We start from the raw sequence: 70,506 nt of genomic DNA, 5'->3' as shown, positions 1-70,506 counted from the left end.
TGGATTGGGTTGTTTGGTTGATTCTTTTTAAGTCATATGAGCTGCTTATATATTCTGGAGATCAAGCCTTTGTTGGTTTCATTTGTAAAAATTTTCTCCCATTCCGTAGGTTGTCGTTTTGTATTACTTATGGTTTCCTTTGCTGTGCAAAAGCTTGTAAGTTTAATTAGGTCCCATTTGTTTATTCTTGCTTTTATTTCTATTGCATGGGTAGACTGCCCTAGGAGAACATTTTTGAGATGTATGTCAGATAATGTTTTGCCTATATTTTCTTCTACAAGGTTTATTGTATCTTGTCTTCTGTTTAAGTCTTTGATCCATTTTGAGTTTATCTGAAGAGACTGTCTTTATTCCATTGTATATTCTTGCCTCCTTTGTTGAAGATTAGTTGACCAAAAGTTTGTGGGTTCATTTCTGGGCTCTCTATTCTGTTCCATTGGTCCATATGTCTGTTTTTGTATCAATACCATGCTGTTTTGATTACTGTAGCTCTATAGTATTGTCTGAAGTCCGGGAGAGTTATTCTTCCAGTCTCTTTCTTTTTCTTCAGTAATGCTTTGGCAATTCTAGGTCTTTTGTGGTTCCATATAAATTTTATTATGATTTGTTCTAGTTCTGTGAAATACGTCCTGGGTAATTTGGTAGGGATTGCATTAAACCTGTAGATTGCCTTGGGCAGTATGACCATTTTAACAATATTGATTCTTCCAATTCAGGAGCATGGGATATCTTTCCATTTTTTTAAGTCTTCTTTTATTTCCTTAATCAGTGTTTCATAGATTTCCGTGTATAAGTCTTTCACCTCCTTGGTTAGATTTACTCCCAGGTATTTTATTACTTTGGGTGCTATTTTAAAGGGGATTATTTCTTTACTTTCTTTTTCTGTTGATTCATCTTTAGTGTAAAGAAATGCAACTGATTTTTGAATATTAATCTTGTAACCTGCTACCTTGCTGAATTCTTCGATTATTTCTACTAGTTTTTGTGGACCTTTTAGGGTTTTCTATATATAGTACCATGTCATCCGCATATAGTGACACTTTTACCTCAGGAAGACAGTATTAAGATAGCAATAATCCCCAAATTGTTCTACATAGTCAATGCAATCCCTCTCGAAATTTCAACTGCCTGTTTTGCAGATGGACAGGTTGATCCTAAACTTCAAATGGAAATTCAAAACCTCATATAGTCAAAACTATCTTGAAAAAGAAGAACAAAGTTGGAAGTCTTACACTTCCTGATTTCAGAACTTACTACAAACCTACAGTAATCAAGACTTTGTGCTACCACCACAGAATAGACATACAGACCAATAGAACAGAACTGAAAGTCCAGAAATAAACCCACATAATTTATGGTCAATTGATTTTCAACAAGAGTGCCAAGACCATTCATTGAGAAAGAATAGTGTCTTTAACAAATAGTGCTGGGACAATGGGATATCCACAAGCAAAAAAGTAAAGTTGCACCTTTACATAACATGATATACTTTTCCCTCACACCATAATCTACAATTCAAAACAGATCCAAGACCTAAATGTAAGAGCTAAAACTATAAAACTCTTAGAAGGAAACATAAGGATAAATTTGCATGACCTTAGATTACACAATGATTTTTTTAAGATATAACAACAAAAGCTCAAGCACTCAAAGAAAAAATAGATAAATTGGACTTCATCAAAATTTTAAACTTTTGTGCATCAAAGGACAATATCAATAATATAAAAAAAAAGACCCATTGAAAGGTAGTGGAATTATTGAGTCATAGGGTAATTCTATGTTTAGCTTTTTGAGTTATCTGCCAAACTGTTTTTCATAGAGGCTGAATTTTACATTCCCACCAGCAATGTATGAAGTTTCCAACTTCTCTATATCCTAGATGATACTTGTTTTGTCCCTTTTTTTGAGTATAGTCATCCCAGTGGGTAAAAAGTGGTATTACATTGTGGTTTTAACTTGCATTTCCCTAATGACTCATAATGCAAAGCATCTTTTCATGTGTTTATTGTCCGTCTGTATATCTTATCTGGAGAAATGTCTATTCAAATAATTTGTCCATTTAAGAATTGTGTTATTTGTTGTTGTTGTTTTATTGAGTTGTAAGAGCTAAAACTACAAAACTCTTAGAAAAAAACACAGGAGTAAATCTTTATGACCTTGAATTTAGTAATGGTTTCCTAGATATCACACCAAAGGCACAAGCAACAAAAGAAAAAGTAGGTAAGCTGAATTTCATCAAAATTTAAAACTTCTTGGGGGAGGGAAATAGCTCAGTGGTAGACACCTCAGTTCAATATTTGTATGTGTATATATTTGCATGTATGTAAAAGTTATTCTGTTCCAAGAAGGAAGTCTTTCCCTAGGGAGAGAATCATACATACAATAAGTGGCATACTTTCTGGGTAGAATTTATAAAATATTTCATTAATAGTAATTCCTCTCAGATAAGGAAATTAGGAAGTAAATTTATGTCATTATCTTATCAATAGGTTCATCAAAGTTCATCTAGGTGACTAGATTTGTTAATTTGTTTGAAAATGTGTGTCTCTTACATATTTAGTTGCGATGTTTCCTTGCAGAATTCTTCAGATTCTTCCATGAAAGTTTAAACTTTAAAAAACATCAGTTTCACTTTAAAAATCAAACACAAAAGAAAATGACCATTGTTCTTTGTATTTTTTTTTATACTTGAAAATAGTTCATAAATTTTACAATAAATCCTTGTTGCTTATCTTAAAAAAAAAAAAGAAAAGAAATAGCTCAGTGGTAGTGTGCATGCTTAGCATGCATGAGGTTCTGTGTTCAATACCCACAACCTTCATTAAGAAGTAAAATAAAATGTATAAAAAAAAAAAAAACACTTCTGTACACCAACGGACACTATCAAGGAAGTTAAAAATAAAACCCACAGAATGAAAGAAAATATTTTTCAATCATACCTCTGGTAAGGATCTAACATCCAGAACACATAAAGAACTCTTACAACTAGACGACAAAAAGACTCAACATAGACACTTCTCAAAATAAAATACATAAATGGCCAAAATTATATAAAAATATGCTTAACATCATTAGTCATTATGGAAATAGAAATCAAAACTTCATTGAGACACCACTTCATACCTACAAGGATGGCTATCATCAAAAATGGAAAGTAAGTTTTGGTGAGGATGTGGTGAAATTAGAACCCTCATACTTTGCTGGTAGGAATGCAAAATGGTGCAGCCACAGTGGAAAACAGTCTGGCTGTTTCTCAATAACTAAACACAGAGTTACCCTATGACCCAGCAATTCCATTATTAAGTATATATCCAAGAGAACTGAAAACATGTTTACATGAAAACTTGTGCACAGAAGTTCACAGCAGTACTATTTACAATAGCCAAAGATGGAAACAGTAGCAAATGTCCATCAGGTGACGAATAAACAAATTGTGATATACTCATACAATGGAATATTGTTCAGATATAAAAAGGAATGGAGTTTTGATACTTTCTACAGTGTGGATGACCTTAAAAACATTATGCTAATTGAAATGAGCTAGACACAAAAGACTGCATACTGTATGATTCCATTAATATGAAATATCCCAAATAGTCAAATCTGTAGGGACAGAAAGTTGATTAATGGTTGCCAGGGGCTGGAAAGTGGGAGAATGTGGAATGACAGCTTAATGTGTATTGGATTCCTTTTTGACTGATGAAAATGAAATTAGACAGTGGTGATGGTTGCACAATATTGTGAATGTAATAAATGCCACTGAATTTTAAATTTTAAAATGGTTAAGATGGTAGATTGTGTGTTCTCTGTATTTTATCACAATAAAAAAGTTATCAATAAGAAACGATACTAACAACTCTATATTAAATAGATAAACAGCAAAGTCCTACTGTTTAGCACAGGAAACTACATTCACTACCTTGTAATAACCTATAATGATAAAAATATGAAAAAGAATATATATATATATATAACTGAATCAATATGCCGTACACCAGAAACTAACACAACATCGTGAATCAACTATACTTCAATAAAAAATAAAGAGAAGCCACAGATTTGAAAGAAAATATTTGCAAAACACGTATCTGACAGATTTGTATCCAGAACATATAAATAACTCCTACAAATCAATAATAAAAAAAGAAAAACCCAATCTAAAAAAAAAACAGGCAAAATACCTCAATATTAGACACTTCTCAAATGAAGTTTTACAAACAATAGGAAGTTCAACATAATTAGTCCACAGGAAAATGAAAATTAAAATCACAATGAGATACCACTACATATTAGAGTGGCCAGACTAAAAAAGGATATATACTATATACTTTCACTCTAAAGGCTGAAATTAAAAAGACTGGCAATACCATTCTCCTTCATTGTTAGGGAGAATGTAAAAAATACGAACACTGTGAAGAAGTTTGGACCATTTCCTGTTTGGTTAAACATACACTTTCCTCATCACTCAGCCACTGGGCTCATAGTCCGTTACCCTAGAGAACGTTCTGAAATGATAGGAATGATCTCTACCTTGACTAGTGTTATGTACTGAATGTTTGTGTCCCTCCAAAATTCGTATGTTGAAGCCCTGACCCCTAAGGTGATGGCATTTGGAGTGGGGCTTTGGGGAGGTAATTGGGTTTAGATGAGGTCATGTTGGGGGAACCCCCCCCCCCATAATGGGATTAGTGACCTTATAAGAAAATGAAAGAGATCAGAGCTCTCTCTTTCTCCCTCCCTGCCTTGTGAGGATACAGCAAGAAGATGACCATCTGCACCCGCGGAACAGAGTCCTCCTCAGGAACTGAATCTGCTGGCACCCTGATCTTGGACTTCAGCCTCCAGACCATGAGAAATAAATGTCTGATAGTTAAGCCACTCAGTCTATGTATGGTATTTTGTTATGGCAGCCCCAGTTGACCAAGACAATTGGGCTGTGGGTAATACGAGTGTATGCATTTCTTGAAACTCATCAGATTATACACTTAAGATCTGTACATTTTATATATTAAATTTTTTCATAAGGAAATGTAAAGAAATATTGAACTCCAGTTATTAGGTTTTCCTGTTAAGGTGGTATGGGTTATCAACTCTGAATGATTTTCTTAAGTTGCAGGCTTGAGTAAACAAATTAAAAATGAGTTAAGTTTTTCATTTTTGAAGGGGAGCATATGTACAGGCAAAGAAGAAGTCTAGAATTAAACTAGGTTGCTGTATAAGAATTGGATGTATCAGTATGAACTCACAGTTTTTAATACATGTGTCTATGTGTCTGTGTTTCTGTATCCATGTGTGTATGTCTGTGTAGATGGAGATTAAATGATAAAGCAAATGTGGCAAATGATAAAGCAACCAGCAATGAAACCAGGTTAAAAAAAAATTGCAAGGGAGTTCCTTGTAATATTCTCACAGCTTTTCTGTAAGCTTTAATTATTTCAAAATAAAAAGTTTCAAAAAGCAATAAAGTGATATGGCAAAGGCTACCTACAGGGATGCAGAGAGTGGAGATGCTTTCGAGAATTAACCCACCCAAGGATGCTTAGGAAGGGAACCTACTTTACACGCGAAGGCTTGTGAGCATCCACACAACCGCTATATCATCCCTTCCAGAATCAAGAAGAAATGCCACGTGGATTTTCCCATTTGGAAGAGGCAGTGGCGGCGGCCTGACAGGAAGAAAAGAGGCTAGGCCAGGAGCCAGGATACCTGGGCCTGCATTCCAGATTGCCGCAGAGGATGGCCCTGGTCCTCTGGACCTCACTGTCCTGTCCTCACCGTGAGGTGGCCAGAATCCCCAGCCACTCTGTTTTCACCACTCTGGATGGTCCCGAAGCCAGAATGGTGCTCGCCAGCGGCTCAAAGACCCGCTGCAGCCCCATGGGGGTTTCTACTTTCCAAGAATTAGTCTCTCCTCTTGCACAGGCCGCCTCTTGGAACGCCAGCCCCTCAGCAATTTCCCTGCCTTGTCCTGAGGCCAGCCTCGAGCTCGTGATGTGATTTTCCAGGCCAAAGCATCTCTTTACCCTCAGAGTCTCCAGCTCCAACTCACCCCTGCTGCAGTCTCAGGACTGCCCCGCCCCAAGTCTGCAAACTTGCAGCAGCCAGACTTTCTGACCTCCAGGGTGGTGGCCACAGAGAGACGTGTGACCTCAGGACCCAGGACTCACTGGGCTATGACTCCAGGAAATGGGATTCACCTGCTGGCCCCATATGCTCATATCTAATAGTCTACCCTGGAGTCCTGGAGATTTCTTCTGCAGGCTCCAGCCTTCCAAGGCCAGAGAGAAAATTCCTTTATACACTGAACACATTTTTATTGAGTGTTCTGGGTAGGGCGAGCACACACAGATTCTTACATTCCAAACAGACAGGAATGTATACTTGCGCATGGGGAGAAGTGGTCTGCACAAGAGGAAGTAGGGACCACTCGCATTTCCCAGGCCAAAAGAGGAGAAAGGAGTTTTGGTCACTAAGAACAGGAAGTGCAAAGGCCCTGAGGCCATGTCAAGTTCAAAGGATGGAATGCGGTCAATGTAATAAGTCAGCAGGGTCCAGATGTGCAGAAAGGCCATATGTGCATGTCAATCACGGGATGATCCAAGTATCTTTGCATCTGCAAAGGTGCCCTGACTACAGAGTGGAGGGTATACAGAGGAGAGTGGGCTCCCCACTCAGGAGCTATTGCAGACAAGTAGGTGATATAACTGGGGGCTCAGACAAGTGAGTCCTCCCCATAGTCCCAACAGAAGGTGGGGTCTGAAGTTGGCGCCATCAGGCTCCAGTTTGCCTGGGGACCCAAGGGAACATCTGAGCAATAGCTGCCTCTACCCCTCTACAGGGGCCCCAGCCAGCCCACAGGAGAGCCTTATGGTTCAGTCTCTCTGCCAAGCACCCTTTTCTGTGACCTGTCCCAAATGGCACACTCTTTTAAATATAACAACAAAGCTTTATTAAGATATAATTCACACCCAGCAGTGGGCAGGCATCATCTCCTGCCAGGAAACCTACATAAGCCACTAGTCCAGCCTCATTCACCAGGGCAGATACCAGAAATAAGAAAACAACAATCCTAAAGCCTGTGGAAGGAATCCACAAACACAGGCCAGACTCTACACTGGGACTGGCTGGACCCTGTCCCTTGGGTGGCAAGAGAGAAGTGTACCGCTGGGGCACATAGGACGTCTCCCACAGAGGGCTACCTCTCCAAGGTCGAGAGACATAACTAACTTACCTAAAAATACAAGTAGAAAGATAAACAATATGAGGTGGCAGAGGAATATCTCCCAGGCCAAGGCACAAGATAAAATCCCAGAAGAAATAAGTGATGAGGAGATAGGCAATTTATCTGAGAAAGAGTTTCAAGTAATTATGGTGAAGATGTTCATAGAACTCAAGAGGAGTACAGATGCACAGAGCAAAGTTTTCAGCAAAGAGTTGGAAAATATAAAGAACACCTAGAGTTGAAGAATAAAATTGCTGAAATGAATAACACACTAGAAGGAACCAAGAACAGACTAAATGAGGCAGAAGAACGGATCAATGAGCTAGAAGACAGATGACTGGAAATCACTACTGCAGAACAGAAAAAAGTAAAAAGAATGAAAAGAAATGAGGATAGTTTAAGAGAACTCTGGGACAACATGAAGCACACTAATATTCACATTACAGGGATCCCAGAAAAAGAGAGAGAAAGGACCTGAGAAAATTTTTGGAGAGATAATAACCGAAAACTTCCCCAACTTCAGAAAGGAAACAGCCACCCAAGTCCAGGTAGCATAGAGTTCCTCAAAGGATCAACCCAAAGAGGAACACACCAAGGCATATAGTAATCAAATTGAAAAAAATCAAGGACAAGGAGATTAAAATCAGCCAAGAGAAAAGCAACTAATAACATACAAGGGAGCTCCCATAAGGTTATCAGCTGATTTTTCAGCAGAAACTCCTCAGGCCAGAAGGGAGTGGCACAATATAGTTCAAATGATGAAAGGGAAAAACTTACAACCAAGAATTCTCTATCCAGCAAGGCTCTCGTTCAGATTTGATGGAGAAATTAAAAGATTCACAGATAAACAAAAGCTAGAAGAATTCAGCACCACCAAACTAGCTTTACAACAAATGTTAAAGGAACTTCTCTAGTTACCAAACCATAAGAAAAGAGAACAAAGAGGAGGGGGAAAAAAAGAAGACCTACAAAAGATTGCTTTGGCAGTTCAGGGTCTTTTATGGTTCCATATAAATGTTGAAATTGTTTGTTCTAGGTCTGTGAAATATGTTGTGAGTATTTTGACAGGGGTTGCATTGGATCTGCAGATTGCTTTGAGCAGTACGGCCATTTTGATAATGTTGATTCTTCCAATCCAAGAGCACAAGATTATCTTTTCATCTCTTTGTATCATCTTCAGTTTCCTTCATCAATGTTTTACAGTTTTCAGAGTATAGGTAACCTCCTTGGTTAAGTTTATGTCTAGGTATTTTGTTGTTTTTTTGATGCAATGGAAATGTTAATGCCAGTTATAAAATTCTGGTTTTTGAAGTAAAAAAAAGGGGGGGGGAATGAAGGGCTGCAAATGGCAAAATATCCTTCTTTCTTATGGGTGAGTTGTATTCCATTACATGTATATGCTGCATCTTCTTTATCCATTCATCTGTTGATGTGCACTTAGGATGCTTCCACATCTTGGCAATTATAAATAATGTTGCTGTTAATAGCAAGGCGTACGTATCTTTTCGAATTAATCCTTATTTTGTGGTTGGCTTTATTCCTCTGATGGCTGTGTAAGTTTGAAGAGCTAAAGCTCTGAATGTTTTTGGAAACAATGAATAGTACACATGTGTTAATTAAAATATATGTGCAGTATATTGTGTATATGTATTTGTATGCAATATGTTGTATATGTGCAGTCAAACTGTAACAATTCTACCTAATAAAACTGAAATAACGAAAAAAAGATATAATTCACGTGCCATATAACTCACCCATTCAAAGTGTACAATTCAGTGGTTTTCAGTATACCGACAGATACGCATACCCATAAGCATGGTCCATTTTAGGACATTTCAGCACCTCTAAAAGAAACCCCGGATCCTTAAGCTACCCCTTCCTGTCTCCCTTCCGGCCCACTGTCAGCCCTATCTGTCCCTGTAGGAATGGCATTTACTATCTGTCCCTGTAGGAATGGCATGCTCTTTGCCTCCCTGTATCTTGGGGCTAACCAGTGCCCCAGGTCTATTATGTCCAACAGCAGGGTTACAGTTCCAGGGCCACCATCAAACCTCCCCTGGCTTCAGATGCCAGCTGTGTCCCCCTGCCTGACTACTGGAACAGCCCTTGCAGCTGGCAGATCCTCCTTCTATCTCTGCCCAGCTCCCCCTGTGAGGCTGGAAATGGGAAATGTCTGTTCCTCTACCTGCCCCATGAACCATCTTCCAGGAGTAGTGTCTCCAAACCCCAAGCCTAGACCCCTGGGGTTTCAATTTAGGGCCTGCCTCTGCCCCTTCCCCTGTCCCAAGGCCAGATTGCAGACATGCTCCAGCCACCCAGCCAAGGCTTGTTCCTCATCTCTTTCTCTCTCAAGGGCAGGACTCACATGGCCCTCCATTTTCCCCATCCACCCTTCCTAGGATCCAACTTGCTCTTCCTAGAGACCTTTGGGAGAGGGCATCCCCATCTTAGAAACACAAGGGGAGGCCAAGTGGCCACCAGCAGGTAGAAAGGATGTCCATGGTCGTCAATCCAGCACTTCTTTCCTTTCTTTCAAAAGCCAAACCCTTTTTCTCATGGAGAATCAGAATTTTCATCTGGTTTGGAGGGGCTGACCCTTCCCTGTCCCCTCTCACGGAGATAGTCTTATGACTTAGGTCTGGGTGAAGTATAAAAGAGAAAGGGAGAGAGGGAGAGACCTGGGAAGCGGATGGTTTGGAGCAGAATAATGGTGCCAACAGTGGGTCCTTTCAGGATAGGATGCCCTATAGTGATGGGTTCAGGGATGGGCATATGACCCCAGCAGGACAATTAGTCTTCTCTGAGATTTGATACTTGGCAGCTGCAAGGAAGACTGTCTCTCTTTTGTACTGAAAATCCTATCGAAGGCCCCTTCCAGCCAGGAGCCTGGACTGACAGTGTCATCCACGGTGCCACTCTCAGTGCTCTCCTCTTTTGGCTCTGATCTCTCCAGGGCCAACCCATTCATGCCAGCTTCAATGACTGTCAACGTGCTGCTGACTTGGAGAGTAGACGATGTGCTGCATCTTCCTCACTGCAGACCACTGTGTCCCTGGCCTTGGTAGGCTCTCCCATCCAACAACGAGCTCATGCTCCATTTTTGGAGGACTGCCCTTGGGCTGCTGGAGGCTTCGCTGCATTTTCAGGGAGCCAGATGCCAGGAATTTTCCTACCCCTCGCTGCCACAGTCCCCAACCACTGGCTAACACAGGCAGAACAATCACACTCAGGAAAGTCCAATTCACCTGCTTCAGGCCAGGAAGCATAAGGCACACTTGAGAGTTCCTGCGGAGTCAGGCTATAAGGGCTTGCACCCGAGATCACATTTTTTACTTGACTTCCTCCTCTGTGCCGTCCTATGTCCACCACCATCCTTTTCCAGGCTCTCCTGGGAGCACTTTCTTAATAAATCTTTTGCTCAAAAATTCACATTTCAGGGTCTACTTGTGAGAAATCCACCTTTAGATGACAGCCTCAAACTCCAGTTTAGAGTTTTACTGCAAATCCCAACCTGCACATGTTCAAACCCCTCTCGATATGTCCAGCTGGCCGGCCCACCTCAAACTCCATAAGCCCCACATGGAGATCATTCTTTTCTGTCCCAAGCCTATTCCTCCTGTTCCCTACCCACCCGGTTTCCTGATCCCTAAGTGGGAGAGTTATCCTCAAGCATCACCACCCTCCATCTACAATATCCAGCCAGGCACCAGTTCCCCTGGCTTCTGTCTATTATCTCTTGGCTTTTTCCCTTCCTACTACTTCACTTACTTTAAGGACTACCCGACCCAATCTTTTCTTCACTATGGCTCAAGTCCAAATACTTGAGATTTGTAAACCCCTCCACAGCTGCCACTGTCTTAAAAATAACAACTTCCTGGCCACAGTGTTTGAGGCCCTCCAGGATCTCGCTGATGCCTGCTCTGGACCCTGCCTCTGGCTGGGCACAGGGAACATGGGGAGGACGCAGCCCCAGTCTGGCCTGGGTATGGCCCTCAGGAAGACATCCTTCTCCAGCCCAGCCTAAGTCTCTGACCCCCACCCCACCACACAAAGCAGCCTCCTTTCTTCACTTACAAAACATAATTTTCATAGTTCAATTATTCAGAATTTTCTGGCACTCCATTTCACAATCTGATCACTGTGGCTCTGTTTACCACTGGGTTGTTAGTATTTTGACGGTTTCTAGCTGGGCTTTGGGCAATCCAATGTTTCAGTGATCCGATGTGTCCTCTTGTGTCCTCTGGTTGTGTCTTCTTGGACCTCTTTTCAGAGCCCTCATGTCTGGCAACTGGCTTCCCGGATAACATCGTCAAGCAACCATCTGGATGTCTTTAGATGGGGACCAGAGCCGGAAATCACTCCACAAGGTTGCCACCGCTGCCTCCCTCCACCAGTACTCCTGTGGGCCATCTGGGTCACAGCAGCATTCCTGGCCTGCTCCCATAAAAGGACACAAGGGCCTCCCCATGTGGGGTCCAGCAGGACCAGTCACCGGGCACCTGCTTGGGACCACACTCTCCTGGCTTGGCCACCCTGGCTTAGTGAGATGCAGGTCATTCCCACAGGAAACTTACATCAAAGTGGAAACAGAACAGAAAGAAGCATCATGACCAAGTCCTTTTTATAGTTTACAAAGTGCTTTCACATGCATGTATCCCATTGCACCCCATAAGAAGTCTGGGAGGTAGGTATGATTACAACCATCTCAACTTACAAATGAGGAACTTGAGGCCTGGAGAGAAGATGCAGGCTGCCTCTTGTCTCAGCTAGACAGCAGTGGTATAGCAAGGGACTCCAACCCAGACCTTTGGCCACCAATGTCATGCTTTTATTCTGAAATAAACAGATAAATAAATACAACCAGGTATGCACGTTAAGTGCTCAGTGGTGCAGAGTATAATACTGACATGGCATCCATGGGGGTTACAGTGGTCCAGGGAGGTTTCTTAAGGAGGTGGCCCATAGTTGGACCACGAATTGCAAAGAACTGGAGGAACAGAGGTGAAGCTCAATACTGGTGATGGCCAAGCACAATGGCGGTAACCCACAGGTGTGCCTTCCCACCTCCCCCATTACACAGGCAGTTACTCTCACTCTCTCCATTTTACCCACTGGGAAACAGAGGCTCAAAGAGGCAAGGACTTGGCTGAGGTCACCCAGGCAGTGGAGGAGAAGAGCCAGGGCGAGTACCCAGGGAATCGGGAGAAGCTGGGCCCTCTCAGCCCGACCTGGAAGCCAGGCAGACCACTGGGGAGAGGACAGAGCACAAGAAGGAGTAGTGGGGACTAGGGTCAGGGCGGAAGGCTACAGAGCACAAATCTGATAGATATAGGGCAATAGGCAGGCATTAACACTACTGAGTGAGACTGTAGTTTTGACTCAATTCCAGAATTGCTCTGCCGGGCCCTGTCTGTAGCCTCCCTAGCAAGCAGGCAGGATGGACAGATGGATGGGGAGTGCGACTTTGGAGAAATAGCCCAAGTTGGCTCTCACTCATCCAAGGAAGTGGCCACTCTGCTCACTGCAGGGAGCAGGGTCCCAAGGCCCTTAGCCATCCTGTTCTGCTTGGTTCTGCCCCCCCCCCCCTTTTTTTTTTGGCCTCCAAAAACGTTGGGGGAAGGGCAGGGAGGGAAAGTTTGTTTCCAATTGGTTTCAGAAGGCTGGAGCAAGGCCTCTGTTTTGCCAAAGCACAGTGGAGATGGTCCACATTAGGGCAGGGAGCATGAAATCCATTCTAAGAGGTTCCGTGTGTCACCCGAATGGGGGCTGGTCCTCACCACCACTATCTCACATTCAAGCCCTTTCCCCGAACCAGAGTTGGGGTTCACACTCTGCCAACCTCCCCCGGCCCCAAAGTGGCAGCAGAATGGGCCAGGATAGACCACGGGAGCACTGGCTGCCAATCCCACAGCGCTTGACATCTTTGGAGCCAGCTGGAGCCAGCTTAGGCTTATCACTCCTGCCCCTCCTCCACCAGGAAGCCTGCCTTAACTGCTGCCACCCACAGGATCTTACAACATGGCAGCCCAACGGCCTTGGCTCTCGGAAGCATCATTGCCATTTCAGCCTGGTCAAACACAACATTGTACCTGCCACATTGGACGATTTTATCTCTCTCTTTTATTACATTTTCTTATTGTGTGTCATTAATTCTTTCAATTACTTATCCAACAAACAGTTATCAGACGGTTATTTGGGGCACACCCTAGAGGCATGGGAGTATCAGGAACAAGGAAATGGTTTAGACACAGGCTTGCCCTCAAGTTGCTAATCAGCTGGTAAAAACGCCAGACAGATAAACAGATATTTAAAATTAAAAAGAACAAGTGAAGTGTTGATGCAACATAGAAAAGGATTCAAGAGTTGAAGGAGGCTTCCCAGAAGAGGCGATTTTTCAGCTGGATCTGAAGGAGGAGTAAGAGTTCCCTAGCATTGACAAAAAGGGCCAAAAGTACCACTGAGGGGCTAGAGTAGCATTAGCATGGAGGGAGGGTGTGTAGAGGTGGGCTGGAATAAGCATACTGATAACAATGAAAATATGTGTTGGGTATCCACTAGATGTCAGGTATTGTCCTAAATGCTTTACTTCGATTAATGTATTTAATGATTACAAATATCTGATAAGGTAGGTAGATGGGTGCTAATACTGTTATTGCCATGTTATAGATGAGGTGATAGAAGCACAGAGAGGTTAAGCAACCTGCCTAAGGTCACACAGCTAGCAAGTGGCCAAGCTACACGTTGGCCTCAGGCAGTCTGGCTCCAGAGCCCTTGCTCCTAACCTTGATAAAGTACTGTCTCTCTAAGATGTATTACTGCATCTCTTCCAGAGGGTTGTGGGCACACTACAGAACAAATAAATTAGCTTTCCAATCTCAAATGATCAACACCACCTCCCCCCACCACAAGAAAAAAGTCCTGCCAATCTCGTTCTCTCGTTGTTTCCTTATGAATCTCCTTCCCCCAGCAAGAGCACAAGCCTCTCCTAGTAGGGTCTGCCCCTCAAGGTTCCCCCCAAGACCCCAATTTGTGACCCATCTAGAGGCGGCCCCAGCCCCTGTAGTACTTGCTGGAGGAAAAGGTTGACTGAGGCCTCACCACAAGTTACCTGAGCTGCCAAACACCCATAGGCCAGCCAAGTGGTGAGCTTGAGTGTGAAATTTTCCAACCCGCGGCCCCAGCAGGCTCAGCCCTGAGTCCAGCTGCCCCAGGAAAGATGAGCTCACGCAGGGTCTACCCAGCGCCTCACGGGCTCTGAACTGCAACCAGTGCTGGGGCCCCTTCCAAATCCCTAACTCAAAAAACCTGTCTGTGAACCCTAGCCACGGAGCGTGTCCGCCATGCACGATCAGTGCTAAGGAATGGCGCCCCAGCCTGGCTCAGCTGCAGTCCAGGCCCAAAAGTAGGGCCCAAAGCATGGCCTCACCGCTGAGGCAGACATAGCCAGAGCCGGCTTTGGAGACCATGGATAGAGCCACAGGCCAAGCTGATAAACAAAGGCAAGGCTGGGGGTTAGAAGCCCAGCAAGGATACTGAAAGGAGATACTAAGTCCTGAACTGGGATAGTGGCCATGGGGCTAGAGAGGAGCAGAGGCTCCCCCAAGACATTAGAAAGGTGCTGTGGACAATGCCTGGATTCTCCAGACTGGTTGCTGGGGGAAAGGAAATGGACAGGGTGAAGGAAGTGGGGCACCCAGACTTGTGTGGCTGGAAGAGGTGGGCACTGAAGACAAGAGAGAATGAGCTGAGGGATGACAGAAAGGGTAATTGGGAAAGTGTGGATGTGAGGGGTCTGGGGCCACCCAAGCAGAGACCTCCAACAAGTAGCTGGCCATTGGTCCACTTTTAGAAGGGAAGGCAGGGCTGAAGGTCAAGCCTTGGATTCCATATTTACTGGATTGAGAGTCAAGGCTTTGGAAGGAGATGGCCAAGGTGGACAGCTAAGTCCAATGGAGAAGAGGGCCCAGAAGGGTCCTAGAAGGAGAGGACTCCAGTTGGGGCTTAATAAGAGTTAAAGAGCCAACAAGTAAAAGTTAAATGGGGTGGAGAGAAGCCAGCAGAGCAAAGCCACAGAATTCCTGGGAGTTGTGGGGTTCAAGAATTAAAAGGCCAAACCAGAGTTCAGGCTGACTGGACACAGAGAAAAAGCCATTGGGTGCAGAGGACAGGGCATCTCCCAAGAGTCAAGTGACCTAGACAATCTTCTCCCAAACATATGCCAAAGAGAAAAAAAGTCCATGCATCATATCAACCAAAAGACACATACAAGAATGTTTACAGCAGCTCTATTCATAACAGACCCAACTGGAAATAACCCAAATGCCCATCAATTGATGAATGGATAAATAAACCATGATATAGTCATACAGTGGAATTGTTTCAGTAATAAAAAAGGAATGAACTTCAGCTACACGCAAACATGGATGAGTCCCAAAAATATTAGGCTGAGAAAAGTAGCCAGACTCAGAGGAGTACCCACTGCTTGATTCTATTTATAGGAAGTTCTACAACAGGCAAAACAAACTTACGCTGCTAAAGATCATAATAATGGTTACCTGAGAGAATAAATAACTTTCCTGAAATGGAAATGAAAGGACCTCTCAAGGAACTGAAAATGTTTTAGGTCTTGATCTGAGTGGCAGCTGCATGAGTGTATATATACGTAAAATTCATCAACCTGTATATACCTATTAATAAATCCTACCTCAATAAAAATGTAAAGTTAATAATAAGTAGGGGAAGGGTATAGCTCAGTGGTAGAGTGCCTGCTTATCATGCAGGAGGTCCTGGGTTTAATCCCCAGTACCTTCACTGAAATAAACAAATAAAGCTGATTACCTCCCCTCAAAAAATAAAAAATAAAAAGCAGAGACCAGGCTACATCATGGAAAATGATGGAGTAGGACAGTTATAGAATCATTCCCTCCACTGAAACAACCATAAGTTGGCAAAGACTGACTTAGTCAGCTTTTTGGGACTCTAAAATCTAATCCAAAATTTACAGCAACCAGAAAGATGCTTAATGAAGAAAAATGGACACTGAATTTCAGCTAGAGAACACTGACTGTCACATTTTTACCATCTGACTCTAATTTCTCACTCCCCAGGCTAGCAGTAGCGGTTGTGGGGGATGACGACCTGCATTCCTGGTGTGGCTTACTAATGCTATGGGGCTAATACAGCCCTTGTTCTTAAAAACTGTGATTATGTGTTTTGACCTGTCTGATGGTTCTCTGAGGAATGGCTCAGAGGTTGACTCTTTTTATTCTCTCCCTTGTCACACACACACACACACACACACACACACACACACACACACACACCCAAGCCGGAGTGGTTTTCCAGGTAGCAGCAGCATCTATGGAAAGATTTAAAGTCATATACACTTCATGCCCTCCTAGGACAAAGGATGGCAAGTGGGACAAGTGGCTGACAGAACTTAAAAAGCCTAAGAAAAGAGGAGAGGAAGAAGGGTTATTGGGGGAACAAGGGCTCAGAAGGACCACTGCATGTTCTGGAAAAACAGAGTGTAATATATACTCCAAAAAGACCTGTGATGTCCCTAGGCTCCACCTCCAATTACTCTGTGGGCGCCACACAAACAGAAGGTAAATCCTGAGGCAGAGTTATAGGCAGCATAGTTCAGTGCTGAAGAAGTGCCCAGCTCAGAGCCGAACTACAAAGACTGAGAGAGTACTATATTGTTTTCCTTTTGGCTCCAGGCATTTAAGGAAATCTGAATCAGATCACCTACTGACCACTGAGATAATGAAATAGAAACTTTAGAGACCACACACAAGAAATATATAGTATTTGTAAAAATAATCTGGGAAAGCCACTAGACAAATGGACATCAAAATCAAGCAAAGCAAACCATGGGGAAGAGAGAAAATCTGGTTTCCAGAGTTACCACATTATAATACTACAAATGCCCAGTTTTCAACAAAAATTATAAGGTATACAAAGAATCAGGAAAGTACAGCTTATTCACAGGAAAAAATTAATCAACCAAAACCATGCCTGAGGAAGTCCAGACATTAGATTTACTAGATAAAGACTTTAAATATACTGTTTTAAATATACTCAAAGAGCTGAGGGTAACTATGGACAAAGAACTAAGAAAGTCAGGGAAAACACTAGATTAAGAAGATAAGAAACTGGGGAGGGTATAGCTCAAAGTGGTAGAGCACATGCTTAGCATGTATGAGGTCCTGCGTTCAATCGCCAGTACCTCATCTAAAAAAAGTAAATGAATAAATAAACCTAATTGCCTCCCCCACCAAAAAAATACCTTAAAAAAAAAAAAGAAGATACGAACATAACAAAGAGATAGAAATTACAAAAGAGGAACTATATAGAAACACTAGACCTAACATGTATGACATATTTAAACCACTTGAAAAAAAACTATCAACCAAGAATTTTATACCCTGCAAAACTATCCTTCAAAAATTAAGGTAAAATTAAGACATTTCCAGTTATACATAACCTGAATTAGAAGTTCATCACCAGCAGCCCTGACCTACCAGAAGGAAGTCTTTTCAGGTTGAAATGAAAGGACAGTAACGTGAGGCCCTATGAAGAATTTAAAAATTCCAGTAAAGGTAACTACACAGGTAAATACAAAAGCCAGTATTTTTATAACTCAGTATTTTTAGACTCAAGGACACAAACAGATTGAAAGTAAAAGTGAGGAAAAAGATTTTCCATGCAAACTGTAACCAAAAGAGTTCAGATGGTTAAACTAATATGAAACAAGATAAACTTTTAAGTCAAAAACTGCTACAATAGACAAATAAGAATACTGTATATTAATTAAATGATCAATTCGTTAAGAAAATACGACAATTATAAACACTTACTCACAAAAGAGCCTCCAAATATACAGATCAAATATTGACATAAATACAAGGAGAAACAGACAATTCTACAATAAAGCTGTAGAGTACAATTAGCCACTTTCAGGAGGGAGAGTATAGCTCAAGTGGTAGAATGCATGTTTAGCATGCATAAGGTCGTGGGTTCAATACTAGTACCTCCTCTAAAAATAAATAAGCCTAATTACCTGCCCCCCGCAACACCGGTCAAAATTAAAAAAAAATTTTAATAGGCCACTTTCAATAATGAATAGAATGGGCGGCACCTGATGAGATGCAACTAGCAGGATATCTGAGGGCGCAAGCTCCGGGCTTACTCACCAATGTGGTTAACACCCACAGCTGGACGTAGACGACCTCTGGGTTCTGACGCCTCTAATCTCGGACTTCTGGAGCCACGAAGCCCCAGAGGCCTGAGGGGCGCCGGGAGCAACGACGAAGCCCCGGAGACCTGAGTAGCGCGGAGAGCAACGCAGACCAGGCTGTGGCAGGGAGAAAGAGAGCACCGCCTCTTCCGGCGCCCAGGCCCCGCCCCTTCCGCTCTGCTTGCTCAGGCGCGTCTGCAGCCGCATCCAGCCAGCCTTGTGTCTCCTGCACTCTGAACCAGCAGCTTCCGCACAGGGGTTCTTCTGGGTCACCAATTCTGCTGTTTAAGGGCCCTGGAACAACCCCCAGGCCGTCCAGAGTTTGCAAGGTCTCTGGCCGGCTGCACAGCCGTGGGGGGCAGGGATTTGAGGCAGGAGGCGCCGAGGGTCGGGCGCTTTGGGTGCCAGGCAGAGGGAATCTGGAAATAGGGGCAGAGGATGAAGAGTCGGGGGCGACTATGGAACTCACCCCGCCTCTGAGGATTCCACCATCCCCAAAGCCACCACTTCTAGAGGGCCCTTCTCTCCGGATTGAGGTCTTCCGCAGAAGCAGGAAATACATCTGCCCCCCTGAGGGGAACTTAACAGCCGTGTGTGGATCCTGGTGGTGGGACCCAAAGCAGCTTTGACTGAGTGTCTGCCCTCCACGGTTAAAGTGTCCAGCATAAATCGTGACCCCGTTCAAGAAAACTGACGCTCCTGAGACCTGAAACAACTTGTTTGGAGAGAGGGAAACTTGCATGATGTGATGAAAATGACATTTGACCTCTTTGATCTTCCTTCCAAAAACCTATAACCCCACTATAATCATGGGAAACGTCACACAACTTCCAGTAGGGGCATCCTACAATATACCTGGCCAGTGTTCCTCAAAATTGTCAAGGACATCAAAACCAATAAAAGTCTGGGAAAAGTCAGTCAAGAGTAGCCTAAGGAGGCAGTGATAATTAAAGGTAATGTGTCCTGATGGGATCCTGGAACAGAAAAGGGGTAGTGGTAAAAAGTAAGGAAATTTGAATAAACTGTGGGCTATTTAACTTTTTTAAAAAATGAATAGAACATCTAGACACAGAACCAATAAGGAAAAAGAGGACATGAACAACATTATAAAACAATTGGACCTAACAGACCTACATAGATCACCCTAGTAAACAACAGCAGAATGCACATTCTTCTCTAAGGCACAGAAAGCATTCTCCAAGGTAGACCATATGTTGGGCCACAAAAATGAATTTCAGTAAATTTTAAAAGACTGAAATAATATCTTCTCTGACCACAATAGAATGAAGCTAGAAATCAATCACAGAAGGAAGACTGGAAAATTCACAAATATGTGGAAATTAACACAATCTTAAATAATCAATGGGTAAAGAAGAAATCACAAGGAAGATTAGAAAATACTTAGAGACAAACAAAATGAAAACACAGCCTACCAAAGCATATGGAACATAGCAAAGGCAGTGCTCAAAGGGAAATTTATAGCAGTAAATGCCTAAATTAAAAAAGAAGAAAAATTTCAAGGCAATAATTAATTCTACCTTAAGGAAACAGAACAAGAAGAGCTAACTAAACACAAAGCTAGCAGAAGGAAGGAAATAATAGGAATTAGAGCAGAGATAAATTATATAGAAGATAGAAAAACAATAGAATCAACAAAACCAAAAGTTGATTCTTTGAGAAGTTCAACAAACTTGACAAATCTTTATAGCTAGAGTGACTAAGAAAAAGTAGGGAAGACTCAAAGTACTGAAATCAGAAAGAGGGGACATCACTACTGACTTTGTAGACATTTTTTAAACTTATAGAAAATACTATGAACTACTGTATGCCAACAAATTAGATAACCTAGTTGAAATGCATGAATTCCTAGAAACATGTGAACTAACGACTGAGTCAAGGAGAAGTAGAAAATCTGAATAGACCTGTAATAAGTAAGGAGATTGAATTAGCAATCAAAAACTTCCCAACCAAAAAGAGCCCACCAGATGGCTTCACTGGTGAAGTCTGCCAAATCACAGCAATTCTGCTCAAACTTTTCCAAAAAGTTGAAGAGGGGAGAACACTTGCTAACTCACTCTGTGAGGCCAGCTTTACCCTGATCCCAAAGCCATAGAAAGACACTAGAAGAAAACTATAGCTACTGCCCCTTATGGCTATAGATGGAAAAATCATCAATAAAATACAAGCAAACTAAATCCAGCAGCATATTAAAAGAATCACACACCATGACAAAATGTGGTTTCTCCCTAGAATGCAACAGTGGTTCAACATATGAAAATCAAGCAATGTAAAAATACAACTTTAGTAGAATGAAGGAAAAAGCATGATTATTTCAATTGATACAAAGAGAACATTTGACAAAATCCAACACTCTTTCATCATGTTTATTAAAAAACACTTAAGAAACTGGAAAAGGGAACTGCCTCAACAAGATAAAGGCCATATATGTAAAACACATAGCTAACTTCAATGGTGAAAGGCTGAAAGTTTTTTCCCTAAGATCAGGAACTAGGCGAGGTTGCCCACATTTGCCACTTCTATTTCACATAGTACTAGAAATTCAAGAAAGAACAATTAGGCAGGAAAGTGAAATAAAAGGCATCCAAATTGGGAAGGAAGGGTTAAAACTATCTCTCATTGCAGATAAAATGGTCTTATGTGTAGAATATCCTTAAGAATTCACACATACACAACTGTAAAAGCTAATAGACAAATTCAGCAAAGTTGCAGGATATAAAATCAACTCACAAAAATCAGTTGTCTTTCTATACACTAGCAATAATACAAAAAGGACATTTGAAAAACAATTTTATTTATAATAACATTAAAAATATTCAGGAATAAATTTAATCAAAGAGGTGCAATTTTTTGGTACAGTATAAACTACAAAACGCTGCTGAAAGAAATTTTGCAAGACTGAAATAAATGGAAAGATATCCCATGTTCCTAGATTAGAAGACTTGATATTATCAAGATGACAATACTACCCAAAATAGCTAAAATGATCATGAAGTAAAAGAACAAATTGAAAGACATATGACCTGCCTTCAAGACTTACTTAAATACAGTAATTAAGACAATTTAGTATTAACATAAGGACAGATTAACAAATCAAGGAAACAGAATTGAACTCAACTAATACCACTGAATTGTACACTTAAAAAGGGTTAAAAATGGAAATTTACATATATATTTACTACAATGAAGAGAAAGAGATGAGGGGGATGTGGAAGAAACCCTCATATGTTGCTGGTTGAAATGTAAATTGACCACCATTTTGGAAGATGGTTTGACAGTTTCTTAGAGTTAAACAGACACCTGCCGTATAGTTCAATAATTCTCTATCCTTAGGCATTTACCCAAAAGAAATAGAAAACTTATATCCACACAAAGACTTGAACACAAATGCTCAGAGCAGTTTTATTTCTAAAAGCTGCAAACTGTAAACAACCCAGATGTCCATCTACAGGAGAATGGATAAATAACCTAGTATATCGGTCCATACAGTGGGATAGTATTCGAAACACAGTACAAGCAGCATCATGGATGAATCTCAAAAATATCATGCTGAGTGACAGAAGCTGGACCACCAAAAGTATATACTATATAATTCCATATATATAATTCTAGAATAAGGAGAACTAACCTATGGTGATAGAAATCAGATCATCAGTTGCTTCTGAGGGATGGAGGACTTTGGCGAGGGGCACAGGAAACTTTCAGAGGTGATGGGAATGTTCTGTGTTTTGATGTGCCTTTGTCAAAACAGATTGAATGTACAATTAAGATTGGATCATTTCATTGCAGGTAAATTACACCACAATGAAAAATAAATTTTTTAAAAGACTGGACAATACCAAGTGTCAGTGAATATTTAGAACTTTCACACACTGCAGATGAGAATGTAAAATGATGCAGTTGCTCTGGAAAACAGTTTGGCAGTTTCTTATAAAGTTGAATATACCATCACCATATGACCCAGTGATCCCACTTCTAAGTCAATTTCCAAGAGAAATGGAAACATACGTCCACACAAAGGGTCTTCTGCCTATGCTCATAACAACCTTATTCAGAATAGTTGAAAACTGGATATTTCCCTGATGTCTAACAAGTGAATGGATAAACAAATGGTTTATCTAATGGAAAACTACTCAGCAAGGAAAAGGAATTAATTACTTACATACTCAGCAACATGGACGAATCTCAAAGCAGGCTGAGTGAAGAAAGCCATAGAGAAAGGAGTATATATTATATGATTCCTTTTGTATAAAACTCTTACAAAGGCAAAAGTGGCCAATAGTGACCAAAAGCAAGTTAGTGTTCGTCTGAGGTTGGATTATAAAGGGGCAGGAGGGAACCTTCTATAGTGGTGGAAATGCCCTATATCTTGATTGTGCTGGTGGTCATGTGGGTCTATACAATTTGTTAAAACTTATGGAGCTTAAAATGGATGCAGTTTATTGTGTGTTGATTAAACCTCAATTAAATTATTTTTCAAGTAAATTAAAAAAGAGAGAGAGAGTTGTCTGACGGGCTGGGGTGGGGATTGGAGTTCAAGCCACATGTTAAGTCCATGTGTGAAATATACATGTGGAGTTTGGGCCACAAGTGAAGCTTTTCCTGAGCTTTCTAGGACACAGACCTCCTTAGATCCTCTACCAAAGTTCCTACAGATGCGTGGGACCCTGCACTCCATCTCTCACCCTCAACTGCCCCCTGGAAGTAAAGGCCTTGGCAGTAAGAATTGGCATTTCCCATACATTCATTCATTTGTTCGTTCAACAAACATTTTTTGTCTATTGGATGCTAAGTACCTCCTCGAACTTAGGTTCTCTATTAAGTAAACAGAAACAGATTCTCCTTCCCAAAAAAGGATACTACTAAAATAATTTTAAAATGTGATTTAAAGTTTCTGAAACAGAATAATAATGGGGTGGAGCAATTGCTTTTAGGAAGGTCCCATGGGGCTCCTCTGAATAGGTGACGTTTACACCAAGGCCCATGGAGGAAAAGTGCCCTAGTGGGGTCTCCTCACTGCTGCTTCTGCAGGGCCCATCACTGGTTATTGCCCAGAGCAGGTGTTTGATAAATACTTAGAAATACCAAGATGCCTTACTTAATAAATTAGCTTTTAGGCAATGTATCAGTCAGTGTTCTCCAGAGAAAAAAAACCAATAGGAGAGAGACAGAGACAGAGGGAGATCGATTTTAAGGAATTGGGTCAGGGGACACATGGCTCATGGGTCGTCAGAGGGAGAATTGTGCCATGACAGGAGCAGAATTGTCCCTTACTAGACTCAGCCACAGCTTTGGGCCCCAGCATCCCTGCTGTGGGCCCCTCAGATGGAGCAGAGCCCAGAGGAAAAGGAACTGCCCTCTCCTCCTGCCCAACAGACTACCTGTCTGCCCCAGCCTGAGAGGAAGGGGGCAGGTCAGAGGCTGCAGCCATCACCTTCAAATCCGGGGTTGTCAGCAATTTGCCAATGAGACTTGTCCATGGATGCCCTGCCTGGACCCCTTGGCCCACCTGAGTTCGCCTGCTGCTGGCAAGTTCTTGGCATGGGGATGGCTTCCCACTTCAAGCTCTTGCCTCTGTCTTTCTTCTTCTCTGCCTGGGGGCTCTCTGACAGCAGACAACTTGCTGGGTGCCACCCAGAAATGTAGGGGACTTGATGCTTCCAAAGAGCTGGTAAGTGCCCCGGCCTTCCCAGGAATGCTCTACTGTGAGTTAAAAGTAAATAAAAGTAGAAGTGCCCTCCTTCAGTTGCACTAGCCATACTTCTAGTACCCAGTAGCCCACATGAGGCCAGTGGCTACCATATTGGACAGAGAAGATTTAGAGCACCCGCATCATGACAGAACGTTCTATTGGGCAGCACTGTCTCAGAGGGCCCCCAGGGCGATGGAGCCCTGGCTTCTGCTCCTGTTGGCTTTCCTCCCTTCCCTGTCTCCCATCCCCACAACTTTACCTGTGCTTCCTGGGATCTTCTCCCAAATAAAAGACCTGCCCCAACACGTTCTCTCAAGGTCTGCTTTCTGGAGAACCGAAATTAATGCACCTATGACATCAGTATGAGAGCAGTTGGGGTAACTCAGCGACCACATCCTGAGAGCCCCAGAAGAGCTGAGGGACTGTGCTCCTGACTTCTGTGCCCCCAACCCCCATCTCCAAGGGTGACATGTGGAGGCATGTGCAGAAACCAACATGCAGGAAGGTCAACAAGCCCTGAGATCTGGGGATGAGCAGCCCAGCCCCTCATGCTCTGAGTGGCGGCAGTGGGGCCATAGCCGCTGGTAGTCCCTTCCCCCAAGTCCCACCCAAAGGTCCCCTGCAGCCAGGCACTCAGGCATCAGCACCACAACCCAGTGGCTCAGGGGTGGGAGTTCCCTCCTAGGGGAACTTCCATGTTCCAAATAATGGCCCAGAGGCTCAGAGAGGGAAGGCAATTCTGAAAAGGCCACACAGCTGCCGAGAAGCTGAGCTGGATTCTGAAGCCAGGTCTCCTGAGACCCCAGCCCTCACTGTACTCCAGCACCCCCTCCCTGGGTTCTGAAGCAGACAAGGGGATCATATGAGTTTGGGCGATGCAGGCTCAAGGCAGAAGAGGCTGATGCTTCCCAGCTGGGCATCCTTTTCAGAGCCCCAGGCCCTCCTCTGGGAGGCAAATGCGGTGAGCACCTGTCTCCCCTTCCCTGTTGAGCTGCCTTCATTCGGCAGGCTGCTCCAAGCCCTGAGCAGGCTTCTCCGTGGGTGGAGATGTCAGCTCAGTGACCTGGAGTAGGGAGACACACTGGGACAGGGGGTCCCGACCATCTCGTCCTTCGCCCCCACACTCCCTCACTGCCTGGATTCTCTGGAGCAGGGCTGGACAGGGTGGCAGTCAGAGAGCTCAGAGCCACAAGCCTTGTCCCCAGGGCACTGTCAAAATTAAATTAACATTTTTTCCATTTCCCTTTTATTGCAAACATATTGAATGCTGTTGCACAAACTCCATTTCTCCACTGGCTCCTCCACCCGCTGGCCTTTCAGCCGGGGCTTCCAAGGCAGGCCTGCAGAAGGGTGGGCGACAGGTCTGAGGCCCCCTCCTGAGCCAGATCCTCCAAGGCCCTGATCCTCCAGAGCCAGGGCCAAGAGCCAGCTCAGGAATGAGCCTGTGATCCCCTGACCACTTACTGCTCCATTCCACAGCTGCCAGCCCTCCCGGCTCCCGGACACCCATCCTGCTCTGCTTCTCTCCCGTGGGGTTAGAAATCCCAGAGGAGAATACGTTTCCGCACACCAGCCAGCAGCCCATGGCAAAAATGCTCAGAACTCAGAACTGCCAGGGCCGAGAGTCACAAGTGGTGCTGGGACCTCAGATCGCAGCATCCTAGCAGGGTCCCCAAGGAGAGGACTGAGGCCTTCCTGGGCTTATTCATTCATTCGTTCAGTAAGTTTATGTTGAGAACACCCTCCACTCCAGGCCCTGGAGAGACCCAGAAGGACTGAGCACAGTCCTGCTCTCAGAGTCCACACGTGAGTGGGGGACACAGCCAGGCAGTGACGGCAAACCATGTGGTAAGTGCAGGTGCTACTGGAGTGTGGAAACCGCTGGGAGGGGACTTTCAACCTGGGCAGTTTACCGAGAGAGGAAGGTGCATTCCAAGCAGAAGGAAGGGCAAGTAAAAGAAGCAAGAATCGATATGGCCTGCTTGGGGGTGATGGGCTTTTGGAGATGGATCCAACATAGGTGGGGGTGTTGGGTCAGGCTGGAGGGGTGGTCAAGGACCTGGCTGCAGAGGGCCCTGGGGGGGCCTATGAGCAATGAGGAGCCAGAGAAGGGCGTTGCACTGGGGAGGGTCAGGTTTGTGTTTGAAGGAGCTCCCTCTGGCTCCCCGTGGAGGGCCAGCTGGAGGGGCAGAAACCAGCGATGCAGATGTTGCAATAGTCCCAGTGGATAAGATGAGCTCAGTATGAAGGCAACGGCAGCAGAGAGAGAACAAAGTCACGGGATCACACGGATTGGCCTTGGTGGAAGGGTGGGGATGAGGGAGAGGGAGGAGTCTCAGGTAATGCCCACATCTCTGCCAGGGAATCAGGTAGTTGGGGGGTTCACTGAAGGGAGGAGCCTGGGGAAGGAACAGGCTGGAGGAGCCTGGACAGAGGGCCTGTGGGTCACCCAGGTGGGCGTGTCATCTTGTTTCTGGATATGCTGGTCTGGAGCCCCAGGGAGGGCTGAGCTGGAGATCCAGTCCAGGGAGAACTGGGGCAGTCATCAGCCCCAGTGTTTGATAATCAGGCTGCTGGCCCGGAAGGAGGACGGTAAGAAGAAAAGGGGGTCTGAGCTGACCACCAGCATGAGGAGCTCAAAGGGAGGGTCTGGGGGAGGCAGGAAGAGAACAGGGTGGGTGGGGTCTTCATGAAATGCAGAGTTGGGGGGCAGCAGGATAGGGGAGCAGTTGCACTCAGCCGCAAGAGCTCCAGCGTCCATCCCTCCGGCCGTGGAGGACTGGGGACAGAAGCCAGACTAGAGAGGGTTTTAGAGAGGGTGGGCAGTGAGGAAGTTGGGGATGGGAAATGTAAACAACTTTTTGAAGAAACCCGACTATGGATGGACTGATGAAGAAAGCTTGGGGGCGAAGGTGAGGGAGGGTGGCACCAAGAGGAACTTCTCTCATTTTAAGATGAGAGAGAACTAAGTGTGATGATGTGCTAAGGACAAGGAAGCCTTTGCAAACACAGGAGAGCAGGGTGATTGCTGGGGTGAGGTCCTGAGGACACCAAGCACTCGGTGGGCAGTTTTTGGACAAGTGCGTGAGCAGGTAGAGATGGTGGGAGCATGCTTGGGCATCACGCAGGCTCCCTCTGTGTTGGGGGCAGAGAGAGGGAAGGCCATCTGGGCAGGGAGATTTTGCAGATAGGGAGGCAGGAGTCTCCAGGGGGTAGCTTATGTGCTTGGAGCAATGGCAGGGCAGGGGGACAGAGGTCCTCCAGCGCCTGTGCCCTTAAGGCTCCCACGCTTTCCATCCGCCAGGAGCACATGGATCTGTTGGGAAGGGGCTGGAAGAGACACTGGTTGCTATTCCTGTGTGGGACTAGAAAGGGCCTCAGACTGAAGGCAGGAGGCCTGGGTTCAGCCCAGCCCAACTCTGAATGCACATGTGACCTGGAGCAGAGCCCTCTGCCCTCTTGGAGTCTCCTCTTCACCACCTGCAGAACCGAGCCTTGGCGTCAACGTGCTGTCGGAGGGGTGCAATGTGACTTTCCGTGAATCTCGCATTTCAGACCTGTGGAATTCCGAGAAGTCAATGCTGCACGATTCCAGGCTCCTAAAATTCTATAACATAATTTCTGTGTTGCCACCAGGGATGGGTCCAGCAGACATCTCTCCCCTCAAAATTGCTCTGTCTGCCCATCCCAGCTGCCAGTTCTCCTTCCCTCCCTTTTCCCCATCAACTCTGGGCACAGCCAGCCTCGAACACGTCCCAAGTGAGCTCTTGGCAGGCAGGGGCCGTGATTCATGCCCCTCCAGCAGGCTTCGTGGCTAGCCCGCCCGCCAGAGTATGCAAGACATTCTTGGCCAGGCCGTTTGCTCAGGATTAGCAGGGCGGAGGCGGCTGGGGTTGGGGGAGGCAGACTGTGTTCTCTGTCCTTAGCGAGGCAGGGGGCATCCAGGCACGAGCGTGTCTGAAGTGGCCGCCAAGCTGGCCAGGGAAGGAACATCGCCCCATAAGCCGAGGCCACGTCTGGGACCCAGACGGCGAGGCTGGGGCAGGGACATTCAAGGAAGACTGCCACCTGCTCTGTGTCCAGGGAATGAAGAAGGGCCAGGAGTCTAGGGCAAGCGAGGCTGCTCACCCCAACCCCCAGCCCCTACATCCCTTCATGAGCCCCTTCCACCCCCATCCGTTTCCCCTCTGTGGGAGCCTGGTCCACTCCACCTCCATTGCCTAGACCCCAGGCTTGGCTAAGAGCCCGAAGCTTGCTCATGGACAGTCAAGGAGCAGACACACTCAGCTGCCTCCTCTTCCTGTGCCTCCTTCAGGTTTCCCTCCCCCATGCCTCCCCCCAGGGCCATGCCTCCACCCTCAGACCATCATTTCAGGGCAAGACTATGTCTCCCTAAAAGTAAGCCTCCCAAGTCAGGGCTGTGTATACACACATACAGACACACAGACGCACACACACATACATGAGACCAATGTCCTAGGACATGACATTGCCCTCCTCAGACCATTATCCCAGACCAGGGCTGTACCTTCCCCATCGGACCAGAATCCCAGGTCTCACCTCTCCCTCAGTGATGACAGGAGAGGTGGGATCGGGGTCTGTCACAGCCAGAGAAGAGAGATGATGGAGGTTGCCAGGTCCCCACCCACCCCTGGGGCTCACCTGGTCCCCAGAGGAATCTCTGTGCCAAGGACAGGTAAAAACAGTTCCCGACTTGGGGCAGGAGGCCTAGGCTGGACTGGTCAGGGAGGGGAGGCTTCCTGGGAAGGTGACTTTGAAGAAGGGTCTGTGGGCGGGGAGGACTGAGCTGGGGCAGCTGGTAGCCTTTTTGTGTCCGGGGAGGGGCCAGCTTTCCATCTGCCTCCCTGCAGGCTGGGGTGCAGATGCCTCCTCCTCCTTTTCCAGGGCCCTGAGACCCACTGAGGGCAGAGGAGAGGGCTTAAGCTTTGGGTCAGTTGCACCTGAATCCAACTCGGGGACCCATCCTTACATGACTTGACCTTTCTGTGGCCAGCTTTGCTCATCTGGAAAACAGACAGTAACCCCTACACTGGGAGTCCTCGCAGTCAGTGGGCAACATTTGTGAAGACCCCTGGCAAACACGGTTGGCCTGAAATCCATCGTGGTTCTTTCCCTCGGTTGGCCACAAGTAACCCCAGGTGACAAAAGGGCCAAGGCACAGGAAAAACAAGTGTGAATCCAGCTTCTCCCCACATCCCACATCCAGCCACAGGTCCTTTAGGAAGTGGCTGAGACAAAGCAGAAAGGCGGGCGGGGAGAGAGCTGGATGGCCTTGGGAGAGGCGGCCTCGGTGACCCACAGGGAAGGACGGCCCCCGCCAGTAGGAACCCCAATCCCCGGAAACTCAGGGCTTCCTCATGAGCCCATTCTCTCCCCAGGCTCCCTGCTGGCCAACACCTCCCTACACAGGGCAACGCCAGGGACCTAGGTTGACCCAGACATGGTTGTACCCTCCTGGAGCCCTGGGACCAGGATGGGAGTCAGACCCCATAGTGCAGTGGAGCAGAACTGGGCAATGGAGGGTCTGAAGGTCTGAAAGTCACACCTGGGAACCAGGGACCCATTACTGGCCCAGGAAGGATGGGGGCAGGGGAGGCTGTTCTCAGCCTCTAGGGAAAGGCTGGGCCTGTTGGGGATGGGAGGCCCAAGGGTTTGGTGCAAGACCCCAGGTATCACATCACGTTGGCCAGAGCCTCTGGGCCGAGGGGACACAGCAGGGGCTCAGGAGCCTTGTGCACAGATGGGCAAGGAGATACCTGACATCCCGAGGGTGGGTGGAATCACCCAAAACTGCAGTGAAAAAGGAAAGCTCCCAGGGGACACAGAAAGGGGGGTGTTGCTCTACCTTTGCCTCACCTTTTGTCCCCTGAGACTGAGAGACAAAGGACTGGGTCTAAATTTGGCTGTGCCATCAACCAGCCATGGGACAAGCCATTGGACAAGATTCTTAACGTGTCTGAGTCTCAGTTTTCTCATCTATAAAATGGGACTGATGATAAAACACAGGGCCATTGGCTAAGTCAGGAAAGGGCCTGGCACTGAGAAACAGTAGCGGTGGTCATGGGCACCTTAACATTCATCATCTCCAGGCCCCTCTGAGAAGCACCCAGAGGCCCCAGCTCAGGATGGGCAGTTCAAACCAGATGCTGCAAGTTCCAGGCCTGGAGCCACTGCGAGACAGCGGCAGGGGTCCTCAGACCTCAGCACCACCCAAGCAGGAATGAAGGAGGGACAGGGGCCCAGCTAGAGCTGGCATGCTTCCAGCCCTGGTCCATTCCTGATCTAAGGACTAAGACCTCTCCCCACCGGGGCGCCCAGCCAAGTCCCTCCAAGATGGGCCCAGATCCGAGGTTAGCTCAGCCAAGCCAGGGACAGACCTCGCTCCCTGTTCAGGCCTTAAAAGTCCACTGGACTGAGCTCCTCTCCCACAGCGGAGGGGCCAGCATGTACAGAAGCTGCATTCCCAGCATGCCATGGAGGGGGAGGCAGCCGGAGGTCTCCCCAGAAAAGGCCTAGCTCCAGGCCAGATCCTGGGAAGAGGCCACAGCACCAGGACCAGGGGCGGCCCAGCTGCTTGGAGCTCCACTGAGTGCCTGGCAAATCCAGCCCCAGTGTTGGGGGAGGGGGGAGGGAGGGGGGAAAGGGTGCAGTTAGGATAGGACTTAATAAGAGGGAGGGGGACAGTGAGGGGAAGGGGCTCAAACAGAGAAGAGGCTTGGTGACGGGGGAGGAGCCTCACTGCAGGGTTCTCATGGAGTGTGCTCAGCAAGAGGCCCAGGCCCTCCCACCCTCCCTCTCACACCCCTTCTCGTCCGGCTCAGCCGCACAGCTCTCTCGGGGCCACCCATTCTAGGCCATACCCTCTGTCCTCCTGCCTGCCTGGCCCTGACCAGCCTGCGTGTCCCTCTCCAACCAGGGCCTCAGGGAAGTCCAGGACAGAATGGTCGGAGGACTGGGCCCTCTCTGAGGACGTCTCGGCAAAGGCCTGGGCAGTCCAGGTAGGGAGGGATTCGGGCTCCAGGCCCTGTTTGGGCTCTGAGGCTATAGTGCAGAGGCACAGGGACCCCTCCCTGGTGTTGCTCTGAGGTCAGAGGGGTCATAGGCTGAGAACCAGGTCACTGCACACACAGAGACCCGAGCGACAGGGGGTCAGCTCCAGGTGTGAGCAAGCCCAAGGAGCAGGGGTCAGCTCCCTCTGGAAGCCCAAGGAAGCCTGCCTGGAGGAAGAGGCATGACCCTTGACTTGGCTTGAGGGACAGAAGGCCAGGGAAAGAGGCCTGGCCGTGGGGAGTGGAGGGGTCGTTCAGGGGAAGGTGTGTGGCAGGCATGGCAGGGAGAAGGGCAAACTGGGGCTGCAGAAGTGGATAGACGCTGCCCCACACAGCCTGGCAAGTGTTGCCAAGTGGGTAGGATTTCATCTTAGAAGTTGGGGGGCATAGACACAGGTATGTAGTCAGGAGAGAGACTGCCTGGGAGAGGGTCCCCTGAGGAGCAGGAGAAGGAAGAGGGGGCCCTTGGCAGGGCCTGTTACTCCTCTGCCTCTTAAGGGTGAGGCATTTTCTGGACCCTGCCCCCCACCATTTCATCCATGGATGATGCGCTGTAAAAAGGGGGATGGGGTGGTTCACCAGTCATCCTCAGGCTCTGTCCAAGATCAAGGGTGAGATAGGCTCTCAGGCCCCAAGTCCTATAAACCCAGAGGGGCTGTGGGTCATATAGGGGGCCATTACAGCTGGACCCATTCCTTCCCCACCCTTCTCACCACCCACCCCCAGGAATGCAAGTTGCCCTGGAAATACTGTTTAGGTACAAACACTTCTTCAGGAGATATCCTGCGGGAGAGGGTGGAGGAGCAGGCCAGCTGGGAAGAGGCCAGAAGGTGGGGGGCATAGAGAGACCCTCTTGGTCACCAAGTAGCCCTGGTCCCTGGGGAAGGTGGGGCAAGGGCTGAAGCTGCTTTTCTCATGGCCCAGGGGGAAAGCTAGGGGCGGAGGGAAGAGTAACAGCAGAAGGAGGAGAGCCCTGGACCAGGGTACCAAGGCCTGGATTCTACAACCAAATCAGCTAATGGCTTTGGACCTCAGTTTCCATCTCTGAAAAATGGACAGATTATCCCGAAGGCCCATTTGACCTTGATTTTCTAGTTCCCATGTTCTCTGCTGCTGTCAGGGTTTTCCCCAGGGAGAGAGGGGTCCAGAGGCCTTTTTGGCTCAGCCCCTTGCAGAAGTCCCACTCTGCTACCCTCGGTGTGGCCAATGTGAGAAGGAGCAGCTGGTTAGGGTACATGGGGGTGCCATCAGGGGGCCAGAGCTGGGGAAATAGCCTGGAAGGACAGGGTGGGGAGGACTTTGGAAATTTTTAAAACCTTGACAGCTGGAGCCCCGTGAGTCAGTGGGGCAGATGGAAGTGATTAGGCGCTGGCGGGAGGTGCAGTGTGCCGGAGAAGGGAACCAAGCATGAGGGCTCGGAGCTCAGACCCCAGCGGGTGGCTTCCTCCCAGCCGCACCGTCATCGTGGGCCTGGGGCTGCTGTGCATGTTTGGAGGCAAGGCTGAGCAACTAAGCTCATGTGCTGGGGGACCAGGAGGCTAGAGGCGGGACCCCCCCCCCCCAGGGAAGAGAGAGGACCCCAGGGCAGGAGAGAGGCATGGGACACAGGGTGGGGGGCCTCCTGCTATTGGATCCATATTGCTGGCTGTCTAGAGGAGGGAAGGTTCTCAATGCCTGCTTCTCATATCCCAGAAGGCCCTAGAACTTCCCCTAGTGGTAATGCAAACAGCTGCCCCCAAATCCAATCATATACTACCCCACTCCCAGGGAGGCTACTCTTGTGTACCTCAAATGACATCTCATCTCTGGGCAAGGGGAAAGCAGAGAGTAAGGCATTTTCCAAAGAATTCCACTTTAAACTATTTCTGGAGCCCTCCTGGGCCAGGCCTGGGCTGGGTTCTGAGGATTCTGAGAGAGAGCCACTGAGTCCCTGCCCTTGAGAAGTGTCTGGTCAAGCAGAGGAGACTGGTTGTTACATCCAGGGGAGAAATGTGGCCATGGAGAACCAGAGAGCCTGAGAATGGTCCAGCTGAGCCTGTGTGGCTTCACACAGGACAGGGAGGCAGAGAGCTGGGCCTGGTCCTGGAGAGATGCTGGGGAGGAGGGAAGCCAGCAAGAGGCATGGGCCAGGGGGAGCATTGCATCCCATTGCTCAGCCCCTGAGATTGATGAGCAAGGAGGCCTGTGGTCTCCCCGGAGCAGTAGGGTGGGAGCCCAACTGGAGCAGACAGAGGGGTGAGAACAAGAAGAGGAAGCAGAGGTGACAAGAACCCACCTGCAGGGGAAGGGGGCTGATATGAAAGGCAGAGGTGAGTCCTGAGGGGAGGTACTGGGAGGATGGGGGACACCCAGGCAAAGCCTCTCAGGACCCAGAGCTCAGAACCCTCCCAGTGCAGCTAGAGCCACATCAGGACTGTTCCCTCCCCCTCTCCAGGCCTCAGTGGTCTCATGAATCCAATGTTGGGCAAAATCCAATGTACGTGCAGGCCCTCCCCACAGACTCACCAATAACTCCTCAAATCATCCCAGTACTCAAGCATGAGCACAGCTGCGGGGCACCAAACCCAGCCTTTTCCAAAGCATCTCGTAGGCTCCATTTCTCCCCAAGCACCCCACCCATCCTCTCAGTGTTCAGCAAATATTGGCTGATGGCTGCTCTGTTCCAGGCCTGTGCGAGGTTCTGTGGTATGGAAGAAAACTAAGTGTGATCCTGGCCGAGGGAGGGAGACAGACAGAGTGTCCTGGATGCTGTGGTTAACATCTGGAAGGAGCCATTACTCCACCTAAGAGGTGGGGATGCTGTGTTAAAGAAGCAAGTCTGGCATAAGGGGCAGGAGTTCACCAGGCAGGCCTGGGAGAGGGGCCATCAAGGGCACAGAGTTGGGGCGGACAGAGGGTCTGTAGGGGGCCTCACAGAGGGTGCAAGGCAGATCAGAGGAGAGGGCAGAAGTGGGCAAAGTTAGGCTGTCAGCACCCAAGAGCTGTCCCTGGAGGACACAGAGGTTATCAAAGATTTTAAAGAGGGAGGATCAATGTTGTAGGAAAATTACTCTGATGGCCTGTGAGCAGGCCAGGATAAAGTTCAAATTTAGTGGGCATGAAGAAGAGAGACACACAGGGGAGCTTAGGAGGTAAAAAAAAAAAAATCTCTAGGATTTGGTAACAGCACATAGGAAGTTGAGTGGGGGAGAAGGACGTGTCTGGGAAGCCGGGAGGATAGACATGCTGCAGGTGGAGATGAAGGCAGCAGAGGAAGAGCTGAGCCTCTCTTGAATCTGATGGCTTTGCAGCATCTGGGATATCTCAGTAGAGAAGACCCACAAGGGCTGTCAGCACAGAACTAACAATGAAGAATGAAGGGTCTTAAATAGAAGGACAAAGATGGGGCATCACTAGAGGCTTTAAGCAGGGAAGTAACACAATCAGATTTTGAAGAATCATTTGAGCAGCAGGGAGGAAGCTAGCCTGGGCAGAGAGAGACCAGAGGTAGGGAGATTGAGAATGAGGATGAAAGATTCCCCTAGAGGCCAGGGCCCCAGCAGTGGGTCCTAGAGCAGAGACTGGGAAGCCACTGAAGCTTAAGGATCACAGGTGGACCTCACTTTTTACATAAGATCTTGACAAGTTAGGTAGTAAATAAATGATGCTTAGGCCAATGCCTTATATTCAATCCTATTTTAAATGACTCAGTTCAGAAATGAAATAAAGAAAAAAATTTCATTTACAATAGCATGAGAAAGAAAAAAATGCTTAAATAAATTTAACAAAAGAAACACAAGCCTTGTACCCTAAAAACTACATATCACTGAAAGAAATTAAATATCTAAATAAATGGGAAGATATCCCATGTTCATGGATTGAAAGACAATATTGTTAAGATGACAATATTACCAAAACTAGATTCAATACAATCCCTATCAAAATCCCAACAGTGTTTTTTGCAGAAATGGAAAAACTTATCCTAAATTCAAATGGAAATGCAGTGAACCTCAAATGACCGAAACAATCTCAAAAAAGAAGAACAAAGTCAAAGTACTCACACTTCCCAATTTCAAAACTGACTGCAAAGCTACAGTAATCAAGACCTTCTAGTACTGCCAAAAAGATAAAAATATAGACCAGTGGACTAGAATTGAGAAATAAACCATTACATTTACAGTTAATTTATTTTTGACAAGGGTGCCAAGACCATTCAATGGGGAAAGGATAGTCTTTTCAACAAATGGTGCTGGGACAACTGGATAGCCACGGCAAAAAAATAAAAATAGAGTCAGAACCCCTACCTCACACCATATACAAAAATTAACTCAAAATAGATAGAGGACCTAAATGTAAGAGCTAAAATTATCAACTCTTAGAAGAAAACATAGAGATAAATCTTCATGACCTTGAATTTGGCAATGGTTTCTTGGATATGACACAAAAAGCACAAAGAAAAAATAGATAAATTGGACTTCATCAAAATCAAGAACTTTTGTGCTTCAAAGGATGCTATGAAGAAAGTGAAAAGACAACTCATAGAATGGGAGAAAATATTTGCAAACCATATTTCATATTTACCGCCTGGTGGGGGTTAGGAAGGGGGAAAACCCTTCTCTAATGTCCAGAGTACAGGCAACCTACCCTTAATGGAGTGAGTTTGCCCAAAGGGGATCTGCCCATATAGGCAATTAGAGACATGAGAATTGGGGGAGGGTGGGAAGAAGTAGGGACCCTTGCCCCTGGGCAGCCACAGTTCTCTGGGAACTTGCTCACAAATTCCCCAAATTCCCCCATATTAATTTTAGAACAGTCTTCGAAACCCGAGGAGGCCGGGGGACGGCCCGGCGCCAGTGTGGGCAGCTTTCAGAAAAGGGACAGCGTGAGGGAGCGGCTGTCTGGCCTTGCCTCCTCTCCCAGCCAGGCTTCGTCCATGGGAAGGTCACGAGAGGCACTAGCCGGGGGCCAAGCCCCGTGCAGGGTGCGGGCTCGGGCAATGAGCCAGAAGGTCCTGGGGCTTGAGGCCTCAGTTCCCACTGACATCAGTGCAAGGTGTCAGGGGGCCTGAATCATCGGGGCCGGGGCCAGTCCCCTCCCCCAGGGGGGGAGAGCATAGCAGAGGTATGAGGCAGCCCCAGCTAGGCAGGCGGCCCCCGCTGGGCTGGACACGGTGACTGTTTCATAGAATAAGTGAGTGGGACCCGCTGCAGGAGGAGGTGGAGATGTCATCGTCCTGGATTCCAACAGGCTGCCCCCCCAACCCCCGCCCCTTCTAATTCACAAAATTAATTCCAACGGCTAAGAGAGAAGAGCCTGTCGGCAGGGCCAGAGGGGTCATAAACACGGGAAATATTAATAGCTCCAGCCAGGCTGCCTGGGGGCCTGGGGGGCCTGCCAGAGGGACTGACTTATTTAGTCTCCTCATTAATGATGTGGAAAAAAAGAGCTTTTACCCAAGCCTAGGGAGGGGGCTGACCTACATCAGGGCAGGGATTGCCCAAGCTGAGGACAAAGCTCAGGGGTCCGCACGGGCCTCGGTTTCCCCCAGAGAGGACTCCTCTTTGTACTACCAGGATACCCCTGGCCCTACAACCCAGCCAGGTGTGAGCTAGGTACACCAGGAATGGCCCCCGCCTAAGCGAGGATGAATCTCCTTCCTGACCTGGGAACACACACACACACACACACACACACACACTTGCATGTGTCTGACAACAGGATCAGCGGTACCATGCCTCTCTCCAGCCAGGTGGGCCTAACCTGGGCATATTGGACTTGTCAGGGTATAGAGATGTGTTCTGATCCAGGTGAGGATGGGCTCCTTCCTGAACAAGCCCTTTTCCTCAACCTCTTCCTGCAATTAATCAAGTCTAGTGATGCTTAAAACTAGGGACTCAAGAAGACTCCATTCATATGTGCACACATGCACACATCCACACACATATCTCTGACACCCACACCCCCAAACACATAGCAGGGCCCACTCTGTGCATGGCCTGTCCTACCAAGGGGACCAGAAATCAGGGCAGTTGGCCCCTCTGCCCCCTCCCAAGTCCTTTAGATCCTGAGAACATCACTCCAAACAGACCTCAGGGTCTTGGTATCAGGGGGTCACGGGCAAAGGAGTTTGTGAAGAAAAGCAGCTGGAAAGGGTTTGCCAAGAGCCGATTTGAGGCATGCCCAGGGCCCACGGCAGACAGGCTGGGAGAACTTCCCCCCCCTACTCCGGGAAGCCCCCCAGCTCCCAGCTGCATGGCTCTGGCTGCCAGCACTGGGACAGACACAGACGGAGTGGTACTGGCAGCAGCTAGAGCTGGGAGCCTGCCAAGTCCCAAGCTGGAATGAGGGAGAAACCTGTCCAGCGATGAGATCAAGGAGATGGCACCAATGTCTCCCCAGGGAACCGGGCTCCACGTCCCAGGACATTCCAAACTCTGCGAACAAAACATGGGGTGGGAGGTCGGCCAGGCTGGGCCAGTGCCAGGTGGCCCCCCACCCCTCCCATCAGCGGGGAAGGGGGAGCCCTACCCTGACAGGGGGACCAGCTGGGAACGTAGCAAGAGCTGCCGGGAATGCTGCCCGCACAAGTCGCCTGGGGACGCAGCATCCAGACACCTGCCACATTCCCTAGGCAGGGTGCCACGCGGTATCATCTGCCCGGTCTCCCTGAGCTGGGCCCTGGGAGGAGCGCTATGGGCCGCCAAGCCCACACATCCACCTGCATGGAGCAGTTCAATGCAGCAAACACCTTCAAAGCCACGATTACACTTAATAACCCCTGAAGGAAGCCAAGCCTGGCACGTTTCCCCCTTTCTTCGGAAATGAGGGCCCAGAGTGGAATTTGCTGGAGGCCACACAGTTATTGAGAGGCTGATGCAGATTCTCACCCAGGATTGCTGCCTCCCACTCTGAGTTCTTTCCACTATACTTTGTCCTGACAGCAGGAGGCCACCAAGACCCTGGGCTCAGCCTGCCTGACCAAACCCCAATTCCACAAAAGAGCCTGAAAAATCAGCAAGTTCAATGTCTTCATTCTATAAAAAGATAAACTGGGATTAAAAAAAAAAAAAAAGACAAAGGCTTGCTCATGGTCAGAGGGCACCAGAGGTGAAGGTGAGATTCTAATGAGGATGCTCATGGGTACCAAGCCTGGCAACTGATGCCAAGACAGCTGGTCAGCACTCAGTTTCCTTGGCCAGGAGGTGGGGGAGTAGTAGGAAGGCCTCCTGGAAGAGGTGTTTTTTCCCAACAGTCCAGTCCTCTGTGATGCCCATTCAGGTGACCCTAGGTAGAGACAGCAATAGATCAATAAAAGGAAAATTGCAAAGAAGAATCAGAGGGTAAGCTATATTGCCCATGTGACCTCGGGATAGTCCCTCCCCCTCTCCAGGCCTCGGTGGTCTCATGAATACAATGGCAGCAAAGGATGCTGGCCCCAGGCAGGTCACACAGTGACTCACTAGCTCAAACACTCATGGCTCAGCACTCGGACTAGCCCAGGGTTCTCAGATACTGACCAGATTTAGGAGCCCTCAAGTTCTAGTGGGGCACCTTGGGAGGGCAGGGATGCAGGTTGCCCCTGGCTTAGTGGGGACATAAGTCCAGAGAAGGGGACAGGTAAAGTCTTGGAGATAGGAATAGTCCTGGCAGGAGCTGGACAAGCAATAAATGGACAGAGGATAGAAAGTATGGGCGTGGGTGGTAGTGTCAGCAGCTTGGACCATATTCCATACATGATAGGAAACCAAAGGGATTAAGTAAGGCAGGGTTGTGGTCAGACTGACCATGGCTTGGGGAACACTGGCTCACAGAAGGAGTCATGGTCGAACAGCTCGGCAGTGGCTGTGAGGCGGCAGCACAAGTCAAGAAGTCTTGGAGCAAGATCAGAGATTGAGGCTTTTTCTCTCCACATGAATCCCAGACTACGGAACCCTCGAAGACAAAAGAGGGACTCTGGTCCACAGTGTGGGCATTGGGAGGCAGGACTGGACTGATGACCGGGTGCTGACACAGAGGGAGCTTGGCCATCACAGCCCTCTGCACAGAGGGGCCACCCCTGGGGCTGGAGCAGGTCACGCTGACCGAGGGCACAACGACCATCTGGCTCCCTGGGCTCCACCCAGCAGCCCTTGCTTGTGGCGCAGAATGGTTCCCAGAAATCAGCGATTCAAATATCCACATCGAAGCGAGGCAAAGCATGAGCGAAGATAGATTCAAGGAGGAATTCAGCCATTCTGAGCCAGCGAAGGCTCACTGAGCACCTACTATGTCCAGGCTTGGGGCAGGTGTAGAGTGAGGTGGAGGGCAGGGAGGGGGTGGTGCAGCACCCAGAGATGCATGAGCCAGGTAGCTCCCAGGGGGACTGGGCAGTGGGCATCAGCAAGGACCCTGAAGATCAGGGCCTTGGCCGTAGAGAGGAGCTGGGAAGAAGGAGAAGAGGCAGGAGGGCCCAGGGTGGTGGAAGGTAGGGGGGTGCAGCAGGAGAGTGTGGGATGCCGGGGTCTGCAAGTGAGTGGGAAGCAGGGGAGAGGGAGGCGGCTGGGTGAGGGGACCTCAGAGAGGGAAAGGGGCTCATTAGTCCAGCCTAACTCTGGTCTAGGAAGACCAGGACCCCAGAGCTCACCTTTCCCCAAACCGCCTGTCTTGCCAGGTTTTGGTGGAGACACAGAAGCAGGGCTACAGGCCATTTTCACCTCTTAAAAACCACAGACATCCACGCTGGGCACCAGAGCCAAATTTCTGGGAGAGACAGAGGCCCTGTGGGCGCTTCGCCTGACGTCAATCGGGGCTTCTCTTTTGTGTCTGCGGCTTTGACAGGAGGAGGCCAGATTAGGGGGCCGAGCTGAGAGAGCAAGAGGAAGACCAGAGGCCAAGTGCGGCCCTGCTCTTCTGACCTGTCCTCTTGTGTGCAAAGCACTTGTTGGGGTGGCTTGGGGCCCTGCTGATGGGCAAGGCAGGTGTCACTTACCGGGCAGGTGCCAGGGGCTGGAGCATCTGGAGTCCAGTGCCAGGATGGGACCCCTCACCAGCCCCAGTCCTGAGCCCTAATATTTAAGCCAAACTTGTAGTCTGGGAGACTCTGAAGGAGGCCCTTTGACTACAGAGGCAGCACCATCCACTAAGGGATGGTAGATGCCTCCTGGGCTACAGACCCTCCCCCAGTGGGCTCCCAGGGGGGTCTGTCCTGCTGCCCCTCTTCCTCAGGGCAGTCCCTCCCTCCAGGCCAGAGCTCTCACAGTGGCCCCCCACCCACCCTTCCAGCTCCAGTCCTCTTGACATAGCTGCCCAAGCTGTCAGCTCCATGTTTCTGTGGCTCAGTCCAACTCCCCAACAGTGAGCTTCTGAGACAGGGAAACTGAGGCCCAGAGAGGGCTGAGGGGCCCAGCCCAGGCATCAGGGCACATTTTGCTAAAGAAAGAACTAGACTGCAGTGCCCTTTCCACCCACCAAGCTTGGCCCCAGCCTTCATTCTGCCTCTGGTCCCCTTTATGAGGTTTCAGGAATCAGGGAGCAGCTGGTGACAGGGGCTGGACAGGGGGACAAGGGGAGGGGACAGAGATCGATTTTAACACATAACCTGCCCCAGTCAGCTCCACACAAGGGTCAGGTCCACACACTGAGGGCCTGGTCTGATGCCAATTCAAGCCTTGACCCCAAGCCCAGAGTGACCCCAACAACCACCCTAGGCTAAACCCAACCATGACTGCAGACTGAACCTGACACCAAATTGAACCCCAATTCCACTCCCAGACTGAACTCCAACTTGAAACACAGGCTGATCCCTGAGCTCAGCCCAGACTGAGCTCTGACCCTATTCCTAATCCCAAATTAAATTTTGATCCTGACCCTGACCCCAAAAAGAATCTTGAACCTAACCCCCAAGGCAGAGGCCTGGCCCAACAATAAATAATCCAGGAAAAACGCCAGGGAGACCAGGCTGTGAGTGGCCCCCCTTCTGTGCTGCCAGGCCAGGCAGCAGGTCCCCCTGAATGTTGGGGCCACCCAGGTATGGGGAAGAGAGAGGCAGTACAGGCCAGTGACACTTGTGTCACACTGGCCAGCACCACCCGCACTGCCTGGTTTTAGGTTTATCAAATTGAGGGGTGTGGGATTGGGAGGAGGGTTCACAGCCTGCCTGCCTCTGTGCGAGGTGACCATGTGGGAAGAAAGGAAGGCTGAGCAGGGGCACCCGGGAGGAGACACTGGATGCATACGTCCCCCTGCATGGAGGATTTTCAGGAATGGTGGCCTGACCCAGGGGGAGGCCTGTTCCAGAAGGGGCCATGCCTCTATGGCATTGAGCCTTCCTCCAGAAGGAAAAGACCATTCCCTGGGCCAGCTGGACCAGGGCCACACTCTACAGAGGGTGGCTGTGCATGGGACCCCCTGTGTCTGGGCCTCACCTAACAGTAGGAGACACAGTGTTGGGGAGAAAGTGGTCCAAGTTCTCGGGGCTGGCTGGGTACTGGGGAACCCCTCCCCCCCCCAGGTGCCCTGTGGTCTCTGAACGCAGGGCCAGGGCCCCAGGGAGGCCCGCTTGAGCCACTTTCCACATCGCCCCAGTCCCTGGCCTCCCTTCCCGCCTCGCGGTGAGAACGTGCGCTTGCAGCACCGGGAAAAGATCAGCACGAAGGAATGTGCTGTCCAGGGTCCAGCGGATAGGATGGGCCCAACAGAGAAAGAGTGAGCGAGGAGAGCTCGGGGAGCTGGGAGCGGGGAAGGGAAACAGAGATGTGCCAGGCAGCGGGCCAGGCAACGCCAGCCCAGCCATTGTTCCCAGACCCACAGGTCAGGTGCACTAGGCCCATAGTCGAATCCCAGCCTCTGCTCAGCATGGCCCCAGACTTCCTAGACTTGCCTGCCTCCCTTCTGTCCCAGACCCTGACCTCTGGGGCTGGCCCAGCCAAGGAAAGAGACAGACTCATCCTTTGCGCCCCCAGCTAGCTCGATGGGCCTCTGTCTGTCTTTCTGTATGTCTCCCCTCTCCTTCCTCATGTCCAGGTCCTTTCACAGTCTTACTCTGTCCAGACCTCCCTTGTGGGAGGGAGCTTCTGCTTTCAATGGTAAGCTAGCCCACCTGTGGGCTTAACTGCTAATGGCTTAGACCTGCATCTTTAAATTTGTGGTCCCCAGACTCATAACATCAAAGTCACCTGGAAACTTGTTAAATGCAAATTATCAGTCCCAACCGAGGCCTTCTCAGTCAGCAATCTGTGTTTTAATAAGCCCTGCAGTGTCCTGTGCTGCACACTCAAGTTTGAGAACTGCTGACTTAGAATGTGACCTTGCTTAAGCCCACAAACACTGATAGAATTAATGAGTAATTGACTGAATGACAAAGTGAGTGAATGTTTCAAGAGGCCTGGTCTTATCCCCAGGCTTGAGTAGAACAGTTCTTTCAGGCCCATCTGGTGTCCAAGAGAGTTGCAGACCAGAACAGGAAAGGGCTGACCAGCTGGGCTCCTTCTGAGGTGGAGCAGGCTTTCAGACAACATCACTTGCAAAAAGCCCATCCAGTGGGCCTAGGGCCCAGGCAAACACAAAGAGGACAAGCCAGAGTTGATGGGAGGAAGGGGACCAGCAGGTCAATGGGATGTAGCATCCGGAATCTGGGACCTGGGAACCAGGCATGAAGGCAGAGTTAGGGACATCCAGTGGCAGGTAAGAATGTCTCTGGTACATGGCTGGAATTCAGGACTCTTATGCTGGGGAAGAATTGACAAGAAGGGCCCTGGGAGCAAACTGAGCCTCCATTATTAGAACTGGACACAAGATTGGATACTGATCACTTGGACGTTGAACTTGGCTCCTTCAGAAATGCCCTAAACTGAGGTCAGGCCTGGCCGCTGAGTTTGGGGCCGAGCTGAGCCTGCCAGTGGAGTCCAGGGACCCCAGCTGTGAGGAGGAGACAGGGAGCTTCATGGTGAGAACCAGGCACGTTCTGAGTCTTGGTAGCTCATCCCAAAGTCTAGTCTTGGAGTCAGATTGCTCCTGAAGCTAGGATTGCCCTTCCCAGAACTTCACACCAGCTTGATGAGTGAAATCCTCCCAGCTTCCCAACTGCCTGGGTCTTGCCCAATCTTGGTCACAGTTGACCGAATCATGACTCATATTTTCAGAATAAGTTAGAGAGATGAGCAAGGTCTGTCCTTACCTCCTTGTTCTGTCCACCTGCCAGCTCTTCTCCATTCAGTGTCAAGCAAGAGAGGACAAATCACGTGGTCAGAGCTCCACACTTTCTTGACACCAGGCAACCTCCATGGCCAACTTCCTCCAACATTGAAAGGGTAATTTCCCACTTGACGTGAAAAAAGATGCATCTTTACCCACAGCCACCATCTCTGCTGGATTACTTGATGTTTCAAGTCCAAGAATTCCTGAGGTGTCCTCGAAACCTGCATGGCTGAGTATGTCCCACTTGTCCTAGAAAAGATGTCATGAGAAAAAATGGCACCTGTATCAAAGAAGTGTTGGAAACAATGCATACCAGGCCCCCTCCTTGGTAAATCAAAGTCCCTATTAACAATTAAACGTTCTGAGAAGTCCTGCAAGAGAGAAGCCTGTCTGACTGTCAAATGCAGTGTTTCCCAGCTTATTAGATCCAGAACTTTTTTTTTTTTTTTTGCCTCCCAAAACTACATTCTGTGGAATGTCACTTGGGAGACACACCCAAAATGCAAAGTGGCATTGCTCACTGCCATGTTGACACAGAAGAACTTCTTTCCAGAACTTCAGGGAGGAAAAGCAGAAGTCAGGGGAGAGTTTTATTAAAAGGCCCTGATGCCAAGAGAGCAGGGACCCTGGAGACCCACATGGCCAGGTGGTCTGGGCATTGTGGCCTTGAGGCAAAAGGGAGTGCTGGGCTCTCCCTCTCCCAGGTACCAGTTGAGCTACAGCTTTCCCATCTGTAACTCAGGCACTTTTCGAGACCTAAGTAACAGTGCATGAACATCCCTCTTTCAACCTCCAGGAGACCCCATCTTCAGAGCCACTGACCCCAGAAACGGTGTCATCGAGCAGGAGCCTCAGAGGAGAGGCAAGTTTAACCAAGAGGGGAGGTTGGCACTCTGCTGCATCATAGAAGAGAAAACCAAGGGCAGTCTGGAACAGCCAGGCTGCAAAGGAATGACAGCATCTCCCCGCAGCCCTGGGGGCAGGTACAGCCTCATCCTTTGGCTGGACTTGAACCAAAGACCAATCCACCTGACTCCCCAGCCCTACCCAGCTGGGCTCCCCATTCTGTCTCCTTCTAGTTCCTCTGCATCCCCCGGGGCCTGGGGTGACCCCTCCAACCCTCCACCTGTGTGGTTTGAGGCCCCTGTCTTCTTAGGGTTGGAAGGAAGAAAAATCCTGTTACCACTCCCTCCCTCCCGCCTGGACTCTTGGCTGCCTTCTGAAGCCAGACAATACAGGGAAATGTTTGCACCCAAACAACTCCACTGCTTCAGGAACTGCCTGACCCTGCCCAGGAAAGCAAAATTCTGCAGCTCCACCCTGCTGCCCTCTCAGTCTGGGGACCAGAAACCGAAGCTAACAGGGTGGCCCAGCAGAGAGGTCACCAGAGCAAAAGGGGTCATAGGCATCCCCAGTGAGACGAGAGGGGAGTTCAGGGGTCACCTCTCTCAAAGGACTGGGGCTTTCCCTCCTCCCCAAATCAGAAAGGGAGCTCTGTCCCTGACTGCAGAATAGACAAAAGCCAGATTATCAACATTTATCTGGAGAGCCGTGGCTCTGGATTAATCTGGCCTGAAGATAATGTAAATAGCACTTTGATGTGATTTGAGAAATGTATTAATTCATTCAACAAGCATTTGCTGCACTTGGATTCTGGGCCAGGCCCCACGCTGGGCACTGGGGATCTGGGGTGGATCAGCCCCCACCCTGCCCTGGAGAGGCCCACAGTCTAGGGGGAGAGAGAGACACCCAAAATGAAATAAGGGGGCAGATGGGGGCCTGCTCTGCCCCAGCTGAAGTTCCTCCTGAGAAATGCCATTCTGGGGTTGGCTAAAATAAGGGCTCGAGGGATCAGGGCACGTGCGGGTAGGATGGGTTGGGCGGCCCCATCACCAAATGCACCCATGGCCATGGCCACCCAGCTCGGGAAGCCACAGGGTTAGCGCAATTTGTAAAAGCAGAGGTCCATCCCCACGTTTGATAAAGATTGAAATGTCCTCCCAGAAGAAGCCCTTCCTTCCCATCGGGTCTGCTCCCCCCTGCCCCCTCCCCGGCCAATCCCCACAGCCCTGAGGTGCACCGCCCATGTGACACGGCCACAGGGTGACCTCCGGGCATTCCTGCGTACGGACCTTCTGGGCTCATCAGCTCCCTGTTTCCAGAGTGGAGTGGAGAGTGTGGGAGGGGAGTCAGTGACCCCAGGCTCCCAGATTGACCCCAGTGGGGCGCGAACAGCAGCCTGCCTTTGAGGAAACGGAGGCTGAGATGGAAGGAGGCGGGAAGACCGAGGCGCAGCCTGCCGGGGGCAGCTCAGGTCAAGGCAGCCAGCCTGCCTGTCACAGCCCCTCACGCCCACCTCACCGCCCCGCGTGCCAGAGTCTGTGTTTTTGTCTTTCTTGGGAGGGGGGAGGGGTGCGGCTCGGAGCCTTGAGTGATGAGTTAAGTGACAATGAATTTGCACCACATGGAGCCGGGGCTTAAGGGGAAAGTGTTTTGGTGAAATGCAGCTGGGATTTCATCAGCCCCCACCCGCACCCCGCAGACAGTACAAAAATAGTCCGGGCCAGGCAGGCTCTGACCCACAGGCCTGGCCCAATTTCACCGCCCCCTGTCCTGGAGAGAGGCTTGGAGTGGCCTCTTTCCCTGAATCTGAGTTTCGTAATCTTTCCTTGTTTTGGTCGCTTGTTTGTTGACTGGCCTGGTTTGTCTGGGAGGGTTTGCTCCCTGATATGCTCCCTGCTGCTTGGCCCAGAAGAGAGAGTGAGGCAGGAAGACCCTCCCTCAGTGGGTCAGTGACAAGGCCCACTGAAAAGACTGTCACAATCATAGCTGGGGGGCTGGTCGGGGCACCCTGTGGCCTTTGGAGTGTGGGTGGGTGAGGGACACTGGACAATAGGGTGGGAGGTGGGCTTCATCCAAGCGAGAGCTAGAAGGCACCGTCAACATCACAAGTCCAGCCCCATTCCTTGGAGGGGAAAACTGAGGCCAGAGGCAGGAAGTGAATGCTCCAAGGCACGGGAAACTGTTAACAGCACAACCAGGATTCATTCCAAGTACCAGGCCCCAAGGGCCTCGCACCAAGGAGGCACTCACCATGTTGATGGATTGGGAGTGTGGTCAAAGCCTTCCATACCAATCCTCGGCTCAGAGGAAGGAAACAGAGGGAAAGCTGGGCCCCCCAAGCGGACATAGAAGGCAGGCAGGCCTCCAACACCCTGAGCATCTATGATCAATAATCTCCTTCCTCCAGGTGCAATGGTGAAAGCCACTTCCAAGGGCCCTTCCCAGGGTTGGGAAGGAACAGGGCCCACAGGACAGCAGTTCCCAGAGGGAGAGAGATGCACCTGCAGTGAGGCCAGGGGCTGTTGGGATGGGGAGCAAGGCAGGGACACCCCCAGGTGAGGGGCTGGAGACAAAGCCCCCAGCCACGGTGTCCCTCAGACCAGCTGACGGGGGCTGCAGACCTGATAGTCCAGAGTCACAGGTGGAAACCTTAGCTCAGCCCAGACCCCTAGACCAGGGCTGGACCCTGCCATCCTGGGGGTTGGAGTGATGGCCCTGAGTGAGCAAGGCTGCAAGGTCACAGGTGTTCAAAGTCTACTTTGAGAACCAGTCTCCTGTCCTGAGCACTCGGATTACTGACCAGAGCAGTGAGGCTAAGAGAGACCAGGTCCTGGGGACCAGGATGGACAGAGTAGCTGATCTGGGCACTGGGACCTTGGCAAGTGGTAGCAGAAGGGGCCTGGATTCAGACTTACCTGGACTCTCCCCCAAGTTAATAACATAATGGATATCAAAGGATGGTACCCTGGGATGAGGGGCCAGGAGGGGCTACCGGAAGTGCACCTGGGGAGCCTGTGGAGGTCAAGCCAGGGCCCGTGTGCAGCCTACGGCGGTTCCTGAGCCTGCCTCCCCTTCTCCCGACGTCCTCAGCCTGCCCGGGGGCTGGAGGAGCAGCTGTCAGGGCTGAACCAGTAGAGTTCTCCTCTTACCAACCTCAAGAGTGTAGAGTCAAGATCATCTGGGTCTTCCCAGAGCCTCTCCCACTTTCTCCTCCAGCTGGGACCCCAGAGAGAGCCAAGACCCCCAGGACCACAGGGCAGGACCTATGTGGGTCCTTCCTGCCTTGGTGTCCCCATGCAGGGTCAGGCCAGAGCACCTCAAACGCACACAGGAAGTGTGGTTGGGGCACCGGGATCCCCACCGCTGCCCCCTGCTCCGCTGACTCAGGGACCCAGCCTGCCCAGAACCCCCTGCTGGCCTGGCTCCCCCCTCACTTCCAGAGGGTTTCCGCTCCCTTTCTCTCCCATTGTTTTCCTCCTTGGTCCCTGGCCAGCCTCCAAAGGCCAGGCTGAGCCCTGTTGAAGCCAGTGCAGCTAAGGAATGGAGGCATCCAGCTGGGGCTCTGGGAGGAGTTTGGGGAGTGGGGGGAGGTTTCCTCCCAACCTTCCTGGCATGGGTGGGAATTAGGGGCTCAGTGAGGTGGGGAGAGGTGGTTAGACAGGCCTGCTTTTGAATCATTTGTCAGCCATGTGGAGAAGTGACTGACCTTCTCTGAGCCTCAGTTTCTTCCTCTGTCAAGTGGAGATGATGATAACACCTCCCTGCCATGGTTGTGGGGATTGAGTGAGATATGACACCATGGGCAGGTCCTCATGGTGGTACCTAGAACAAAGGAAGTACCCAGTAAGGGTGGCTGCCATGTGCGTGCCAAAGACGGGCAGGGGCTCAGGGTAGAAGATGTTGGTAGAAGGTACCAGTGGAATAAGGAAGGTTAGTCTGAGGAAGATGATGCCCATGGCCCCAGAATGCCCTCTCCTCCTTCCGTCTGCTTAGTTCCTCTGGTAGCTCAGATGGCGACAGGCAGACAGAGCGAAGCCCCCCAACCATATTCATATCCATGGAGACCCCCAGCCCCAGCCCTGGAAGTTCTGAGGGACCCTCAGACAGTGCCCCCACTTCAGAAGCAGATGTTCCCCCACGACACTGGGCACAGGGCAGGTAGGCTCCATGCTGACCCTCACGAGCCCAGCAGCCCCAGATTCCTATCTTCCAGAAGAGCCAGTGGAACAGGCCTTGGCAAAGCCTGTTCTGATTGACTTGGCAAGGCATGGAACTGCCCTTGGCTACCCAACACCTCACCTGGAGGCCTGGGGGACTGGACAGGATGGCTCCTGTACCTCAGCTGGTCTGCTTCTCCTCCTGGGCCAGGGACGACAGCGTCACTCCTCAGGGCCTAAGAGCCACCTCTCTCTCCTCTCTCTCTGTCCCTCTCTATGTCTACTCTCTGAACCCCCACCCACCCCACTTGCAGAGCAGCAGTGAGGAGCAGTGGTTAAGGACACAGACATCGGAAGCAGACTATGTGGTTTAAATCCCAGCTTTACCATCCAATGGCTGAGCGGACCTTCTGTGTCAGGCTCGCTGTCTGTAAAATGGGTTAGTAATAGCAACAGTACCTCATTCCAGGGAGGCTGGAACGAGTTAATACAAGTCCTCTGAATGGTATCCAGCTCAGGGTGAAGACTCAATAAATGCTCGCCCTCGTTATTTTTTATTTGTGTCTCCGTCTTGCATGTTTGTTGAGTCAAATTTTCCATGGGTAAGGGGGTGCAGAAGGAGGCATGAAGCTCTGCGGTCTAAACTGCCTCTTGCTCCAGGGCCTCCGGGCTGGAGACTACGGTACTAAAGGATTCCTTTCAGTTGGGGCCAGTGATGCTCTGATAAAGCTCGACCACAGGATGTGGAATCGTCGGGCTGTGCGCTCACACCCCAGGCCTTGGAGGCTGGACCAGCTGAGGCATTTCTGGGCGGGGAGGCAGCAAAGCCCTCAACCCAGACCACAGGCTGGCAACACTTTTGCATCCCCAGTGCCCTTCTCTCCCTGCTTCACCCCCGCCACCTCCATGCCAAATATCTGGCCTCCCCTCCACGGCTACTTGTCCCTCCCTTCCTAGGACGCTGAGAGTCTCAAAAGCCAGCATCCCAGCATTCCAGACACTTGGAATTATAGGGCATGAGTGAAGTGCTAGAAGGCTGTCTAACACTGCTCTGGTCTCCTTGTGAGAATAGTCTCTGCCGTCTTCCTGAAGGTAAGCAGCCCTGCCGGTTGGGATCCCCTTGAGATGGGGAGCTCACTACCACAATGACTTGAGCCTGCCATGTGCTTTCATTCATTAGGGTCCCACTTTCCCAGTGAGGTCAGAAGGGTAGTGTTCCCCACTGAGGAAGAACCAGTCCAGGCCACCGCTGGCCAGTTCCCACAGCTTGAATGTTTCCTCCAACCCAGACCTGCCTCCCTCCCCAGCTACCCCATGGCGGGTCTCTGCACCAGCAGCTTCGTGCCCCAAGGTTGTCTTTCCTGTGCACCAGCCCCAGTTCCCTCAGACCACCTGCTTTTTCAGGATCTTTTCTCTGAGGCTGAGGCCTCTGGGGAGACATCTAAGCCCCATTCTGCCAAGCACAGCTATTGGCAGAGAAGGGAGTAAAAGAGGGGCACATTGTGTGAGGTGCGCTCCATGATGGGGACTCCGTGCAGTCCCCTTGACAGCTGGCGACTGGTCACCCTGCAGCATCCTAACACCCTGGGAGGGGGTGGACAGGCAGGCAACACTGGGGGCCCTAGAGGCTCTTTCAAGCAATGCCAAGAAGCTGCTGGGTGAGTTGGTGTAGAGTGACAGCTGTCACCACTCCTGGCAGTGGGTATGTGTCTACATTGTGTCAAAGCTCAGCTATTCCCAAGGCAGCCCCCAGGAGAAGCTCTCTGAGCTGTGTTATCCAGAAGGGAAGAGGGAGCCCTCTGCACGCAGGGCCCCCGCCTCAGGGAACCCAGGCAGCGCAAGCTTTGGCCCCAGCAGGGCCTGGGGTGAGGCAGGATGACCACAGGGCTCCGGCCCTCCAGATGTGCAGCCGGCATTCTGCCATGGAGACAGGGCGGAGCAGCAGCCAGGGGCCCAGATGGGCTGCATTAACCTGGGAGCAGGCTCTTTGGGACCCAGATGCTCTGTGTTTAGCCGGCTAGCCGGCTTTCGGCTCCAGATGTGGGCCTGGGCTGGGGGCAGGACACAGCTCCAGATGTGTATGTCCTGAGCAAGAGGGCTATGGGGCCCAGCAGAAGCACCAGGGCCCCGGGGGCCTGGGTCTTTGGGGGCTGGGCCAAGGGGCCTCCCTACTCACACCCTCTCCAGCACCCCCAACCCCAGCCCATGGGCCCCAGGGCTGAGAGGACTTCAAGGTTCACAAAAACTCTGACTCAGGAGCTACAGAACCCAGAGGCTCTTGCCTCGTTTCATAAGCAGGGACAGAGCCCAGGGACCTGCCCAGGGTCATGCAAGCCCAGGCCTGGCTGGACCCCCAAAGGGAGCAAAGTCTGAGGTCCCTCAGACCACAGTCAGCTTGGCAAGTGTAGGGGAAGGCACTTTGTGGCCAGGGGCCTGCCTCTCCCTGCCCCCACACAGACACTCTCGGCCCCACACAATCAAGTGACCTGGACATCCTTGGCTGAGCAGCGGGAGGAGGCGCTGCCCCGACCTTTGAGGCAGGATCCACGGGGTGGGGAACACAGTCCAGCCCCGGGAGGAGAATCTCAGAGGGGGCAGCCTTGACCTGGAGGTCCCACCCCTCAGCCTCCCCCTAGTCCGAGCAGTGCTGTTCCATGTGGGGAGTGGAGGCGCAGGAGTCCAGCTTGGCAATGACCTGGGCTGACTGCTGAGCCTCTGACCCTGGGTGCTCGGCCACCAAGCTGAAAAGAGGCGCTTCTGCTCACTGCATGATCCCCGTATGCGGGCTGAGTGCAAACCCCTTACCTGCCACTTCAGTTCCTCACAGCTCCCGGGTGGGGTGCGGTGTCCCCATCTCAGGGATGGCAGCTCCCAGAGGAGACTGGGCCGGGCCAGGCAGGGCCAGGCAGGGCTGGAGCAGCAGGGAGCAGCCCATGGCCCAGGCTTGATCTCAGACCTGGTGTTCTGCAGGCTGGGGCCTCCACATGGTGCCTGGGAAAAGACTTCATAACGGAGCCCAGAGGAGGCGCCCTCCCTGGGCCTGACCCTCATCCCTCCATGTAGCGCATCTGCCCCTTATGGTGGGACAGCCTAGAGGAGCCCAGAGACCCTGCAGCAGCCCCTCCTCGATATCAGGGGCTGCCCCCTCCCCACCCCTCCCAGCAGGCCCTAGACATGTGGCTGAGAGGCAAGGTTGGAGGCCAAGGGCAGGCCCTCAGGAAAGCCCTTCATCCTCTAAGCTTCAATCCCCATGTCTGCACAGTGGCCCCAGCTCTGGACTCTGAGCCAGGACAACATGGCGGCCACAGAGGGCAGAGGTCAGGGGTCAAGCCCACCTGACCACGGCAGCTGCCAGGAGGCCCAGCCTAGAGGGGAGAGGTGAGCAGACACAGTGCCTCCTGGGCATCCCATGGCTCCTAAGCCTGCCCTGGCAAAGCAGCCCAGAAGAGGGTCAGCAGGACCTGTACAGTCTGGCCTAGGTGGGGAGGCTGGCTAGGGGACCCAGCTGAGGCGAGAAACACTAATAGGTTATGTCAGGCGAGCGCTCTGGGGAGGGGGCCGCACCTCTCAGCTCTGGCAGCCCCACCTGGCGCCCGTGCCCAAGAGCTGGGGCCTGGAGAGAGATGCTGGCTTGCTTCTGAGTGCAGCATGAGGGCCAGGGAGGGGGCTGCTGGCCCCTGAGTGGGGAAGCCTCATTTAGCCATGGTAGCCAAGACGGCAAGACAAGGATGAGCCCCCAACCCCTATCGGGCCCCTGTCAGGTGGTAAACAAAGAGACACCTTCCATGGGCTGCAAGTCTGTCTGAGCCTATGTGTAGTTCAACTTGGTGGGGAGTAAAGCCCTGGGACGACGCCCCCCCCAGCCTCAGGAGGGTCCTCTCACATCCCCTCACTTCCTCCTCCACCCCCACCCCCAACCCAGGGCTCCAGGATCCCGTCGCGGAGTCTGGGGACCCTGATTTCTCATCCGCAGACTCTCACTGTTCTGCCCAGGGTCTGCCCAGCACTCCCTCATCCTCCGAGATGCACCTTACAGCCCCTAACACCACTGTCCCTCTTGGGGTGGGGGTGGGGTCAGGAGCTGGGGCACAGGGAGAGGCCTGAAAGTGAGCCCCACTCCCAGGGCAGTGGACGCCGGGGAGGGCTAGGAGCTCAAGGAAGGAGAAGGGGTGCTCGATGCAAGGGGGGGGGTCAATGAAAGGCCAGAGACAGGCCTGGGACTGAGGAGGGGGCCCCTCACAATCATGGCTGGGCAGCCAGGGCCCTGTGTGTCTTGGCCGAGCAGGACCCCTGGGCCGCCAGGTATGTAACAATTCCAGCCATTTCCTGCCCTATTAATGAGAAAGGGGCTGATATAAATACACGCTCAGCATAAATAAATACAGGCCAGGCCCCGGACTGCATAGCAGACAGATTGCGTGGAGCTGCTGGCCAGCCCTGCAGCCAGTTCCCCCCACCCTGCCCGCAGCCCTCCCGCCATCGCCCCCAACTTGTTTTCCTCCAGCAGGCCAGGGCCCCTCCACACTCACAGGCCTGAGACAGATGGACTGACCACCCTCCCTCTCGGCCTCAAAACAAGGACCCTGTGGCCCCTGGGAAGGCCTGAGGCCGGAGAGAGGGAGCTGGGGTTCCCAGTGCCTCCCACACCAGGCCTGGAGTGGGTGCCACTCCTGCACAGACCTCGTGTCAGCCCTGTGAGGCCCAAGGCTATGGTTGTACCTGGTGGCAGGTGGGGAAACTGAGGCTCACAGGGTTAAGGAGGTCACAGAGACAGAAGGTTGTGGATCCAGGATTCAAACCCGAGGCTCTCTGACCCCAAGGCCTCTGATCTTCCCACTGCCTGTGAGGAGAAGTCAAGAGCAGATTCACATCCTCCTCCTTCCTCCCAAGCTCCAGCCCCGCGATGCCAAGGCCCCTGGAAGGCCCAGGGGGACTTATGTTCAGGATCTGGAAGTGTAAGGGTAATGGAGTCAGATCTCAGCTTGCGTAGGGACTCCATCCAACAGAGCTGCACAGGCCGGCCCCCTCCTCTCCAGCTCGAGACCACCTCCTAGCAGGGGTGTCCAGGAGGCCTATCTCCTCTCACAGGATTCCCCCTGCTCAGGTTGCCCCAACTCAGGTGTCAGCCTGTGTCCTAGGACCCAGCCTAGATCTGCCCTGGGCACAGATCAGCAATGGTGGCTGAGGAAACCCAACTACCGAGAAGGGAGGAACCTGACAAAGTTCACACAGCGAGGGCCAGATGTGGGGCCTTTCCCTCAGCTGCAGTCCATTCCTCTCTTCCAGGCCTCATTCAATTGCCACCTCCTTTAGGAAGGCTTCCAGGCCTGCTCCCAGCCCTCCTCTGCCTTCAAGGCTCTGAAGTCTTAAGTGGGCACTTAAGTGGGCACTTAACCCAGGGCACAGCCACACGAGAGTGCCACCTACAGAGCCCCAGTGTGGAGAGTAGGGGTCTAGGCCTTTAAAAGTTGCAGACTCATCATCACCAACAGCCAAAGATCTTGGTGCCAACTGTTCGAGGGGCGAGTGGAGCAGGTGGGCATGCCCAGGACAGCAGGGTCCCTAAGCCCCAGCTGGTCCCCTAGCTCCACACTACCCCTGGTCCAGGGCCCTGGCTAGGCCCTCTCCCTCTGGCAGGCTGGGCCCATGACCTATTTGCCCCCAGCTCCTGCTCCAGCCCTGGTCCCTTCTGCCTGTGCTCACTCTAGCCTTGTAAGGTCTCAGCCCAAGACCCACAGGGATGAGCAGGAGGGGTGGGAGTATAGCACGTGGAGGGTCAGAGAGGAGCTCCCCAGGGCCAGGGCCACCTCCAACCTGCACCCCTCCATCCCCTCCCCAGGCAATTCTTCCAAGGCCCACCCCATACCATGCTTCAGAGCTACTTCGTTGGAAATACTGAAAGCAGAAGGTGACCCAGAAGACCTCAACGCAGCCATCAGAAAGGACAAGGCATCCATGTGGACTGACTTGGAAATGGGTGGGAGGCATATTGTCAAATTCAAAATGCAATTTGCCTAGCGATACATATCTGTATAGTATAATCAGAAATCCCTCAGCACAATCTACTGGTGTATTGGGTGCAGCCATTCAGGTTTGCATGTATGTAAAGAATCATGGCTGGAAGGGTATGCCACACACAGCTGACCCTGTTTCTCTCAAGTTTAGAACCAGAAAAGCAGGAAACATTTCTACCTTAACATCTATTTTTTGGTAATTAAAAAAAATTGGGGGGTGAGAAGGGATAAACTGGGAGTTCAAGATTTGCAAATACTAACAACTATATGTAAAATAGATTAAAAAAAACAAATTTCTTCTGTAGAGCACAGGGAACTATATTTACTATCTTGTAGTAACCTATAATGAAAAAGAATATGAAGTGGGGAGGGTGTAGCTCAAGTGGTAGAGTACATGCTTAGCATGCACATGGTCCTGGGTTCAATCCCCAGTACCTCCTCTAAAAATAAATAAATAGACCTAATTACCTCCCCCCAAACAAAAAAATAAATAAATATAAAATATTTTTAAAATATTTAAAAATATTTTTTAAAAAGGAAAAAGAATATGAAAATGAATATATGTATGACTGAAACATTATGCTGTACACCAGAAATTGATACACTGCAACTGACTATACTTCAATTGAAGAATAAATTTTTTTTTTAGTAGAAGGAAAAAATACCGACTTTCTGCCCAGGGCTGTGAGAGACTTGTCCCTGGTCCCAGCCTCCAGCCTAGCCCTCAGCTCCATCTTGGCTCCTGTCCTCTCTCCCTGTGTGCAGGTACTTGCCATCCACCCCCTCCCCTCTTGGCCTTTGAGGCCCTTCTCCATCAGCTCCCTCCCAGAAGCCCAGGCCCCACAAGCCCCAAGCCCAGCTTGGTCCCTGGCAGCTCAAGGTCCATCCAGCTCCACAGGCCTGCTCTGGGGCCTCTTTCCCACTGCCCCAGCCCCTACCTTCAGCAGCAGGCCAACTTCACACACTTCTGCACTCAGCTTTCCCTGCATGCTCTGTGTGCGTTCTGGAATCTGCGTTGTGTTTACCCCTTTGCCAGGGCCTTGCAGGCCTTCCTCAGCAGGTGTTCTGCCTAGTCGGCCAGATGGAAGCCCTTCAGACATCTCCCCGCAACATTTCCACTTCTAGAGAAACTCTCAGGTTTGGGCCAGCTCCTCAGACTTGGAAGAAGGGCCTGGAAGTTCACACCCCATACCCACCCTGGGCCATCTGCAGGCTTATATGAGAGGCAGGGCAGGAATCCGGCCCTAACTTCCCTTTGGAACCAGAATTGAGAAGGAAAAAGCAGGGCAGAGCTCTCTGGAATGTCTTCCCGTGCTCACACCACCCTCTAGATGGGAATGAGTAAGGGGTGATCACTGACTCCCAAGAAACCATCCCTTCCCCTCTGCTCACAGAATCTCTCACCTAAGGGTGGAGTCTAGGGGAATCTGACCCATGCAGCTTGAGCTTGCGTGGCTACATCAGCCCCGCCCCGCCCCAGCAGGACCTGGGCAGCAGGGCTGAGTGCTGAAACACTGCGTGTTTCCCTCTCCCTAGAGGAGATGGATCTATGGGTGGATTTGTGGGTGAGTGGGGGTGGGGGGTGGATGGATAGGTAGATGGGTAGACAGGCTAAGGGATGGTTAGGAGGGTGGGTGGATGGATGGATGGATGAGTGGGAAAATGAGTGGCCAAGTGTGTGAGTGGATGGATGGGCTAGTTGCAGACTGGCTCAGGAGTAATAACTTCTCAAAGGAATTTTTTAAATCTCTGAAATGTGAGGCCCCAGCACCCTCCAGAGGCCAGAGTCTCTAACTACCCATCACCCCTAAAGCGTTGGGCATCAACAATCTTGAGAACCAGGGGCCTGGACCAAGATAAAGTTAGGAGTTTTAGGAAACAAAACATCTAGGGCCCAGTGCTGGCTCCTCCCCTGACTCGCTCCCAGGACTTGGGAACGTTCAACTTTCTGAGGCTCAGTTTTCTCGTCAGAGAAATGGAGCTGATTGAACCTGATGCCTGTGTTGCTACAAAACAAAATTACGTGTGTCAAGTGTCTGAGATGGTTACTTGGCACGTATGAGGTGATCATAGAATGTGGTTTCCTTCCCAGAGGCAGCCCTAGGGCAGGCGTGCACGCACTCACGTCTCTCCCGCCCAGTACAGAAGAGGGACGGAGAGTGAGCTCCTAGGCCAGACCAGACAGGAGAGGCAGGCGGGGATACATTTATTCTCCAGGGTTCCCAGGCTCTGGCAGGACTGGCCCAGCCTTGGGAGCCCAGGGCTCAGGGAGTGGCGACTCAGGCCAGAGCCCCGAGGCCTCCTGGGGCTCGGCCTCCTGGGCCTGGGCCAGCTGGGCTGTGTGCTCAAAGGCAGCCTGCAGCAGGTGGGAGGCCAGGCAGGTGGTCCAGGTGACGAGGTAGGCCACGTGCCAGGAGGTGCGCGCGGTTGTGCTCTCCGCCCGCCGGTACAGACGCTTCAGCAGCGCCAGTAAGTCCAGCACCACGCGGTTCTCCAGCAGAGCCTGGAGGGGGCAGCGGACGGGCAGGGGGCCACCGGGAGCGCACAGGCTGCACCCCCAGGCCGCCGGCCCCCACCCAGACTTGGCCCCGCCCAGCGCCCCCGGCCTGCCCTCCCCAGCCCGGCCCTCACCCCACCCGCCCACCTTCCTGAGCAGCCAGCCCAGGCCGCCCACCTTCCGGCACAGTCTCCAGACCAGTAGCAGCAGGATCAGGGCCGCCAGCATCAGGCCATGCAGACACGACAGCAGCAGGTCCGTCCAGGCAGCCGCCGACAGGCCCAGCCGCTGCGGGGCCAGGCCCGAGGCCCGGGCACAGCCGCGCATGCCCGCCCACGCCAGCCTGGGCGTCCGCAGCACCAGCCACACGGGCACCTCCATCAGGGCCAGCCCAGCGCGTAGGACCCGCCCCACGGGGCAGGCTGCAAGCTCGGGGGGCGGGCGGGACCCCCGGGCCTCCTGGGTCAGCCCCGACAGCCAGTGGTTGAAGAGGATGATCTTAAGGAGCAGGAAATGGTAGAGGTGGGCCCGGTTCTGAAGGAGCTGCAGGAGGAGCAAGACAGTCACCACCCACTGCCCCTCCTTTGGGGCAAGAACCCTACTTGTCCCGAGTTTTTGGTTTTCTATTTTATTTTATTTTACTTTAATTATCCCAAGGTTTATCATGGGGATGGGGCTGCCAGACCACCTTGGGCCGGGCCCTCCCCTTCTCAGGGCCTCAGTTTCCCCCACACACGAGTGATCCAGTCTCGGGAGGGAGCCTTAGAACGTATTTCATATTATGTTAGATGTTCTCTCCTTTGGATTTAAATGATTATTTACAAACCTCCAGGCTCAAGGAGGTGGATTTATTATCATTATCATCTTCATCCTCATTATTCTTATATAAGGAACGACCATCCCCCTCAGTCCTCTAATCCTGCAGGATTTGAACCCAGGGCATCTCCCTCTCCTAGGTGGCTGGGATTCCTTCATACCTGTTGTCTCCTGCTGTCATGAGGGCAGCTGGGGGCAAAGGCCAGGGTCGCTAGGGGTAGGGAGATGTGAGGCACAGGGGGCAGTGACAGAATTAACGACTGAGTGTGAGGGGTGAAGGGGGGGACCCAGGAAGATGTCCAGATTCCTGCCCTGGGCGACAGGGTAGATATGTTTCCCATCCCCCGGGGGAAAGAGTGGGTTCTGATGGGGAACGAGGCTGTAAATGAGAAAGATTCACTTGAGTTCTGGGGCTAAACAGCCCCTCATCAGAGCCCTAAAGCCTCCTGCCCCTAATCATCGCCACCCCACCAATCTGGACCCCGACTGTCCCTGTCACAGGACCACCTGGAGCCCTAGGAGGCAGTGTGGGAGGCAGCCATTAGGGCTGGTTGTGTGCCCCACCGTGGGCAGAATCACGGTGGAGCCTTGCTGGGAGAGGTAGGGAGTCCAGGGGTCTAACTAGGAGAGGAATAAAGATGGAAGCAGGAAAAGATATAATAATTTTTTTAAAAAAAAGCTGGAAGCAGGAAACAGGAGCTGCACCCACACCTTAGCTCATAATATTGGAACCTGGAAGGAGAGAAACCTACTATAACCCACATGATCCTGTAAGATCGGTTATAGGAGCGGAAACAGACTCAGAGAGGTGGCGTAATTTGTCTAAAGTTACACAGCTAAAGAGTGGAGCAGTCAGGATTCCAGTCCAACTGTGTCTGTCTCTCTACCGCACTGGGTGAGCTCCCCTTTCCCTGCCATGGGAGCAGACCCAGGGGACCTTCTTCTGATAACTCAGCCCACTGAGGAGTTGTAATGTAGAGACATGGCCCCAGTGGTCAGTATTTGCCTGTTTAAAAAGACAGATGGGAGGGGCCATGCTTAACCCACAGAACCCTTTACAGAGAAAATTCTAGCACTGTGACTTGTGGATGGGGCTTCTGAGAGCTGTCAGATTAGTCCAGCTTGTTCCACCAGCAGGGACAGGTTGGTGGGGGTCCAGCAGCTCTGAGGCGGCCCCTGCCCCTCAGCCCCCTGACCCCCACTCACCAGTGTGGAGAGCCTCACTACCACCAGCAGAGTCCCCGAGAGGCTGGATCTGATCGGAGGGACGGCCTCCATGTCTGGCCCTCCTACCTCTCCTCCAGTTGGGAAAGACAGGGTGACCTCACAGATACCACAGGGTGGGGGCCACGTTACCGTGGGGACCAAATTGCCACAAAAGGCTCCTCTTCACCTGCTCCCCGCCCCATCACTGCACAAAAACTGGGGTCTTGGTCCTCCACCGCCTGTCCACTTCCTTGTCGGAGTCTGCTCCAGGGGCCATCGACTCCATGAACCTCCGGCCGGCCCAGCACAGGCAGCTGCAGCAGCTTGAGGATGCTGTACCTGCCCACATCCTTCCACATCCTGAAGGATCAAAGCCCTAAGAAATAGACATTTTACCTCCAGGGCCTCAGGTGACAGAATGTTCAGAGGCAGAAGGAAACTTCAGCTGCCCAAGTCTGGAAGCTCCTACCTAAACCCCCCATTCTTTCTTCTCACATTTTGCTAAAGGTTGGTCTCTAGTCACAAAGCAGAGCAGTGCAGCTGTGACCTTGATGCTCAGATCTTAGAGATGTGTCCGTGGGGTCTGAGGCTGGGTTAGAGGATGCAGGGGAAAGGAAACATGCTGATCTAAAGGGCTCAGAGTGTCCCGGAAAGAGGCATTCCCTGAGGGAAAGAGGGCAATTTGTTGAGCAACATCCCTCAGGGCCACAGGCTGCCTGGAGCATCCCAGAGAGGTTTCTGAAGCCATGGACCAGAGTCAAAGGCTTAGAATTCTGGGAGAACCCAGACACTTGATCACAACATGTCCTCCACCGGCTTTCCTGTCTGGTTCCCCGCAGACATCCCCAAGGGCCTGCAGGATGAGGTTCTCAAGCCTTCTAGAAATTTTTAAAAAACACGTCCTCTGGTAGACAGGGTCATGTGAGCGCAGGGCCCTGTGAGCAGAGGGCCTCTCTGTTGGACCCCCCCTTGCACACAGCATGATTTCAGTCTCACTGGCTCCCTCAGCAAGGACCCTTGTGCAGGATACAACCTGCCCAGCTGTACATGGCAACCTGCCATAATGAATCCCTGAAAGGGCAAAGGAGACCTTCGCCCGGGGCAAGTCCTGTTCACCCATTTGTTTCCTCCCCCAGAACAACAGCTAGGGTCTGGAGGGTGCAACGAACAAAGTCCCTCCACTCTGCCTTCGGCTGTTGCCCTTCCCCCACCTGCCCTCTATTCTCCGACACTATGGCCCTGAGGGGTCGCTGGGGCTTCAGACAGGCCTCCTTGAGCTAAGTTTTGAAGGATGTTTCCAGAGGAGTTTTCCAGAGAAGAAAGTGTGAAGGATGGTCCAGGCAGAGGGAACAGCAGGATTCCAACAATTTGGTATCACTAGAGCATACAGTGGGACGAGGGAGGGGCACGAGGCAGGCGGTGAGGTCGGCAAGGGCTACACGGGTCATGGAATATTCCATCAAATGATAGGAGCCCCTGAAGAGCCGACGCAGCAAGGCACTGGAGACCGACCATTGGGGGATTTACAGCGGTCCCTCCAGCTGCATGAGGAGGCTAGACTAGGGCAGAGAAGGGTCTTGGGGGGAAGGGGAGAAGCGACAGGAACCCACAACAGTAAAGCCTCCAGGCACGAGGCGATGGAGCCTGGAGTGGGGTTGTGGCACTGGGGATAGAGAGAAGTGGGCAGATGCCAGAAGTGCCTAGAAGGTGGACCTGACAGGATTAGAAGCTGTCAAGAATGGTGAAAGGTCCAAGAGGTACCCTACTTGCCAGCTAACCGATCAACCTGCTGGAGTGTCTCGGATGCTAGTGGAAGGCACAAGACTCCTGGGTCAGAGAGGACGGACAAAGCATCCCTCACAGCACTGGCAGTAAACCAGACTGTAAGTATTTGCCTTGGTTCTTTGAGTCCCAGATCCCACAGGGTGACGTGAAATGGGGCACATGGTACCTGCACACCAAGGGGGTGTATTATGGAAAAGAAACCCTGAATTTAGGGAACCCAAATCTTTTATGAAGGGCAGTAGGCAAGTCTGCCTTTTGCTCCTGAGAGAGACATGATCGTGCTGGACCATGCCTGGGCTTTGCACGAGAAGAAGTTGAGTATTCCAAGGTTGCTCCAGGCATCTTGGAAAAGATCACCCAGAGCAAAAAGCAATCAATTCCTGTGCAGAAACATGGGAGACCCATGGGGAACTGTTTCCCAACAGAGGACTGAGGGAAGACAAGTAAAGCGAGGCAGGGGTCAAGGATACCTCATTTGCTTGGAAACCCCAGCCCTTGCTTGTGTCCCCAGATTCCATGTTGAGAGCTGCCGCTGGTTTAGTCTGTAGCTCCCCGTTTGTTTGGAATCCTTCCTCAGATTCCACATTGGGAACTGCTGTGACCACTGAAGTTCCCCATTTGTTTGGAATCAGTCTGTCATCTTCATTTGTTGAGGTCTGCTGGTTCAGTGCTTTTTCCCAGAGTTCTATGGGAATTGTTGGTGGTTACCAGCTGGCATCGGTCTGGGTCAGGTAAAGGCTATTGTTAACAGAGCTCTCAGAAGCCAAGAAGTTGCAAAATTGGTACAAACACTGAAGACACCAAATTGGCTAGGAAGAGATGTAGCTAACATCAGTGGAGACTGCTTCCACTCAAGATGCTGAATCGAGATTTCATATTTTAACTCAGCATAAAACTCTCTCTCCTTCCCTTTCTTTCCTGTATGCTGGCATTGGCCCAGAAAGATAAAGCCATCACCCTTATCTCCCAGGCCATTGCTAGGAGGGTAACCTCTGGAATTTAGAACAACTTTTTACTTCAGGCTAGAAGATTCTCACCCCATATGCACTAAGAACCTGACTGACCTCTGACTTAGCAGTAAATACTATGAGAGTTATGATCAGAAACTTCTCCTTAACTCTTGAAACATTGCAGATTCCGTTGCTAAGACACTAGCTATACTTAGCAAAGATCCTTAGACTCTCTGGCCAAAGTTGTTTCTGATAACAGGATGGCCTTTCAGCTGAGTTGTTCTGTGGCCAACACCACCTGCTGTACTTAGACTTAACACTTCTGGGGAAGCTGAAAGCCAGTTACATAAGATACTGAACAAACCCTTTGGGTTAAAAAGGTGGCTCCTTCAATGGGGTCTTTTTTTGACTTAATTTGATTTTCATTGGTTTGGGTCTTAGGGACCCATAGCTCCCAAATACACTCTAAACATTGGGAATTATCTTGCTTAGAATTATAATAATATCCCTTGTGCTCTGCATTCTCTCAAAAGCTTTAGGCGTGTGTTCACAGCCATTAATCACCAGGTAAATATCCCTAAGACTGGACCTCAAAAAAGGAACAAAGAGAATGAGTGACAAAAAAATTGTAAGCCTGGAGTGGTGACCTGTGAGTACCACACAGATTCAGCAAAAAAGCAGCATCAAAAAAGCTGGGAGAAGGGGGAGGGTATAGCTCAGTTCAATCCCCAGCGCCTCCACTAAAAAAAAAAAAAAAAAACCTAATTATCTCTCACCTCCAAAAAAACAAACAAACAAACAAACAAACAAAAAAGAAAATGCAAAAAAGCTGGGAGAACTAGAGAGCAGTAGGTGAGTGGTGCTAATGCCCTAAATTTTGATCTCATCTTTCAGTTAAGCTGGGATCAAAAGGGGAAAATTGTCAAAAATAAACAAGCCCAAAATGGAGTCACTTGTGCTAAGCCCCACCAAGACTTAATACCTAACCTAACTGCGATTTCAGCCTCTCTCAGGAGTGGGGTTTTAAAACAATCAGTCTGAGGTAAACTGCCTAAGACCCACTGCCTTCCCCTAAGAGAAGATGAACCTGCCTGAAATAATCCACTGTCATAACTTCCTTGTCCCACCCTCCTGCCTATAAAAGCTTTCCATTTTTTGCATCTCCTTGGAGCACCTTTTTACTTGCTGGATGGGATGCTGCCCAATTCATGAATTATTAAATAAAGCCAGTTAGATCTTCAAAATTATTCAATTGGCTTTTGTTTGTTTTTTTTTTTAAGTCCCAGCACTGCCATATCCAGAATTTTACTGTCACTAAGGCTGAGCTGATCATCCTTAACCTCATATTGACCAAACTCCCTGGACCATGTGGTCTGGGCAGGAGCTGGAGTGGTAGAGACCTCACTCTGTCCCACTGCCCCTGGAGCCACCCCTCAGGGTACCTCTCAAGCCCCATTAGGATGCCAGGCCCAGGTCTCAGTCTCAGCTCCAGTCAGCTATCCCATACCTGGACAAGAACCCTCATCTTGGTCCCCCAGCTAGATTATAGCAAGGCCTATCTGTGTTTCTGTGGCTGCAGAACCACAGGAGGGAGGAACACAGATGGCTGGAAATCTAGTAACAAGAAGTCAGCCTCCCCTGGAGTGTGAAACTTCTCCCAAATCTAGTTCGGGAACAGCAGCCCCAGCTATGCGGTCCCACTGGCCAGAGTCAACCCATCACCTTCCCTCCTGACCTTCATGTCAAGCCACCTCTGAAGACTGTGACCATGAATTTTGTTCACTGCTGTGCCCCATGCCTAGAACAGTGCTGGGTGCAGAGCAGGGGCTCTGTAAATATTTTAATTAATAAATTGATTAATAATGAAGTAATTGAAATCATAATTGAATTAATAAATGAATGAATGAGTAATGGCCTCAGAGACCCCACCTGCTAGTCTGGACATGAGGGCAGCAGAAGCTGCTGGAGAAGGAGCCCCTCAACTTGGATCCTTCAGCAGGGAGCCCTCCATCTCTTTCCCTTTGCTACTCAACATCTAGGTTTAACACCACCCATGTACTATTGTGCTAGGTGTTCTTGGGCAATATGTCCCCTCCCTAACAGGAAGGACCAGGTGGGATAACCCAATTATCCGTAGCCGCTGCCTTGCCTAACGCCACGGGACGCCATTCCCTAGTCCCTGCCCCTCTCCTAGGAGATTCCTCAAAACGTGCGCTCCCTTGAGGGTGCATGACGGCGGCGCGACCGCACGGGGGCAGCAGACACCGGGGCCGCGGGGCCCCGCGCACCTAAGAGCGCTGCGCGAACTGATGGAAAGTTTTCGGTTGCTGTTTTTGTCCCTTCTCAGCCTGCGACAGCAACTTGGCGTCACCCAGTGGAGTTCGCCCTGTATAGGTCCCATCCTGCCAGTGTTGCTAGAGGCGAAGCCACCGAGAAAAGTTTAGGACCGATATTCTCCTTTCTTTCTCGTTCCAATTTTAAAACTTCGCTTTATTTCAAATTTCCATTTATTTTTTTCCCAGAAGCATACAAAAATGATAAATATGCCTTCAAACTTACTAGAACTTACATTTTTTTCTTTCTAATGATGGCTTTATAGAAGCCACCTAAATGCAAAAATCATGAAAAAACTGATGTAAACTGTCCTGTTTAAGGGGAAAGGTTTTATAGTGGGACAGACTTAGAACTGAACTGACCTCTGCCGCTTAATCACAAGTCAATGGTCCCACCCCAAGTTTCTTCATCTGTAAAGCTGGAATGTAGTTTGTAAAGAGAATGTGCCAGGTGAGGTCGTGGGGAAGAGTTGGTGAAAAGTGCTTTGAGCAGTACCAGGTCATACACTAACGCTGGTTAGTGGGTGAGTGAAGTCAGCATCTACAGATGAGAAGGAATTAAAAAAAAAAAAAAAAAAACAAAGAGGGGGAGGGAAATAGCTCAGTGGTAGAGTGCATGCATGCATGGGTTCAATCCCCAGTACCTTCATTAAAAATAAATAAATAAACCTAATTACCTCCCCCTCCTCCCCCCAAAAATAAAAACTTTCTTAAAAAAAAAAAAAGACCTAAATAATAAAGGGCTATCTATCCCATGTTTGTATAATGGAAGGCTCAAAACTGTTCAGTTGTCAATTCTGCCCAAACTGATCTATGCAGATTTAATACAATCCTAATAAAAACCTCAGACACTGACATGCTGATGCTAAAATTTATTTTTAAAAAATAATAAAGGGGGTTATAGCTCGGTGGTAGAGTATGAGCTCCTGGGTTCAATGCCCAGTACCTCGACTAAAAAAAATTAAAAATAAAAAAATAAGGTACAAGTTAGACAAAACTACTTTAAAATATGTGCAAATTTCTAAAAAGAAGTCACCCTAGGTGGCATAAATTTTACTACTTCATAATCCAGTATGTGGAATTATTCATTGCAACCAAATGACTTTGAGGCAATTCACTTGAGCCCAAGACTGGGCACAATTCCAAACATAGAAATACAAACAGAACAAAAATTCCCCAAAAAACATGGCTGTAGGAAAAAGGGTCATAGCTATCTTAAAATTCAAAAAAAAATTTTTCATATAAAAATGAATGAAACTGCTTTTAAAAGTGTTCTTTAAAAGAGTATAAATTTGCCAAACTATCCCATTTTTCAAAAACATTACCCACCCACCCCCAAAATAAAATTTTGGACAAATGAGAAAAAAAAGCATAAATGCCTGAACATATTGCAAAGTCACACCTGTGAGGTACAAAAATCAACAGACGAAAAAACAACAATAGGAAACATAACAGTCACCAATTCATGTATTGATTAGTGTGTTCTGAACACTGTGTTTAGTGCTCTTGTTTTCTGCCAGATGACCCAGACACCTCTCTCTCTGGGATCTGCTCCCCTCAACTGCCCCACCCATCCTCAGCTATGCCTTCTCTACTTGCTCCTTGTGTCCTAAAGAAAATGTTCCTCCATCCATCAAAGAATATTTAAGTTGTTTCCTTATCTTGGCGACTGTGGGTAAGGCTGCAATGAACGTGGGGGTGCAGATCCCTCTTCACACTCCTGATTTCAATCCCTTTGGCTAAATACCCAGAAGTGGGACTGCTGGATCCTAAGGTAGTTCTATTTTTAATTTTTTGAGGAACCTCCATTCTGTTTTCCATAATGGCTGTACTCATTTACATTCCCATGTGAGAGATAAGTCAGCATGGATGGAGCTGGAAGACATTATGCTAAGTGAAATAAGCAAGATGGCCGGAAGAGAAATACCACATGACCTCGCTTATCTGTGAAACCTACAAAAGCTGAACTCTTAGAAACAGAAAGCAGAATGCCGGTGCGCAGAGGCTGGAGTTGTGGGAAACAGGATGATATTGGTCAAAGGGTACAAAGTTTCAGTTATATAAGATGAATAAGATATAAAGAGCTAATGTAGGGGAGAGGGTATAAGCTCAGTGGTAGAGCGCATGCCTAGCATGCACGAGGTCCTGGGTTCAATCCCCAGTACCTCCATTAAAAGTAAATCAATAAATAAACCTAATTACCTCCCCTCCAAGAGGCAGAAAAAGAGCTCCTGTACAGCATGGGGATGACAGCTAACAATACTGCATTGTATACTTGAAATTTACTAAGAGGATAGGTTTTACTAAATCTTCTCAACGCATACACAAATACTTGACTACGTAGAGGGGACAGAGGTGTTATTGGCTGGACTGTGGTGATCATTTCACAGTGTATACATGTACCAAAATGTCTAGTTGTATACCTTAAATGTAAAAGTTTTTGTTAAAAGGAAAAAAAATGTTCCTCAATGCCCCTTCCTTTGACCATTTAAAGCATGTTGTCGAAAGAAGTCTTGCAGCCACCTTACCACTGCCATCAGCCACCAGCCATATAGCTTCTGCCCCTGTCTCCGCACTGCCACTGCCACTACCCTGGCCCAAGTCACTGATAAAACTCCTTGTTGCTGAATCTGGTGTAAAGACAGCAGGAGCAAAGCCAAACGGTAGTGACAGCCTGGAAGAAATGTTTGCAACCCAGGAAACAGTCCAAGAACCAGTAGCCAGAATATACAGAATATCTACGGAACGCCTACCAACCAATGAGATAAAAATCAAATGACTCAGTGGAACACGCTGGCAAAGGCAATTCACAGAAAAGAAAAAACCAGAGCCAGTGAATGTATGAAAAGGAGCTCAGCTTCCTCAGTAATCGAGGGAAATGCAAATTAAAACCACAGTGAGATACCATCTCATACTCATTTGGAAAAACAGAAAAAGTCTGACAATTACGGCATGTTGATGAGCCTACAGGTCAGCCAGAGCATCAGACACAGCCCAACCCCTGAGCCAGCAGTTCTGTGTTGGTTTTCAGACTCTGAGAGCCACCCACGGTAAGAAGTACCAAGTGGCCCAGTACTCAGACATGTGAACCTGAAACACGAAGTTAACAAAACAGTAATTACCTTTATTACCCTTATTGCGAGTGACGTGCGCCTTTATTTTCTACTTGTTCTATTTCACAACCGAGTGAATTGTTTTCACTACCCCCAATGGGTTGCAAACCCCAGTCTGAAAAGTGTTCCTTCCAGAAGCATTCACCTGTGAATGAAAAAACATATGCAAGACTACGTGTGGCAGCATTTTTTCCATCAATAGGGAAATTAATAAATAAACTGGGTGTATCTGTCTCAGGGATGATTAAGCAGTGGTTAAAATGAATGAGATCTGTCTGCATCGACATGGACAGCTTTCAAAAACACAGTGTTACCTAAAAAGGAAAAGTTACAGAGTGATAGCTATGAAATGACAGCATTTATATCTTTTTTTTTCCAAGCCCATTAAGCAACATTATATGTTGTTCTGGACCGTATACAAGGAAAATGTCTTTAAAAAACAAGACCTAGAAACTCCCTGCCCATTCATGATGGTAGCTGGTTCCCTGGGGCAGCAGATGGAGGAGGGAGAAAGTCAGAGGGAACGTCAGCTTCACATGTAACACTTTCTTCTTTTTCTATTTTTAAGCCATAATGACAAAATTCTAACACTTGTTTATTATAGGTGGTAGATACCTGAAGGTTGCGAACAAGCCAGTCAAGCAAAGATCTGAAAGAAGAGTGATCCAGGCACCATCACCTCCCCCCCCAAAAAAACAAAAAACAAACCCCCAAAAAAGCAGTGCAAAGGCCCTGAGGTACCATGGCCTGTTCCAGGATCAGGAGTGAGGAGGAGAGAGGTTAAGAATTAGGTTGTTAAGGAATTGGATTTTAGATTTTAAGCAGCAGAGTTAACTCATCAAACCTACACTGTAAAAATATCATTCTAGTTGGGCATGTTTTATTAACAATTGAAACTGAGTGATAAACACATATGGTTATTGTGTGTGCTTGACATTTCCCGTAAGAAGTTTACAAATAATAAATACAACCTCTGGTTACTGTGAGGAAAATGGGCTGGGTGTCAGGACAACTGGGGAGGCAGGGAGGGTATTTCGGAGGCTGCCGTAGGGGTCTGGTCCCGAGGGGAATGTGGGTGGGACCAGAATAGCAAATGTGGAGCAGAGAAGCCATGGGATTTGCCCAAGGACATAACGTGGGAGGGGACAAAAATGGTTTGGGCTGAGCCCCTGCACACTTAGTGGTTCAGGCAGCTGTGGAGACAGGAGGGGGTTTGGGAGTGGGGAGAAAGCTGGGCTTGGGCAAGTCGCCAGGGAGAGGCCTGGGGCCTCCAAGGGGAGATGTCAGGGGCACAAGTCCAGAGTTCAGGGAGGAGTCAGGGCTAGTTCCCCATTTGGGAATCACTGGCATGTAAATAGCATTTAAAACCACGGGACTAGATGAGATTACCTAGGAGGTGGGTGTTGATGGAGAAGAAAAGCAGACCGAGCACTTAGCCCAGAGGCCCTCCTACAATTACAGGTGGAGGAGAGGCGGGGAGGAGGAGGCAGCAAAGGAGACTGGCAGGAGCAGCCTCTGGGGCAGGAGGAAACCAGAAGGAAAGGAGGCTGCTCTCTCCTCATCTCCCCAAACCCCAAAACTTATTCATCCCATGGCAGCCCCTGCCACTGCTTAGGACTCCAGCTCTTGCCTAAATAATTGCAAACAGCCTGGGACCAGGCAGTCCACCAGGTCCACTCTCAGCGTCTTTGTAAAATGCAGATCTGATGCCGTAACTCCCCGTAGCTCATTCAAGGTTGGAAACCACGTCCACAGCCTGGTGACCACACGCCCTGTGGCCTGGGTCCTGCACACAGCAACAGCCACCCTGCAGATGCCCCATCCATCAGCACACATGTGTGCACACACCGGGGAGCAGGCGTGGTGCCCCTCTCCCTCCTTCCTGGAGGCAGTGCTCACCTCCCACACCTGAGCCTAGAAGCACCAGACCCCACTTTCCCAGCCTCTGGGACTTCTGGAAAAATCTCCTCCCCCCAAAGAAAAGAGAAGGAGACCAGGAGACAGGGTCCATCCCTAGCCTGCCTCCGGGCTTTAACTGCAGGAACACATGAATGCCTGAGCTGCTGCTACTGTCCTGTGACAGGAAGGGGCCAACAGATCAAATGCAGATCACAGCAAACCAGAGAACCGAGTTTGGGTCTTTGGTGAGATCAGGAGGCCCGACCACAGTACTGAGACAGGAAGGAAGGGGGTGCGACACAGACATTAGAGAAACGACACAGCAATTAGCACCAAGATGGAAGATTCATCTCCCAGTAGACCTGGAGGCCCAAGATGGCTGGAGATTCGACCTCCAGTGGACCTCGAGCTACATTATACACACCGTAATGTCCTGGCGTGGTGACCACGTTGTAATGTCCTAGCATGGTGAATGACACACCCGCAGGCACCGTGGCAGCTCCGAAGCTAAGCACAAAAGATCAAAGGAAGAGCCACGGCCCAATTCCTGGGAGCCCCCACCCCTTCCCCAAAGTAGTTTGAATGATCCTCTCACTTGTTAGCTGATAAAAACCAGCAACACCCCACCTCACGGTCACTCTTTCTCTCTTGCCTTCTGAGAAGGCCTGCACTCTGTCTATGGAGTGTGTGTCTACCTTCATTTTAACCTTTACTGTAACCACCCCCTGCCCTGCGTACACCTCTCTAGATAAATATACTTTTACTCAACTATGGCTCACTCTTGAATTCTTTCCTGCTCGAAGCCAAGGACCCTCGCTTGGCGGGGCACATGCCGGGGACTCAACTGAGACCTGGGACACGGCTATCCTCTCGCACCCCCACCCCCGCTTTTTTCCTGTATCAGTATTGCTGACCACTGGGCTTCTTTTAAGAGGAAATAGCAAGCCCCTGCTGTTTACATCACCATGGGTAGGCTTGGGTTTCTGACACTAGCATTCAGAAACACCCCGACGGACCCCCCATCCTCCTACGTGCGCCCACCCCACCCTCACCACCTGACCCCTGGAAGTTGCACCTCCCCCCAGAGCTCATGCCCATTGGCATTGCCACATCTTGTCCGTAACGCCCTCATGCTTGTCCACTCACTCTGGCCACGTGGTAACACCTCTCCTCGGCCACCTGCAGCCCATAGCCTTTGGCTTGTGCGTCATCTGAGATCAGACAATGGTTTTGAAATGTGAATAGCTGCTTTTACTGCCCCATCCCCCCCACCGAAACTATTTTCGGTTACCCAGCCCTTCCCCCTATGTTGACAGCTGCCATTCCCTGTGGCATCTACTGCCCCAGGGGAGGATCGTTTTCCAGAGACACCGTAAAAGTTTACGACTTAAGGGAACTGCAAGATTAGAGAAAACGAAAATGTGATGAGTCAGGGGGAAAGGTATAGCTCAGGGGTAGCCGTTCTTAGCATGCACTAGGTCCTGGTTTCAACCCTC

General features: G+C 49.9%; 1 protein-coding gene and 1 non-coding gene across 10 annotated transcripts; one reads left to right on the top strand and one right to left on the bottom strand.

Moving 5' to 3' along the window:
• The first annotated feature begins 15,960 nt into the window (after window positions 1–15,960).
• Window positions 15,961–16,033, top strand: TRNAD-AUC (transfer RNA aspartic acid (anticodon AUC)). Its single transcript has one exon. It is a non-coding gene; the product is annotated as a tRNA-Asp (tRNA).
• A 17,851-nt stretch (window positions 16,034–33,884) lies between these two features.
• Window positions 33,885–59,002, bottom strand: TMEM270 (transmembrane protein 270). 9 transcript variants are annotated; one of them, XM_074345932.1, is made up of 8 exons: window positions 58,931–59,002; window positions 57,086–57,451; window positions 55,350–56,914; window positions 51,203–53,344; window positions 47,947–48,062; window positions 43,378–43,646; window positions 39,847–40,031; window positions 33,885–38,507 (listed from the first exon to the last, which is right to left on the bottom strand). In XM_074345932.1, the coding sequence occupies exons 1-3, from the start codon at window positions 59,000–59,002 to the stop codon at window positions 56,618–56,620; spliced, it is 735 nt and encodes a 244-aa protein (XP_074202033.1). In that variant the 3' UTR covers window positions 33,885–38,507; window positions 39,847–40,031; window positions 43,378–43,646; window positions 47,947–48,062; window positions 51,203–53,344; window positions 55,350–56,617. The 9 variants fall into 9 exon arrangements, 8 of the variants coding, with proteins under 8 accessions (XP_074202033.1, XP_074202028.1, XP_074202029.1 ...); XM_074345927.1 differs by lacking the exons at window positions 47,947–48,062; window positions 57,086–57,451; window positions 58,931–59,002 and adding an exon at window positions 39,008–39,155 and having other exon boundaries at window positions 39,847–40,065; window positions 43,378–43,403; window positions 43,550–43,646; ... (1 more) ...; window positions 53,117–53,344; window positions 55,350–56,619; XM_074345928.1 differs by lacking the exons at window positions 47,947–48,062; window positions 57,086–57,451; window positions 58,931–59,002 and adding an exon at window positions 39,008–39,145 and having other exon boundaries at window positions 39,847–40,065; window positions 43,378–43,403; window positions 43,550–43,646; ... (1 more) ...; window positions 53,117–53,344; window positions 55,350–56,619.
• Window positions 59,003–70,506: the final 11,504 nt, after the last annotated feature.

This window comes from Camelus bactrianus, chromosome 18 (assembly GCF_048773025.1).
Source record: "Camelus bactrianus isolate YW-2024 breed Bactrian camel chromosome 18, ASM4877302v1, whole genome shotgun sequence".
Taxonomy (NCBI): domain Eukaryota; kingdom Metazoa; phylum Chordata; class Mammalia; order Artiodactyla; family Camelidae; genus Camelus; species Camelus bactrianus.
This window is presented reverse-complemented; position numbering and strand designations above follow the sequence as displayed.

Excerpts from the sequence above, each read along its gene's own strand:
- TMEM270 (XM_074345927.1), bottom strand. The coding sequence starts at position 55,511 with ATGTCTGAAGGGCTTCCATCTGGCCGACTAGGCAGAACACCTGCTGAG. Across the intron at positions 51,389-53,116 it reads GTTTCCCCACCTGCCACCAG|GCACCATGTGGAGGCCCCAG; the intron begins GTACAACCATAG and ends GTCTTTTCCCAG. Across the intron at positions 43,647-51,202 it reads GTGAGGAACTGAAGTGGCAG|GACAAGTGGGACATACTCAG; the intron begins GTAAGGGGTTTG and ends CATCTTTTCTAG.